Source organism: Hemiscyllium ocellatum, chromosome 35, assembly GCF_020745735.1.
Source record: "Hemiscyllium ocellatum isolate sHemOce1 chromosome 35, sHemOce1.pat.X.cur, whole genome shotgun sequence".
Classification (NCBI taxonomy): Eukaryota; Metazoa; Chordata; class Chondrichthyes; order Orectolobiformes; family Hemiscylliidae; genus Hemiscyllium; species Hemiscyllium ocellatum.
In genome coordinates, this window is record NC_083435.1 from 43,730,988 (window position 1) to 43,803,076 (window position 72,089).

The 72,089-nt window shown below is 45.1% G+C and overlaps 1 protein-coding gene and 1 long non-coding RNA gene across 2 annotated transcripts in view; both read left to right on the plus strand.

Annotated features, from left to right (window-relative positions):
* LOC132832491 (uncharacterized) overlaps positions 1 to 3,613 on the plus strand; it is a 4,422-nt gene extending 809 nt beyond the window's left edge. Inside the window, exons 2-3 of the long non-coding RNA XR_009646953.1 lie at positions 2,655 to 2,823; positions 3,442 to 3,613. This is a non-coding gene — a long non-coding RNA (uncharacterized LOC132832491). The remainder of the gene's footprint in view (positions 1 to 2,654; positions 2,824 to 3,441) is intronic.
* A 15,187-nt stretch (positions 3,614 to 18,800) lies between these two features.
* LOC132832811 (gastrula zinc finger protein XlCGF49.1-like) lies at positions 18,801 to 45,366 on the plus strand. Its single transcript, XM_060850962.1, has 2 exons — positions 18,801 to 18,824; positions 39,051 to 45,366. Exon 2 carries the CDS (start codon positions 39,492 to 39,494, stop codon positions 40,185 to 40,187), a length of 696 nt encoding a protein of 231 aa, XP_060706945.1. The 5' UTR covers positions 18,801 to 18,824; positions 39,051 to 39,491; the 3' UTR covers positions 40,188 to 45,366.
* The last annotated feature ends 26,723 nt before the right edge of the window (positions 45,367 to 72,089 follow it).

Below are 72,089 nucleotides of genomic sequence, written 5' to 3' on the forward strand. Positions count from 1 at the left end.
GAGGGGGTGCATGTGTGAGTGTGGGAGTGTGTGTGTCTGTAAGGGTGTATGTGGGTGTCTGTGTGTGCGTCTGTGTATATGTGTGTCTCTGTGTGTGTGTGTGTGTGTGTGTGTGTGTGTAGAGGAGTATCTGTGTGTGTGTGTGTATAGTACAATGGTGGTCACCTGTAATGTGACATGAACCCAAGGTCCAGGTTGAGGCCCTCCCTATGGGTACCGAACTTAGCTATCAGCCTCTGCTCAACCAGTTTTCTCTGCTGCCTGTCCCGAAGTTCACCTTGGAGGATGGTCACCCGAAGGTCCAAGGCCGAACGTCCTGGATCACTGAAGTGTTCCCCAACTGGGAGGGAACACTCCTCTCTATTGATTGTTGTGCGGTGCCCATTCATCTGTTGTCGTCGTCTTTGCTCGGTTTCCCCAATGTACCATGCCTCCGGGCATCCTTGTCTGCAACGTATAAGACAGACAGCGTTGGCTGAGTCACATGAGGACCTGCCATGTACAAAGTGGGAGGTGTCCCCACGCGTAATGGTGGTATCTATGTCCACACTCTGACATGTTTTGCAGCACCTACCGCGACAGGGTTGTATGGAGTTGTCCTGAGAGATGGGCACGATGGGACGTACTGGTGTGTTGGCTTTGTCCCATCGTGGCGGCCAATGGGATCCTATGTGAGAATCTCTCCGGCTATGTGGAAGGCATCTTGAAACCTATTGTACAGGGGACCTCCAGCTTCAGTTGCGATACTACGGATTTCTTACAGAAACTCAGCACCCATAGACCAGTCGAACTGGGAACATTCCTCTTCACAATGGACGTTTCTGTACTCTACACCAGCATCCCCCACAAGGATGGCATCGCGGCAACAGCCTCAGTACTCAACACCAACAACTGCCAGTCTCCAAACACCATCGCACAACTCATCTGCTTTATCCTCGATCATAACGTCTTCACCTTTGACAACCAATTCTTCATCCAGACACATGGAACAGCCATGGGGACCAAGTTTGCAGCCCAATATGCCAACACTTTTATGCACAGGTTCGAACAAGATTTCTTCTCTATGAATGATCTCCAACCAACATTGCACACCAGGTACATTGATGACATTTTCTTCCTCTGGACCCACGGCGAGGAGTCACTAATAAAACTACACAGTCACACCAACAAGTTTCATCCCACCATCAAACTCACCATGGACTACTCTCGACTGTCTGTCTCATTCTTGGACACGTGCGTCTCCATCAAGGACGGACACCTCAGCACCACGCTCTACCGCAAACCCACAGACAACCTCACAATGCTACACTTCTCCAGCTTCCACACAAAACATATTAAAACAGCTATCCCCTATGGACAAGCCCTATGCATACACCAGATCTGTTCAGATGAGGAGAAATGTGACGGACACATGGAAGTAGTCCGGGGTGCCCTCACAAGAACGGGGTATGATGCTCAACTCATCGACTGCCAGTTCCAATGTGCCACAACAAGGAACCATAATGACCTCAGGAGACAGACACGTCCTGCAACCGACAGGGTGCTCGTCGTTGTTCAGTATTTCCCAGGAGCTGAAAAATTATGCCATGTTCTTCGTGACCTGTAACACATTATCAATGAGGATGAGTATCTCACGAAGACCTTCCCCACACCTCCACTACTTGCCTCTAAATAACCGCCAAACCTCAATCAGATCATTGTTCGTAGCAAGCTGTCCAGCTCTCAGGGCAACTTCCCATACAACTCTGCCACAGTAGGCGCTGCAAGACATAGATAGCACCATTACGCGTGGGGACACTTCCCACCTTGTACATGTCATGTACTCATGTGACTCATTCCTGATGAAGGGCTTTTGCCCGAAACGTCGAATTTCCTGTTCCTTGGATGCTGCCTGACCTGCTGCGCTTTAACCAGCAACACATTTTCAGCTCTGATCTCCAGCATCTGCAGATCTCACTTTTTACTCAAAGATTTTAACCTACTGCGAATCCTCTTGCAAGGATGCCTTCCTTGAAGAAGCTCTCTTCCTCCCTCTACAAGGATTTCAGTGAGTCTCTCTCTCACTGCACCCCCCAGGTCATCTCCTCTGCACAGAAGCTCTTCAGCCACATTCTCAAACAGACTCGCTACCACAGCCACATCTCCTTCCTCAGCACCTGCCTACGGAACCGACTGATCCCGCACGGACTCCGGACTACATTCCAACCAACAAAATTTGGACCCAATCAGGACAACCTGTACCTACAACGAATCCAAAGCCTCCAGCAACAGACCTCCCTCCGGATCCTCCGCTCCACCCTTGCAGCCATGCGTCGCTACCTACATTCCCTGCAGTCAGCCCTACCCCAGCTCAGGACAACACTCTCACAAACTTGCAAAGGACCTCTACTGTTCTTCGTCTACAGAAGAATCCATACACTCAACAAACAGTTCTTCCTAGCCATATCAGAAATTAAAGACAGTAAGTACCGAAAACTTTCATGTACTTACTCCCACACTCGTGGTTCCTCAAAATGTCATTCCTGATGAAGGGCTTTTGCCGGAAACGTTGAATTTCCTGTTCCTTGGATGCTCCCTGACCTGCTGCGCTTTAACCAGCAACACATTTTCAGCTCATGTGACTCAGCCAACGTTGTCTATCTTATACGTTGCAGGCAAGGATGCCCAGAAGCATGGTACATTGGGGAAACCGAGCAAAGACTACGACAACAGATGAATGGGCACCGCACAACAATCAACAGACAGGAGTGTTCCGTCCCAGTTGGGGAGGCTTCAGTGGTCCAGGACATTTGGCCTCAGACCTTCGGATGACCATCCTCCAAGGTGAACTTCGGGACAGGCAGCAGAGAAAAGTGGTTGAGCAGAGGCTGATAGCTAAGTTCGGTACCCATAGGGAGGGCCTCAACCGGGACCTAGGGTTCATGTCACATTACAGGTGACCACCATTGCGCCATACACACACAGATACTCCTACGCACATGCGCTCTCATACACACACAGGCACTCCTATACACATGGACACACATACACACAGACACCCCCACACACCCTTACAGAGACACACACTCCCACACTCACACATGCACCCCCTCACAGACTTAAGACACTCTGCACTCACTACAGACACACACATACACTTTCACACACTCACAACCCCCAACCCAGAAAGACAGACACATACAGATAGACAAAAACACACATGCACACATATATTTTGTTGGATGAATTTGTATTTGCAGGGTCACATTGTACTTTGCACAAAAACTGCTTGCATTCATGTAGAACTCCATTATCTCACTTTTTAGATTAGAATCAATCTAAACATCATGGCATAGACAGAGAACACAGGGGGCCAACACCTTCAACATATTCTCTAGCTATCACCATTTTTAACCATTGTTGAGAGTGCAACTTTTTAAAAAAAGATTTTGTGATTTACAGATGAAAGAAGTTAAACTATCACAGTATTCTGACAGATGGAAGACTTAACAGACAATCAATTATTCAATGTATAATTTCAGTAACGTCACACTGTAAATTTTTGCTATAAATTCTGTTACGATCGAGCCCTCCACTACCACCTGATGAAGGAGCAACGCTCCAAAAGCTAGTGTGCTTCCAATTAAACCTGTTGGACTATAACCTGGTGTTGTGTGAGTTTTAGCTTCCATCTTCAGAGGCTTTCAAACTGACAGCATTACTGTGATTGTGCATCCTTGGATGTGTTTGACAGCAGATCAGAAGTGGAAGACCCAGAGTATCCAAGGCAACTGAGAGCTGAGTACAGGATTAAGGATAGGATTCTTGGCAGTGTGGAGGAACAGAGGGATCTTGGTGTGCAGTTACGTAGATCCCTTAAAATGGCCACCCAAGTGGATAGGGTTGTTAAGAAAGCATATGTGTTTTGGCTTTCATTAACAGGGGTATTGAGTTTAAGAGTCGTGAGATCTTGTTGCAGCTCTATAAAACTTTGGTTAGACCGCACTTGGAATACTGCATCCAGTTCTGGTCGCCCTATTATAGGAAACGTGTGGATGCTTTGGAGAGGGTTCAGAGGAGGTTTAACAGGATGCTGCCTGGACTGGAGGGCTTATCTTATGAGGAGAGGTTGACTGAGCTCGGACTTTTTTCATTGGAGAAAAGGAAGAGAAGAGGGGACCTAATTGAGGTATACAAGATAATGAGAGGCATAGATAGAGTCGATAGCCAGAGACTATTTCCCAGGGCAGAAATGACTAACACGAGGGGTCATAGTTTTAAGCTGGTTGGAGGAAAGTATAGAGGGGATGTCAGAGGCGGGTTCTTTACACAGAGAGTTGTGAGAGCATGGAATGCGTTGCCAGCAGCAGTTGTAGAGGCAGGGTCATTGGGGACATTTAAGAGACTCCTAGACATGCATATGGTCTCAGAAATTTGAGGGTGCATACATGAGGATCAGTGGTCGGCACAACATCGTGGGCTGAAGGGCCTGTTCTGTGCTGTACTGTTCTATGTTCTATGTTCTAACTATGACATATAGTTGTGGAATCAGCACAGCACAGGGCTGGGTGGATCCATGCGGAAGGGTAAGGAAAGAAAGACAGGGAATATTTTTGGCAGTAAAGTTTTTATGACTTCTACAAGGATCATCACACAACAGAAGATTCATGTGGAGGACAAATTCTTCAAATGTGAGGTTCAAATATGGATGACTTTGTTTAATGATTAGTCTTCCTGGCAGATACACACAAGAGAGGAGCCCTTCAAATGTGACGTGCGTGATAAATCGTTCATGTGGTCATCTCACTTTCACATACATAAATGCATTCACATCAGAGAGAAACTGTTCAGGTGTTGTGTTCATGGTCCTCCATCCTCTGTGAATACTTTTGCCTTAAACAGGAGAGAAAGCTTTCACATAAAGGTGAGGTGAATAATAAGGGCTTTCCACAGTTATTGGGCCTGTTCAATCGCTGGCTCATTCACAAAGGAAAAAGCCATCAAATGTGAGGTGTGTGACTGAGCCTTCACACAGTCATCAATGCTCATGAAACACTGACAATGACACACTGAGGAGAAACTGTTTAGGCAGGAGCTGTGTGAGAAAGCCTTTACCAACTTGTCAAAGCCCTTGGTCCAAGAAAGAAAACAATCAAGTGTGACCTTTATGATGAAGTTTTCCTGAAATCTCAGCAACGTATATAACACCAACAGATTCACAGAGTGGAGAATCCTGTCAGATGTGAGGAATGTGACAAGGCTTTCATAAGTTAATGTATCTCTTTGTCTGATACCTCCTCATCTATCAAATGCAGGGGAACAACTCTGTCAAGGTGAGTTCAGTGATAAAGCCTTGGCAGTGTTACATCTTAAGTATTAATTTACGGAACATCAGTAAATGTACATGGGAGATAAACCTTTCTCGTGTGATGTGTGTCAGGACCATTTCACCTCCTTTTCCACCTCCCATCATGCACCAATGTCTCCACATTGACCTGGAACTGGATCACCTGCTTCCTTTGCACTGGAAGTTGTTTGTTTACCCTCCAGTGCTCACACAGCTCACTAGAACAGATTGATTCTGCACACAGACTTTACATATGTAGCACAAACAAATTCAACTAATTTCTGACTAATACAAGATTATATTTGCATGCATTGGAGGCATTGGGAGGGTTTGATACCTGAATGGATCACGGTTTAACTTCAGCAGGAAGACCTCAGACTGTGGTCTTTCCCCGCTGCGTCCTCGGTGTGTCAGCTACCCCAAGCTTTAGTGTATCCCTCAGCACGTAGTCCTGGACCTTGGAATGTACCAGTGTGCAACACTTGGTTAAGGTCAACTCCTTGCTCTGGAAGACCAACATTAAGCATTTCTTTCCTTTAATTTCAAAAATATGCTTTATTCATTGAAAAAATCTTCATATACATCGTCACTAAAGCAATTTGATTTTGCAGTTATTGCACATGGAGAACAAATAAATCCAATGCAGTTTTTACTTATACATGACTATATGTACATACATTTGAGGCACCGGAATGTTCTGCCAACTGAATGGACCCCTATTTGACTTTGGAGAGAGACATTAGATGGTGATCTTTCCCCAATGTGCCTTGGCAACAACTGCCCCAAGCTTTTGTCTGCCCCTGGACCTTCGAATGTATCAGCCTGCAACACTCAGTTGAGGTCAACTCCTTGCTCATTAAGACCAACAAATTTCAGACAAACCAAAGAGCACCTTTCTATGAGTTGATGGTTCTCCAGACACAGCTGATATTTGTTTCGGTGTGTATCTGAGTCTTGCGTCACAGAGCTGCTCAGGACGAATCACAACAAAAAGACACTGAGAAGCATTTACTAGTCAGAGAGTGTGGTAGAGACTAGTTAGAGGGAGGTGGTCACACTGGAGCTTCAGTCAAGTTGATGGGTGACCAGCAGGAGAGGCAAACAGGTTGTGCAGGAGTCTCTTGTAGCTATTCCCCTCCCTAACAGGTATACCGTTTTGGGTATTGTTGTAGGGGGAAGTGTGTCTCAGGGAAGTATAACAGCAGCAGCCAGGCGAGTGGCACCATAAGCGGCTCTGCTGTAGAGCAACGTCATGCAAGATGCAAGTGAGCAAAAGTGTTTGGAGACTTGCTAGTTAGGAACACAGACAGGCATTTCTGTGGCCGCGTCTGAGACTCCAGGATGGTGTGTTACCTCCCTGGTGCCAGGGTCCAGGATGTCTCTGAGTAGTTACACAGAATTCTTAAGGGAGAGGGTGAGCAACCAGAGGTCATTGTGCACATTGGCACCAATGACATAGAGAAAGAGGGATGAGATCCTGCAGAATGAATACAGGGAGTTGGGAAAGAAGCCAAAGAGCAGGACCTTGAGGGTAGTAATCTCTGGGCCATGCACCAGTGAGGCAAGGAGTAGAAAAGAGGACATATGAATGCGTGGCTAAGGAGTAGTTCAGGGGACAGGGTTTCTGGTTTTTGGATAATTGGGACCTAATCTGGGGAAGGGGTGACCTGTACAGAAGGGATAGGATGCACTTGAACTGGAGGGGAACCAATATCCTCGCAGGGAAGTGCGCTAGTGCTACTTGGGAGTGTTTAAACTAGACTAGCAGCATATAGGGACCCAAAGCAGCAGGTCAGCAAGTGGAAGAATAGAGGGGAAGGTAGATGCTAAGTGAATCAGAAAGAAAATACGGACAGAATCAGGTAGTTGAACACCATGGCACGAATGGGCTGAGGTGTGTTTATTCCAATGCACAAAGTAATATGGGTTAGGCAGATGAGTTTAGAGCCTGGATCAGTACATGGGACAATGATGTTGTGGTCATTAAAGAGACTTGGTAGAGAGAAGGACAGGACTGGCTGTTCAATTGTCCTGGTTTTCATTGATTTAGATGAGATAGAGAGGAGGGTCAAAGGAGTTGTATTACTTAGCGGCGAGTATGTTCCATCTGTACTCAGAGAGGACATGCTGGAGGGCTCATGCACTGAGACAATATGGGTAGAGCTCAAAAATAAGATAGGTGCAATCCATCTGATTGGATTATAATCCAAGCCCCCCCAACAGCCACCGAGTCATTGAGGAGCAAATATAGAGACAGATTATGAAAAGTTGCAATAAAAACAGAGTTGTCACAGGCAGTGACTTTAACTTCCCAATATTGACTGAGACTCCTTGAAGCAAGAGGCTCAGATGGGACGGAATTTGTTAAGTGCATCCAAGAGGGTTTCTTGGAACAGTATGTGGACAGTCCAACTGGAGGAGGGACCAAAGTGGACCTTGTATTGGCTAATGAGCCTGGCCAGGTGACTGACCTTGCATTGGAATAGCATTTTGGAAACAGTGATCACAACTCCTTAAGTTGTACGTTGGCTATAAAAAAGGATAAATCAGGACCCTGTGGCAAGGAACTAAATAGTTGGAGGGCAAATTACATCAGTCCATTATTAGGCAGGAGCTAGGGAGTCTTAATTGGGAGGAACTGTTATCAGGCAAGTCCACATTTGACATGTGGGATTGTTAAAAGACCTGCTGGGGAGAGTTCAAGACCAGCATGTTCCAGTAAGGAGAAAGGATGAGGATGGCAAGGTAAGGAATCCTTGGCGAATGAGGGAGGTTGTGAATTTAGCCAAAAGGAGAAAATACGTACATGTAATATTCAGGAAGGTAAAACCACAGAGAGCCCATGAAGAATATAAGGAAGATAGGAAGGAACTCAAGCAGGGAATTAGGAGAGCAAAAAGGGGCCATGAAATGACCTTGGCAAGTAGGGTTGAAGAGAATCCCTAGGCATTCTATAGATACATTAAAAACAACAGCATATCTAGGGAGAAAGTCGGACCACTCAAGGATAAAGGAGGGAACTTGTGCTTGGAGGCAGAGGATGTGGATGTGATCCAAAATGAGTAATTTGCATCAGTATTCACTCGGGAAGGATATGGAGGATAGTGAGATTTGTGTAGAGCATGCCAATAAACTAGAGTATTTTGAGGTCAAGCAAGACCTGGTGTTAGATCTCCTGAAGAGCATGAGGATGATAAGTTCCTGGATCCCATTAGTGTCTACCCCAGGTTATTGAGACATGGAAGAAAGGACCTTGACCAAGATATTTGTATCCTTGCTAGCCACTGGAGAGTCCCGGAGGACTGGTGAGTAGTGAATATTGTTCCTCTAATCAAGAAGAAAAATAGGGATAATCCAGGAAATTGCAGACCGATGAGTCTCAGATCGGTGGTTAGGAAGCTATTGGAGTGAATCCTTAGGGATAGGATTAACACACAATTGGAAAAGCATGGCCTAATTAGGGCCAGTCAGCATGGTTTCTGCAGGACTGGTCATGTCTCACTAACTTGATTGAATTTTTCGAGGAGGTAACAAAAGTGAATGATGAGGATAGAGATGTTGTAAAAATAGACTCTAGTAAGGCTTTCAAGAAGACCCCTCATGATAAGCTCTTCCAGAATATTAAGGTCCATGGGATCCATGGTGACTTGGCCACAAAATTGGCTTGCCCTAGAAACAGAGGGAAGTGTTGGAAGAGTGTTCTTTCGGCTGGAGGTCTATGACTAGTGGCGTTCCGCAAGGATTTATACTGGGACCTCTACTGTTTGTGGAATATTTCATATATATATAATGACTGGGTTAGTAAGTTTGCAGATGCTACAAAGATCAGTGCAGTTGTGGGTTGTGTTGAAGCTTGTCAGTGGGCTATACATAAGTTGTGAATATGAGCAGGGAAATGGCAGATGGAGTTTAATCCATATAAGTGTGAGGTGCTGCACTTTGGGAGATCAAATGTTAAAGAAAAGTATACAGTCAATGGTAGGACTCTGAACAGCATTGACATTCAGAAGGCTCTTAGAGTTCAAGTCCATAGCTCCCTGAACTTGACCACACAAATAGATAGGATGGCTAATAAGGTGCATGACATGTTTGCCCTTATTGGTTGTGGAATTGAATATAAGAATCTGGATGTCATGTTGCAACTTTATAAGACTTTGGAGTATTGTGTTCAATTCTGGGGGCACATTGCAGGACGGATGTGGAGGCTCTGGAGACAGTGCAGAAGAGATTTACCAGAATGCTGCCTGGATTCGAGGGTATGAACGAGAAGACAAGGTTCCAAAAACTCAGATTGTTTTGGCTGGAGCAGTGAGGCTGAGGGGAGACTTGATAGAAGTCTGTAAAATTTTTCAATGATTGAGTCAGAATCGTTTTTTCCAGAGTTTAAATGTCTAATACTAGGGGACATGCATTTAAGGTAAGAAAGTGAAAATTCAGAGGAGACCTGCGGGGCAAGTGTTTAGAGATTAGTAGGGGTGGTGGTAGAGGCAGATGGTCATTTAAGAGACGTTTAGATATGCACATGAATATGCAAGGAATGAAGGGATTTGTACCAAGGGCAGGCAGAAGGAATTAGTTTCATTTGGCTTATGTTCAGCACGATAATGTGGGCCTGTGCTATACAGTTCTATGTTCTACGTGCTATGTTCTTTGTTCTATCACTCTCCAGGCTTCCTTTGCATTGGCACATTCCAGCATTTTTTAAATTTCAAAAATATATTTTATCTGTAAAATATATCTTTGTTTTTACATAGGCACAAACGCAGTTAGGTTCTGAACAGTAGCACATCAAGAAAACAAACGAAGTTTGAAGTCTGACTGTAGACAATAAACAAATCAAAGGCATCTCTTACTTGCACCAGACCAGACTATATTTCCATGTATTTGAGGCCCTGGGATAGTCTGATAACTGAATGGAGACCCACCCCCAATGCATTTGACTTTGGCACGTTGTCCTGGATCTTGGAATGTATGAGTTTGCAAAGGCATATTCCAGCTTTTTATTTATTTCAAAAATATACTTATTAATTTCAGAAAAAAGCTTTGCTTTTGTGAGAATGTACATATACAGTTCAGTTCTGTACAGTTGCACACAAAGTAAATAAACAAAATGCTAGATTTTGACTCTATCCAAAAAAAACAAAGACCTCTCTTACACACATATACATTTACATATATTTGAGGTACTAAGAAGGTCTGATAACTGATCGGACCCCCATTTATCTTCAGCAGGAGAACCGCAGACAGTGTCTGGATCAGTGGTGCTGGAAGAGCACTGCAGTTCAGGCAGCATCCAACGAGCAGTGAAATCAACGTTTCAGGCAAAAGCCCTTCATCAGGAATAAAGGCAGTGAGCTGGAAGCATGGAGAGATAAACTAGAGGGGGGTGGGGTGGGGAGAGAGTAGCATAGAGTACAATGGGTGAGTGGGGGAGGAGAGGAATGTGATAGGTCAGGGAGGAGAGGGTGGAGTGGATAGGTGGAAAAGAAGATAGGCAGGTTGGACCAGTCCGGACAAGTTATGGTGACAGTGCTCAGCTGGGAGTTTGAAACTAGGATGAGGTGGGGGAAGGGGAAATGAGGAAGCTGTTAAAGTCCACATTGATGCCCTGGGGTTGAAGTGTTCCGAGGCGGAAGATGAGGCGTTCTTCCTCCAGGCGTCTGGTGGTGAGGGAGCGGCGGTGAAGGAGGCCCAGGATCTCCATATCCTCAGCAGAGTGGGAGGGGGAATTGAAATGTTGGGCCACGGGGCGGTGTGGTTGATTGGTGCGGGTATCTCGGAGATGTTCCCTAAAGCGTTCTGCTGGGAGGCGCCCAGTCTCCCCATCTTTCCCCACAGTGCCTTGGTGAAGTTTCCCCAAGCTTTAGTGCATTCCCTCAGCACATTGTCCTTGACCTTGGAATGTGTCAGTCTGCAACACTCAGTCAGAGTCAAATCCTAATACTGGGAGACGAACAAGTTCTGGGCAGACCAGAGAGTGTCGTTCACTGAGCTGATGGTCATCCAGATGTAGTTGATGTTTGCCTTGATGTGTAACACACTGTAGAGTACAGAGTCCCTGGTCACAGTACTGCTCGGGATGAACCTCGACACAAACCGCTTCATCTTCCTCCAGATTTCCTTTGCAAAGGCACATTCCAGAAGGAGATGTGTGACAGTCCCAAAACTCACATAGCTCCTTTGTGGGCAGCATGTGGTGGTGCAGATCAACCATGGGTACATAATGGATCTCACAGGTACCGTCCTTCTCACCACCAGCCAAGCAATGTCTTGTTGCTTGTTAGAAGGGACTGGTAATGAAGCATTCTGCCAAATGACTTTCACAATCTGCTCAGGGAACCAAATAACAGGATCCACCCTCTCCTTTCCCTCAGGGTCTCAAGAACACTGCGTACTGATCATTTCCTGATGCATTTGTCTTTGCAAATTTCTCTATGAAGGACAGGTGTTAGGGAACATTCCAACTACTTGGAGCAATCCGCGGCGGTAAGGGCAGCCCCATCCTTCCCAACAGCAAGGACAGATCAAACCTCAATTTGAATTCGAATTAAAATTCCTACAGTGTGGAAACAGGCCCTTCAGCCCAACAAGTCCACACAAACCCTCCAAAGAGTAACCTGCCCAGACCAATTCCACTACCCTATATTTACGTTTGACTCATAACCTGCACTAAGGGCAATTTGGCAAAATCAATTCTTCTAACCTGCACATCTTTGGATTATGTGAGGAAACCAGAGCACGTGGAGGAAACTCACGCAGACACAGGGAGAATGTGCAAACTCCACACAGATAGTCGCCTGAGGCAGGAGTCAACGCTGGGTCGCTGATGCTGTGAGGCAGCAGTGCTAACCAGTGAGCCACCATGCTGCCCCAGTATGTAGTGACACTTGGTGTTTGCATGCTGAGGTTCTACGCACAGCTTGATGCAACCACATATAAAGGTGACCATCAGGATGAAGGCAACATTGGGTATGTTCTTACCCTCATTATCCAGAGTTTTGTACATGATTTCCCTATACACTCAGTCTATCTTAGGTTTCCAGATGAAATGGAAGATAGCATGGGTGAATCAAACAGTGCTGTTTCTGAGAGTGGGCCAGACCTGTGCTACGTACAACAACAGAGGGATTGCCTCACACCTGATGACAGGTTTTACCAACAATGGAGAGACAGCGTGCTCCCAAAGTACCAGTTTCTACTTCACTTTGGCAATGCGATCATCCCAAGATTTTATGAATGGCCTGGCCCCATAATCCCAGCACCTTCAGATAATCTGTCATGACGATGAAGGAAATGAAAGATTGGTTGGCCCAGTTCCCAAAGATCATGGCCTTGCTCTTGACTTGATTAACATTGGCTCCTGAGGCCAGTTCACTGTGTCTGCAGATGCTCATGAATCTGTCCTGACAGTGAATCAGAGCAGAAAAGGGCGAGGCTGTGACCTGCAGGCATCTGCTATCTGGAATAGTCACCCCTGAAGCTCACATCTTTTCTGACGTAATCAGCAATGGGCTGTTTTCAACAGAAACAGGGCAGGCTTCAGTGGGCAGCCATGCCTGACTCTGGATCTGATTGGGAAGCTTTCTGATTCCCACACATTTCATAGAATCATAGAATCCTTACAATATGGAAACAGGCCCTTTGGTCCGACAAGTCCACATCGACCTTTCAAAGAGTGTCCCACCCAGACACATTGCCCTACCCTATTATCCTATATTTACCCCTGACTAATGCACCTAACCTCCACATCCCTGAACATTATGGGCAATTTAGCATGGCCAACTCACCTAACCTGTACATCTTTAGACGGTGGGAGGAAACCGGAGCACGTGGAAGAAACCCACACAGACACGGGAAGAATGTGCAAACTCCACACAATCGCCTGAGGCTGGAATCGAACCCTGGCACTGTGAGGCAGCAGTGCTAACCACTGAGCCACCATGCCGCCCAATATTTATTGACTCTGTGCTAACAATGTTGGTGTATAACAATCAGATCCAATTATAGATTCTGTCCCCAAAGCCCATTTTGGAGAACATGCCCCACATGTATGATATCGTGTCAAAGGCCTTGGTGAGGCAGGCATTCTCTCTCTCACACACACACACACACACACACACAGTTATTACAGTAGTGTATGTCTCAATCCTCCTGTGAGAAACAAAGCTCACTCATTTGAATAATTTCAGTCCGAGACAAGATCTGAATCAGTAGTGTCATTTATTTTATTCTTGCAAGAGGGTGTGATGTCCACTGTCTACAAGGCAGGGACACACACATACACAAACAGTGAATTCAACTAATACACGATATTTATGTAATTTGGTTCCTTTTTTTATCCCATTTCTCCTCCCTGTTTACATCTTCCATTTCCCTAAGAATGGCACCCATTACTCCTGTTTATCTCTTGCCTTATCCGGCCTTGTCTGTGACAAAATCCTTATTTCTGGCCTCACCAGGCCGTTTGACCACATCCCGCTGTGGGTCATTTTTAGGTATATCCTTTCTTCACCATTATCTACTCCCTCCATCTGTACTTTCCCCAACCATACTGATCCTTATGATCTTTTAATTGGGGTTTGTTCCTGTGTTTCGGTAAAAGTGGGAAACAGATGCTTATAACTATTGCTTGTACAGGCATATCTGGCTTAACCTACATCCTCACAGCACCTTATCTATTTGTCTGCAACATCGGGCGGCACGGTGGCACAGTGGTTAGCACTGCTGCCTCACAGCGCCTGTAGACCCGGGTTCAATTCCCGACTCAGGCGACTGACTGTGTGGAGTTTGCACGTTCTCCCTGTGTCTGCGTGGGTTTCCTCCGGGTGCTCCGGTTTCCTCCCACAGTCCAAAGATGTGCGGGTCAGGTGAATTGGCCAAGCTAAATTGCCCGTAGTGTTAGGTAAGGGATAAATGTAGAGGTATGGGTGGGTTGCGGGTCGGTGTGGACTTGTTGGGCCGAAGGGCCTGTTTCCACACTGTAAGTCTAATCTACCATTGTTTTGCAGTCACGTTTCATTCTTGAATACAATTTTAGCTAATACAAAAACAATTATGTATTTCCTCCACATAATTTTCATTCTTGTTTACTCAGCTCTTAGTTGAAACAATTAACACTGGTGTGACTTCATATACCTTGCATAAGTAATTTTTTTAAATTTCAAAAATATACTTTATTCATAAAATAATTTGATGGTCTGTACAGTTGGTCATGCCATACATATGTAAACATTTACATTCACAGATCGGGATTTATCATTGTTATATACAGGTCTGTACATTTTTCAATCATATGCCCATATATTTAGCTGAGGCGTCAGCAGGGCCCAAATGACTGCATGGGCCCCCTGTTCTTCTTTTGGCGGGCAGATTGTCTTTCCCCACCGCGCCTTGGCGGCAGCTGCCCCAAGCTTCAGCGTGTCCCTCAGCACGTAGTCCTGGACCTTGGAATGTACCAGTCTGCAACACTCAGTCGGGGTCAACTCCTTCAGCTGGAAGATCAACAGGTTTCGGACCACCCAGAGAGCGACCTTCACCCATTGAATGATCCTCCAGGCACAGTTGATGTTCGCCTCAGTGTGCGTCCCGGGGAACAGGCCGTAGTGCACGGAGTCCCGCATCATGGTGCTGCTCGGGACGAACCTTGACAAACACCACTGCATTCTTCTCTAGACTTCCTCTGCATAGGCACATTCCAGAAGGAGGTGTGTGACAGTCTCATCTCCCCCGCAGCGTCTTCGAGGGCAGCGTGCGGTGCGGCTGAGAGTCCGGGTGTGCATAAAGGATATCACAGGCAGAGCCCTTCTCACCACCAGCCAAGCCATGTCTTGGTGCTTGTTGGAAAGTTCTGGCGATGACGCATTCTGCCAAATGGCTTTGACAGTCTGCTCAGGGAACCGCTCGATAGGATCCGCCCTCTCCTTTTCCCGAAGGGTCTCGAGGACACTACGTGCTGACCACTTCCTGATGGACTTGTGGTCAAAGGTGTTTTTCTTCATAAACTTCTCCACGAAGGACAGGTGGTACGGAACGGTCCAACTACTCGGAGCGTTCCGCGGCAGCGAGGCCAGGCCCATCCTTCACAACACCGGGGACAGGTAGAACCTCAGTACGTAGTGACACTTGGTGTTTGCGTACCGGGGATCCACGCACAGCTTGATGCAGCCACACACAAAGGTGGCCATCAGGGTGAGGGTGGCATTGGGTGTATTTTTTTCCCCCGTTTCCCAGATCTTTGTACAGCGAGTCCCTTCGGACCCAGTCCATCTTTGATTTCCATATAAATTGGAAGATGGCCCAGGTGACTGCAGGGACACAGGTTCTGGGAATAGGCCAGACCTGTGCCACGTATAATAGCAATGACAGTGCCTCACACCTGTTGACCAGGTTTTTTCCCGTGATGGAGAGCGACTGTAGCTTCCATCTGCCCAGTTTCTGCCTCACTTTACGGATACGCTCCTCCCAAGAGTTGGCGCACACCCCAGCCCCCCTGAACCAAGTACCCAGCACCTTCAGGTGGTCGGTCCTGACGGTGAAGGGGATCGAGGATTGGTCGGCCCAGTTCCTGAAGAGCATGGCCTCGCTCTTGCCTCAGTTTACCTTGGCCCCTGAAACCTGTTCGAACTGGTCACATATGCACACAAGTCTGCGCACGGACAGCGGATCCGAGCAGAAAACAGCGACGTCATCCATGTACAGGGAAGCCTTAACCTCCTGGCTCCCGCTGCCAGGAATAGTCACCCCTCTCAGGCTCGCATCCTTCCTGTTGGACTCGGCAAATGGCTCTATGCAGCACACAAACAAGGCAGGAGAGAGAGGGCAGCCCTGCCTGACTCCAGATCTGACTGGGAAGCTATCTGATTCCCACCCATTGATTGAGACTGCACTGACAATGTTGGTGTAGAGCAGTCTGATCCAATTGCAGATTCCCTCCCCAAAGCCCATTTTGGAGAGAACATCTCTCATATACCTGTGTGATGTCCTGTCAAAGGCTTTCTCCTGGTCCAGGCTGATCAGGCAGGCGTCCAACCCTCTGTCCTGCACGTAGGCGATCGTATCCCCGAGGAGTGCGAGACTCTCGGCGATCTTCCTGCCCGGCACAGCACAGATTTGGTCAGGGTGAATCACCAACCCCAGAGCAGACCTGACCCGGTTGGCGATTACCTTTGACAGAATTTTGTAATCCGCATTCAACAGTGAGATTGGTCTCCAATTTTTGAGTTCCTCCCTTTCCCCCTTCCGCTTATAGATGAGGGTGATGATGCCTTTCCTCATGGATTCGCTCATGGTACCCGCCTGAAGCATACTGACATACACCTCCAGCAGGTCCTGGCCAATCAAGTCCCACAGAGCGGAATAGAGCTCGACCGGTAAGCCATCGCTTCCGGGAGTTTTATTCTTTTCGAAGGACTCAAGGTCCTTGGTCAGCTCATCCAGAGATAGCGGCTGGTCCAGCCTCTCGCGTGTTCTGTCGTCTAAGACCTCCGTGATAGAGAACAGGAATGACTGGGAGGCCGCGCTGTTGGTTGGCTTCGCGTTATACAGACTGGCATAGAAGGATTGACTGATACTCATGACGTCAGCCTGAGATGACGTTATCGAGCCGTCTTCTTCCTTCAGGCTGCTGAGCACAGAGCTCTCTTTGTGCACCTTCTGGAAGAAGAAACGTGAGCATGTCTCGTCCTGCTCCACCGAGTGGACCCTGGACTGGAAGATTATCTCGGAGGCCTCCGCGGCAAAGAGCGAGGCCTGCTGGCCCTTCACCTCCTTGAGGTCCTCCATGACATCGACCCCCATCGTCTGCAGCAGAAGCAGGTTCTGCATACTTTCCTGGAGCTGGGACAGTTTTCACCGCCTCTCTCTCGCCTCCTGAACACCTTTGTGGATGAAGAACCTCTTGATGTTCTCTTTAACTGTTTCCCACTAGTCCGCTGGGGACTCAAAGAGGGGCTTCACGGTTCTCCAACCTGCGTAGTCCCTCTTGAGCTCCTCAATGTTTCCCAGGGTCAACAGCTTTGTGTTCAGCTTCCATGTTCCCTTACCAGCCCGCTGCTCGTCCTGTAGGTGACAGTAATTATAATTGCAGAAGTAACACTAATTTACCTATATCCCACACTCCAAAATACCCACCATTCCTCGTCCCCTGACAGTTCCCCTTCCCTTTCAAAGCGATTATTTCCTATGAGCTGATTTCCTGAATGGATACACTTTGGTCAAGTCAGTGATTTCTTTTGATCATCCATTACTCTGCTGCATGTGGGAGAATGTGTTCAGACTCATCACATGGACATGTCCCAGAATCCCTGATTATCAATCAGAGCGTTCTGACCAAGAACCAATCAGGATACTGAAAGGTGAACTAATCCGGACATGTCCAATGTCAAAGAACAAAGAATAGTACAACACAGGAACAATCCTTTAGCTCACCAAGACTGTGCTAACACACAATTTTTTTATTTCAAAAATATACTTTATTCGTAAAATATTTTGATGGTCTGTATAGTTGGTCATGCCATACATACAGAAACATTTCATTTCTTTGCATAAAGAGATCAGAATTTATCATTTGTATGTACAGGTCTATACGTATATCAATCATATATCCATATATTTAGCTGGGGTGTCAGCGGACACTAAATGACTGTGTGGGCCCCCTGTTCTTCTTAGGCAGGCAGCTGTTACATGGTGGTCTTTCCCACCGCGCCTTGGTGGCAGCTGCCCCAAGTTTCAGCGTGTCCCTCAACACTTAGTCCTGGACCTTGGAATGTGCCAGTCTGCAACACTCAGTCGGGGTCAACTCCTTCAGCTGGAAGATCGGACCGCACAGAGAGCATCTGTGCTAACACACAATGCCTTTCTAAATAAAAAACATTTTGTGCCTACTCGGTCTGTATCCCTCTCTTACCTGCCTATTCATATATCTGACAAGATGCATCTTAACTATTGTTATTGTATCTGCGGCCCCTCCCCCCACCTCCTCTGGCGGTATATTCCAGGCACTTACTATTGTCTGTGCAAAAAAAAGTTGCACCTCACAACGCATTTAAACATAATCCCTTTTTTCCATAAACTTATGTCCCCAGCCAAAGTGAGTTTGGGAGTGAAATGTGGTGAATATCCATTACAAAGCCGACCAGTGATAGAGAAGACACTGTGGGGTGAAACACACTGAGATCCTGCATTATTAAATTTGGAAGCAGGAATAGTTTGAGTAATCCAGAACAACTTGTCCCTTCTCTCCCGTTTACGTGCTGATCCGAACACTGATTCCATTGTGTTTTTGGGGCACTGCCGCTCATTTCTGAACTGCTTCAAACAGAGGGAAGCGACATATTCCGCGATTATATTGTCAGTTTAAAAGCTTTCGGGGTAAAGATGCTATTTGTATTGACTGTGAGAGACGTCAATCAGAGAGTCCACCCACTCTGCCCATTGTCTCCTCTTCCTCTTCCAGAGCTGATTCACTTCCTATAGGGACTGAAAACCCAGTGAGGAGATGGTGAGTGAAGGAGCAGCTTTTATACAAATTGTATCCCATAATATCCACACCAATCTTCAGGCAGTCTGATTATCCTGTGGGCAGTCAGGGGTGGAAATGTCCCTTATGCTGTGTGAGAAGATCCAGCTGAGAGAGCTGTTTACTCGGTGCTTTGTGCTGAACTGTGTGACTGGAGCTGTGTGTTGGATATTGAGTGTATTCATTGGAAGCATTTCCCTCTGATTTCTAGGCTGCGTTTTGTTGATGGCTCATTCCTGAATATAAGGTGAGGTGTCATTATAATATAATTCCGGGAGATGTGGAGTGTCTGACAGTTCTCACTGATTTCCTGTTGTTGCGTTGTGTGTATTGGGAGCTGGTTATCATCCCAGATTGTGAATCGTTAGCTCTCGGTGTATGGAGATGTAGGCTGTCCTAACCTTCACTCCTCCTCCCTCCTATCCCACCATCTGTGCAGCATCCTCAGGAAAGCTCAGAACAAGTTGCACTAAAAATTAACCTTTCAGGACAACCGGATATTCCAAATCACTCTATAGCTCACAAAGTAATTTTGAAATCTATTTTTCCTTGTAATGTCAGTAACGTGGCATCTGAATTTGTTTGCAGCAAATATCTACACACAAAAAAGTGAAAATAGCCTGACAATCTGCTTTTTAGTACTGTTTATTAAGTGAATTGTGTATTCCCTGGAGGGATTGAAAATTTTTTAAATAGATTTGAAATCCCAGTGACTGAATCACCGAAGACTGCACATTTTAAGATGGAGAATCTTTAAAATATCGATAGAGGCCATTTGGCCCATTGAGTCTCCATCAACCCACTGAAGAGCATCCCACCCAAACCTACACCATCCCCATATTTACCGTGACTATTCCATCTAATCTGCTCATCTAATCTGGTCGTTATGGTGCAATTTAGCATAGTGAATCTATCGAACCTACACAATGTTGGATTGTGTGAAGAAACTGGAGCAATCACTAGAAACTCATGTTTATGTGGCGAGAACGTGTGAATTCCACACAATCATGAAGGCTGAAATTGAAGCTGGGTTCTTGGCACTGTGCGGCAGCAATGCTAACCACTTTGCAACCCTGGTAATATTTGTTCAAAAATAAAGCTAAAAGGGTTTTGGATCACCTGATGGCTTCTGAACTAAAATCCACTTTGACCAAACAATACCTAAGAGGCAAATAATACATTATAAACTAGAGAAAAAAATCTCCTAACTTTCAATGGAATTGAATACCATACGCCAATATTGTACTTTCTGTCTTATATTTCCAGGAATCAAGCTCACACCATCCTCAGTTTCTAATTAATTTGCTGCTCTCCATTTTGCTGAGTCTTAACCATTGTCCATGGAATGCCATCATTCTGACTTTCCAGAGAAATTGTGAATCAGCTGCCAACGCTTAGGCCCCTTCCAGTGATTCATTCTCTGGCCTCGCCGTAACAAATCTTCCAGTCGTTTATGTGGTCCCTTGATGTGTACATACAAACAGAGACCATTTTCCCTCTCACATTCTGCCTGGCTGCACACAGAAAGGTCACCCTTTCCTCTGTGACCACACTGGCTGTGGTACTTGGTCCTTCTCTTAGACCTTTTTTCTCGCTGTCTTTCTTTTTCTGTCACCAACCTCAGAAGCAGAAATTCTGTATAATCAGCCACCACTGCTCCTCCATTGTCTCCATGTGTTATTTAATTATGAGAATTTTATGCCTCCCTTAGCAAATTCCAATCTGTTGCCTCAGTAAGCCACCCACCTCAGCCTGCTACTGGACAGAGTCATAAAAATTCTCCTTTGCAAGGAACTCTTTTACCTTAAATGACAGAACAGTTTAAAAAGAATCTTAATTTCACATCCCCAGCACTGTCCTGACTTTAGCTCTCTCAACTGTGGGGCATTTTGGAGCGTTCTGGAAGGTAACTGAATGAGCTCCTCAGGAGGAGGCCTAGTTTGATAATGCCTTCAATATTTTTGCCTGAAGGCACTTTAACATTGTGTCTACACTTTCGTGTACTGGCCGCCAACATGATGTGAATGGAAGTATTCATGCAGGTACTATCTCTTGTTACTTGATTGTTGTCTACTGCAATTCTCAGTAAAGTATTTTAGGGCTACAGAGCTTTGCTCTGGTCTGTTGGCTGTGAAGCTGCAGAGCTGCATTAACTATCTTCTACTGTTGGTGCTTATTCTCATGTAGCTCTCTGTCGTACTATCACTTGGTTCAAACCTGGGCTCTAATTGCAACCAATTAGAACAAAGAACAAAGAAACTTTACAGCCCAGGAACAGGCCCTTCAACCCTCCAAGCCTGAGTCAATCCAAATCCACTGTCTAAACCTGTCGCCCAATTCCTAAGCATCTCCTCCTCTGCTCTCCACCTACTCATGCATCTGTCCAGACACATCTTAAATGAATCTACCATATCTGCCCCTACTACCTCTGCTGGCAACGCATTCCAGGCACCTACCATCCTCTGTGTAAAGTACTTGCTGCGTGTATCCCCCTTAAACGTTTCACCTCTCAACTTGAAAGTGTGACCTCTCGTTATTCAATCCTTCAGCCTGGGAAAAGCTTATCTCCATCTATCCTGTCATGATTTTGTAGCAGAAAGTGAGGACTGCAGATGCTGGAGATCAGAGCTGAAAATGTGTTGCTGGAAAAGCACAGCAGATCAGGCAGCATCCAAGGAACAGGAGAATCGATGTTTCAGACATGAGCCCTTCTTCAGGAATGATTTTATAGACCTCAATCAGGATCCCCCCCTCAATCTCCTTTTTTCTAATGAAAGCTATCCTAACCTACTCAACCTCTCTTCATAGCTAGCACCTTCCATACCAGGCAACGTCTTTCTAAACCTCCTCTGCACCCTCTCCAAAGCGTCCACATCCTTTTGGTAAGGTACTTTGCACATTCACACATTCTGTCCACATAAGCATGAGTTTCTGGTGGGTGCTCCACTTTCCTCCCACAGTCCAACCTTTGCATAGATTCATCTACTACTCTCTGTCTCCTGTTGCTCAACCAGTTCTTTATCCATCTCGCTAGAACACCCTGCACACCATGTGACTTTACTTTCTCCATTTGTTTACCATGGGGAACCTTATCAAACACCATATTAAAGTCCATGTGTATGACATCTACAGCCCTTCCTTCATCTATCAACTTGGTCACTTCCTCAAAGAACTCTGTTAAGTTGGTAAGGCACGATCTCCTCCCACACAAAACCATGTTGCCTATCACTGATAAGCCCATTCCTGTCCAAATATGAATAGTACCTTCTCCAGCAACTTTCCCACCACGGACGTCAGGCTCACTGGTCTGTAGTTATTCGGAATATCTCGACTACCCTTCTTGTCCGGGGTGGGGGGCAACATGAGCAACCCTCCAGTCCTCCGGCACCTCACCTGTATTTAAGGATGCTCCAAAGATATCTGTCAGGGCCCCAGCTATTTCCTCTCTTGCCTCCCTCAGCAACCTGGGATAGATCCCCTCCGTCCTGGGGATTTGTCCACCTTAATAAACTCTAGCCTACCCAACACATCTTCCCTATTATATCAACATGATCCAGAGTAATCAAACTTCTGTCTCTAATTTCAACATTCATCATGTCCCTCTCCTCAGTGAACACTGATGCAAAGTAATCATTCAGAATCTCACCCATTCTCTGAGGTTCGACACACAGCCTTCCTTTATTATCCTTTAGTGGACCAATCCTTTCTCTAGTTACCCACTTGCTTCTTATATAAGAATAGAAGGCTTTGGGACTCTCCTTAATTCTGCTTGCTAATGCTATTTCATGACCCCTTTTAGCCCACTTGATTCCCCGTTTAAGACTGGTCCTACTCTTCCGATATTCCTCCAGGGCCCGTTCTGTTCTAAGCTGCCTGAACCTTATGTATGCTTCCCTTTTCCTCTTGCCTAGTTCTAATTTCTCCTGTCATCCACGGTTCACGAATCTTGCCCTTCCTATCCTTTACTTTCAACATAACATGCCTATCTTGCACTATCTTTAACCTATCTTTGAAAGCCTCCCACATCTCAAATGTGGAGTTCCCTTCAAATAGCTGGGTCCAATCCACATTTCCCAGCTCCTGCCTAATTTTGATATAATTGGCCTTGGCCCAGTTTAGTACTCTTCCCTCAGGACCACTGTCACCTTTGTCTATGAGTATTCTAAAACTTACAGAATTGTGGTCTCTGTTGCCAAAGAAATCCCCCACTGCAACTTCTACCACCTGACCTGGCTCATTCCCCAACACCAGGTCCAAAATGGCCCCTTCTATCGTCAGACTGTTGACATACAGCTGTAGAAAACTCTCTTGGATGCTTTTTACAAATTCTGCTCCATCCAGACCTCTGACACTAAGTGTATCCCAGTCAATGCCAGGAAAATTAAAGTCTCCCATCACCACCACCCTGTTGCCTCTACATCTATCCATAATCTGTTGACCTATTTATTCTTCTGCCTCTCGCTCACTGTTGGGAGGCCTGTAATACAGCCCCACCAATGTAACTGCACCTTTCTTATCTCGCAGCTCCAACCATAATTCCTCACTCCTGAAGCCCTCCATAGTGTTCTCCTTTGGCACAGCATTGATACCATCCCTGACCAGCAATGCAACTCCATCCCCCTTTTACTTCCTTCCCTGTTGTGTCTGAAGCATCTATATCCTAGAATATTTAGTTGCCAATCATGCCCTTCCTTCAACCAAGTCTCTGTGATTGCAATAATGTCATACTCCCAGGCACCATCTGCCTTACCCACTATACTCCTTGCATTAAAGTAGATGCACTTCAGGCTACCAGTTCTTTTGCATTCATCTGCTTTCTGCCTACTCTTTCCCCTCATTAATGCTAACTTCATGATTCTTACAGTCTCCAGTCCCGACCTCACTGTCTACTTGTCTTCTCTTCTGGCTCCCAGCCCTCTGTCACATTAGTTTAAAACCTCCCCAACAGCAGTAGCAAAAGCTCCTCCAAGGACATTAGTTCCAGTCTGGTTCAGGTCTGAACTGTCCAATTAGTAATAGTCCCATCTTCCCCAGAACTGGTCCCAATGTCCCACAAATCTGAACCCCTCCCTACTACACTATCCCTCAAGCCACGTGTTCATCCTGCCTGATCTTTCATTTCTATGTTGGCCAGCACATGGCACTGGAAGTAAACCCGAGATCACTCCCTTTGAGGTCCTCCATTTCAACTTCTGCCCTAGCTTTCAAGAATTCTGCTTTCAGGAGATCCTCTCATTTTTTAAATTATATCATTGGTGCCTATATGCTCCAAGACAACTGGCAGGTCACCTTCCCCTTTTAGAACGCTCTCCAGTCAATCAGTGACATCCCACATCGGAGCACCTGGGAGGCAACATACCATCTGGGAGACACGTTTTCAGCTACAGATCTGCCTATCTATTTCCCTTGCAATACAATCCCCAATGACTATGTCCCACTGATGGTAATTGCACCCAGTGCTGCCCCTGACCTGTCTAACTACACCCAGTGCTGCCTCTGACGTGTCTAATTACACCCAATGCTGTCCTTGACGCATGTATTCACACCCAGTGCTGTCCCTGACCTGTCTAATTACACCCAGTGCTGGCCTTGATATGTCAAATTACACCCAGTGCAGCAACTGACTTGTCTAACTACATCCAGTGATGCCCCGACCTTCTAATTATACCCAGTGCTACCTCTGACCGGTCTAACTACACCCAGTGCAGCACCCGACCTGTCTAACTGCATCCAGTTCTGCCCGACCTGTCTACCTTCAACCAGTGCTGTCCCTGACCTGTCTAATTACACCCAGTGCTGTCCCTGACCTGTCTACCTTCAACCTTTGCTGTCCCTGACCTGTCTAATTACACCCAGTGCTGTCCTGGACCTGTACACTGTGACCCAGTACTGCACTCGACCTGTCTAATTACACCCAGTGCTACCCCCGACCTATCTAACTACACACAATGCTGCCCCTGACATGTCTAACTGCATCCAGTTATGCCCGACCTGTCTACCTTCAACCAGTGCTGTCCCTGACCTGTCTAATTACACCCAGTGCTACCCCCGACCTATCTAACTACACACAATGCTGCCCCTGACATGTCTAACTGCATCCAGTTCTGCCCGACCTGTCTACCTTCAACCAGTGCTGTCCCTGACCTGTCTAATTACAGCCAGTGCTGTCCCTGACCTGTCTAGTTACACCCAGTGCTGTCCCTGACCTGTCTAGTTACACCCAGTGCTGTCCCTGACCTGTCTAGTTACACCCAGTGCTGTCCCGGACCTGTACACTTTGACCCAGTACTGCACTCGGCCTGTCTAACTGCACCCAGTTCTGCCCGACTGTCTACCTTCAACCAGTGCTGTCCCTGACCTGTCTAATTAAGCCCAGTGCTGTCCCGGACCTGTCTAATTACACCCAGTGCTGCCACTGACCTGTCTAATTACACCCAGTGCTACCCCTAACCTGTCTAATTACCCCCAGTGCTGCCCCTGACCTGTCTAATTACACCCATTGCTACCATGTACCTGTCTAAATCCACCCAGTGCTGTCCTTAACCTGTCTAATTACGCCCAGTGCTGTCCCTGACCTGTCTAATTACATCCAGTGCTGCGCTTGACCTGTCTAATTACCCCCAGTGCTGCCCCTGACCTGTCTAATTACACCCAGTGCTGCCCTTGACCTGTCTAATTTCACCCAGTGCTGCCCTTGAATTGTCTAATTACACCCAGTGCTACCTGTGTCCAGTCTAATTACACCCAGTGCTGTTCCTGACCTGTCTAATTACACCCAGTGCTGTTCCTGACCTGTCTAATTACACCCAGTGCTGTTCCTGACCTGTCTAATTATTCCCAGTGCTGCCCCTGATCTGTCTAATTACACCCAGTGCTGCCTGTAACCTGTGTAACTACACCCATTGCTCCCCCTGACCTGTCTAATTACTCCCAGTGCTGCCCCTGACCTGTCTAATTACACCCAGTGCTCCCCCTGACCTAATTACACCCAGTGCTACCTCTGACCTGTCTAATTACACCCAGTGCTCCCCCTGACCTGTGTAATTACACCCGGTGCTACCTGTGACCTGTCTAATTATTCCAAGTGCTGCCCAGACCTGTCTAATTGCACCCAGTGCTGCCCTTGACATGCCTATTTACTCCCAGTGCTGCCCCTTGGCCTCTCTTATTAAACGCAGTGCTACCGCTGACCAATCTAATTATGCCCAGTGCTCCCTCTCACTTGTCTGACTACACCCAGCGCTGCTCTTGACCTGTCTAATTACACCCGGTGCTGTCCCTGAACTGTCTAATTATACCCAGTGTGGCCCCTGACCCTTCTATGAGCAGCCAGTGCTACCCTTGACCTGTCTCATTACACCCAGTGCTACCCCTGTCTTGTCAAACTACTCCCAATGATGCCCCTGACTTGTCTAATTACACCCAACGCTGCCTCTGACCTGTCTAATTACACCTAGTGCTCCCCTGACCTCTATGACTGCACCCAGTGCTGCCGCCGACCTGTCTAATTACACCCAGCACTGCCCCTGACATGTCTAATTATGCCCTGTGCAGCCTCAACCTGTCTAATTACACCCAGTGCTGCCTCTGACCTATCTAATTACACCCAGTGCTGCTCCTGACCTGTCTAATTACACCCAGTGCTGCTCCTGACCTGTCCTAACCTTCACTCCTCCTCCCTCCTATCCCACCATCTGTGCAGCATCCTCAGGAAAGCTCAGAACAAGTTGCACTAAAAATTAACCTTTCAGGACAACCGGATATTCCAAATCACTCTATAGCTCACAAAGTAATTTTGAAATCTATTTTTCCTTGTAATGTCAGTAACGTGGCATCTGAATTTGTTTGCAGCAAATATCTACACACAAAAAAGTGAAAATAGCCTGACAATCTGCTTTTTAGTACTGTTTATTAAGTGAATTGTGTATTCCCTGGAGGGATTGAAAATTTTTTAAATAGATTTGAAATCCCAGTGACTGAATCACCGAAGACTGCACATTTTAAGATGGAGAATCTTTAAAATATCGATAGAGGCCATTTGGCCCATTGAGTCTCCATCAACCCACTGAAGAGCATCCCACCCAAACCTACACCATCCCCATATTTACCGTGACTATTCCATCTAATCTGCTCATCTAATCTGGTCGTTATGGTGCAATTTAGCATAGTGAATCTATCGAACCTACACAATGTTGGATTGTGTGAAGAAACTGGAGCAATCACTAGAAACTCATGTTTATGTGGCGAGAACGTGTGAATTCCACACAATCACGAAGGCTGAAATTGAAGCTGGGTTCTTGGCACTGTGCGGCAGCAATGCTAACCACTTTGCAACCCTGGTAATATTTGTTCAAAAATAAAGCTAAAAGGGTTTTGGATCACCTGATGGCTTCTGAACTAAAATCCACTTTGACCAAACAATACCTAAGAGGCAAATAATACATTATAAACTAGAGAAAAAAATCTCCTAACTTTCAATGGAATTGAATACCATACGCCAATATTGTACTTTCTGTCTTATATTTCCAGGAATCAAGCTCACACCATCCTCAGTTTCTAATTAATTTGCTGCTCTCCATTTTGCTGAGTCTTAACCATTGTCCATGGAATGCCATCATTCTGACTTTCCAGAGAAATTGTGAATCAGCTGCCAACGCTTAGGCCCCTTCCAGTGATTCATTCTCTGGCCTCGCCGTAACAAATCTTCCAGTCGTTTATGTGGTCCCTTGATGTGTACATACAAACAGAGACCATTTTCCCTCTCACATTCTGCCTGGCTGCCCACAGAAAGGTCACCCTTTCCTCTGTGACCACACTGGCTGTGGTACTTGGTCCTTCTCTTAGACCTTTTTTCTCGCTGTCTCTTTTTCTGTCACCAACCTCAGAAGCAGAAATTCTGTATAATCAGCCACCACTGCTCCTCCATTGTCTCCATGTGTTATTTAATTATGAGAATTTTATGCCTCCCTTAGCAAATTCCAATCTGTTGCCTCAGTAAGCCACCCACCTCAGCCTGCTACTGGACAGAGTCATAAAAATTCTCCTTTGCAAGGAACTCTTTTACCTTAAATGACAGAACAGTTTAAAAAGAATCTTAATTTCACATCCCCAGCACCGTCCTGACTTTAGCTCTCTCAACTGTGGGGCATTTTGGAGCGTTCTGGAAGGTAACTGAATGAGCTCCTCAGGAGGAGGCCTAGTTTGATAATGCCTTCAATATTTTTGCCTGAAGGCACTTTAACATTGTGTCTACACTTTCGTGTACTGGCCGCCAACATGATGTGAATGGAAGTATTCATGCAGGTACTATCTCTTGTTACTTGATTGTTGTCTACTGCAATTCTCAGTAAAGTATTTTAGGGCTACAGAGCTTTGCTCTGGTCTGTTGGCTGTGAAGCTGCAGAGCTGCATTAACTATCTTCTACTGTTGGTGCTTATTCTCATGTAGCTCTCTGTCGTACTATCACTTGGTTCAAACCTGGGCTCTAATTGCAACCAATTAGAACAAAGAACAAAGAAACTTTACAGCCCAGGAACAGGCCCTTCAACCCTCCAAGCCTGAGTCAATCCAAATCCACTGTCTAAACCTGTCGCCCAATTCCTAAGCATCTCCTCCTCTGCTCTCCACCTACTCATGCATCTGTCCAGACACATCTTAAATGAATCTACCATATCTGCCCCTACTACCTCTGCTGGCAACGCGTTCCAGGCACCTACCATCCTCTGTGTAAAGTACTTGCTGCGTGTATCCCCCTTAAACGTTTCACCTCTCAACTTGAAAGTGTGACCTCTCGTTATTCAATCCTTCAGCCTGGGAAAAGCTTATCTCCATCTATCCTGTCATGATTTTGTAGCAGAAAGTGAGGACTGCAGATGCTGGAGATCAGAGCTGAAAATGTGTTGCTGGAAAAGCACAGCAGATCAGGCAGCATCCAAGGAACAGGAGAATCGATGTTTCAGACATGAGCCCTTCTTCAGGAATGATTTTATAGACCTCAATCAGGATCCCCCCCTCAATCTCCTTTTTTCTAATGAAAGCTATCCTAACCTACTCAACCTCTCTTCATAGCTAGCACCTTCCATACCAGGCAACGTCTTTCTAAACCTCCTCTGCACCCTCTCCAAAGCGTCCACATCCTTTTGGTAAGGTACTTTGCACATTCATACATTCTGTCCACATAAGCATGAGTTTCTGGTGGGTGCTCCACTTTCCTCCCACAGTCCAACCTTTGCATAGATTCATCTACTACTCTCTGTCTCCTGTTGCTCAACCAGTTCTTTATCCATCTCGCTAGAACACCCTGCACACCATGTGACTTTACTTTCTCCATTTGTTTACCATGGGGAACCTTATCAAACACCATATTAAAGTCCATGTGTATGACATCTACAGCCCTTCCTTCATCTATCAACTTGGTCACTTCCTCAAAGAACTCTGTTAAGTTGGTAAGGCACGATCTCCTCCCACACAAAACCATGTTGCCTATCACTGATAAGCCCATTCCTGTCCAAATATGAATAGTACCTTCTCCAGCAACTTTCCCACCACGGACGTCAGGCTCACTGGTCTGTAGTTATTCGGAATATCTCGACTACCCTTCTTGTCCGGGGTGGGGGGCAACATGAGCAACCCTCCAGTCCTCCGGCACCTCACCTGTATTTAAGGATGCTCCAAAGATATCTGTCAGGGCCCCAGCTATTTCCTCTCTTGCCTCCCTCAGCAACCTGGGATAGATCCCCTCCGTCCTGGGGATTTGTCCACCTTAATAAACTCTAGCCTACCCAACACATCTTCCCTATTATATCAACATGATCCAGAGTAATCAAACTTCTGTCTCTAATTTCAACATTCATCATGTCCCTCTCCTCAGTGAACACTGATGCAAAGTAATCATTCAGAATCTCACCCATTCTCTGAGGTTCGACACACAGCCTTCCTTTATTATCCTTTAGTGGACCAATCCTTTCTCTAGTTACCCACTTGCTTCTTATATAAGAATAGAAGGCTTTGGGACTCTCCTTAATTCTGCTTGCTAATGCTATTTCATGACCCCTTTTAGCCCACTTGATTCCCCGTTTAAGACTGGTCCTACTCTTCCGATATTCCTCCAGGGCCCGTTCTGTTCTAAGCTGCCTGAACCTTATGTATGCTTCCCTTTTCCTCTTGCCTAGTTCTAATTTCTCCTGTCATCCACGGTTCACGAATCTTGCCCTTCCTATCCTTTACTTTCAACATAACATGCCTATCTTGCACTATCTTTAACCTATCTTTGAAAGCCTCCCACATCTCAAATGTGGAGTTCCCTTCAAATAGCTGGGTCCAATCCACATTTCCCAGCTCCTGCCTAATTTTGATATAATTGGCCTTGGCCCAGTTTAGTACTCTTCCCTCAGGACCACTGTCACCTTTGTCTATGAGTATTCTAAAACCTACAGAATTGTGGTCACTGTTGCCAAAGAAATCCCCCACTGCAACTTCTACCACCTGACCTGGCTCATTCCCCAACACCAGGTCCAAAATGGCTCCTTTCATCGTCAGACTATTGACATACAGCTGTAGAAAACTCTCTTGGATGCTTTTTACAAATTCTGCTCCATCCAGACCTCTGACACTAAGTGTATCCCAGTCAATGCTAGGAAATTTAAAGTCTCCCATCACCACCACCCTGTTGCCTCTACATCTATCCATAATCTGTTGACCTATTTATTCTTCTGCCTCACGCTCACTGTTGGGAGGCCTGTAATACAGCCCCACCAATGTAACTGCACCTTTCTTATCTCGCAGCTCCAACCATAATTCCTCACTCCTCAAGCCCTCCATAGTGTTCTCCTTGAGCACAGCATTGATACCATCCCTGACCAGCAATGCAACTCCATCCCACTTTTACTTCCCTCCCTGTCCTGTCTGAAGCGTCTATATCCTGGAATATTTAGTTGCCAATCATGCCCTTCCTTCAACCAAGTCTCTGTGATTGCAATAAAGTCATACTCCCACGCATCAATCCAAGCCCTAAGTTCACTCTGCCTTACCCACTATACTCCTTGCATTAAAGTAGATGCACTTCAGGCCACCAGTTCTTTTGCATTCATCTGCTTTCTGCCTACTCTTTCCCCTCATTAATGCTAACTTCTTGATTCTTACAGTCTCCAGTCCCCACCTCACTGTCTACTTGTCTTCTCTTCTGGCTCCTAGCCCTCTCACATTAGTTTAAAACCCCCCCAACAGCAGTAGCAAAAGCTCCCCCAAGGACATTAGTTCCAGTCTGGTTCAGGTCTGGACTGTCCAATTAGTAATAGTCCCATTTTCCCCAGAACTGGTCCCAATGTCCCACAAATCTGAACCCCTCCCTACTACACCATCCCTCAAGCCACGTGTTCATCCTACCTGATCTTTCATTTCTATGTTGACTAGCACATGGCACTGGAAGTAATCCCGAGATAACTCCCTTTGTGTCCTCCATTTCAACTTCTGCCCTAGCTTTCAAGAATTCTGCTTTCAGGAGATCCTCTCGTTTTTTAATTATATCATTGGTGCCTATATGCACCAAGACAACTGGCAGGTCACCTTCCCTTTTTGAATGCCCTCCAGTCAATCGGTGACATCCCTCACCGGAGTACCGGTGAGGCAACATACCATCTGGGAGACATGTTTTCGGCTACAGAACTGCCTATCTATTTCCCTTTCAATACAATCCCCAATGACTATGTCCCACTGATGGTAATTGCACCCAGTGCTGCCCCTCACCTGTCTAACTACACCCAGTGTTGCCACTGACCTGTCTAGTTACACCCATTGCTACTCATATCCTGTCTAATTACACCCAGTGTTGCCACTGACCTGTCTAGTTACACCCAGTGATGCCCCTGACCTGTCTAACTGCACCCAGTGCTTCCCCTGACCTGTCTAACTATACCCAGTGCTGCCACTGACCTGAATAATTCCACCCAGTGCTGACCCTGATCTGCCTAATTCCACCCAGTGCTGCTCCTGACCTGTCTAATTACACCCAGTGCTACTTATGTCCTGTCTAATTCCACCCAGTGCCGACCCTGACCTTGTCTAATTACACCCAGTGCAGCCTCAGACTTGTGTAACTACACCCAGTGCAGCCACTGACCTGTCTAATTACCCCAGTGCTGCCCTTGACCTGTCTAGTTACACCCAGTGCTGCCCCTGAACTGTCTAATTAACCTCAGTGCTGCCCTTCACCTGTCTAATTACCCCAGCGCTGCCCTTGACCTGTCTAATTACCCCAGTGCTGCCCTTGACCTGTCTAGTTACACCCAGTGCTGCCCCTGACCTGTCTAATTAACCTCAGTGCTGCCCTTGACCTGTCTAATTACCCCCAGTGCTGCCCCTGACCTGTCTAATTACGCCCAGTGCTGCCCCTGACCTGTCTAATTACCCCCAATGCTGCCCTTGACCTGTCTAGTTAGACCCAGTGCTGCTCCCGACCTGTCTAACTGCACCCAGTTCTGTCTGACCGGTCTAACGTCAACCAGGGCTGTCCCTGACCTGTCTAATTGCTCCCAGTGCTGCTTCAGACTTGTGTAACTACAACCAGTGCTGCCAGTGACCTGTCTAATTAACCTCAGTGCTGCCCTTGACCTGTCTAATTAACCTCAGTGCTGCCCTTGACCTGTCTAATTACCCCCAGTGCTGCCCCTGACCTGTCTAATTACGCCCAGGGCTGCTCCTGACCTGTCTAATTACAGCCAGTGCTCCCCTTACCTGTCTAATTACATCCGGTACTGCCCCTGACTTGTCTAATTTCACCCAGTGCTCCACTGACCTGCCTAATTACCCCCAGTGCTACTCTTGACCTGTCTAATTACCCACAGTGCTGCCTAAGACCTGTCTAATTAGCCCCAGTGCTGCTCCTGACCGGTCTAATTACACCCAGTGCTGCCTCTGACCGGTTTATTTACCCCCAGTGCTGCCCTTGACCTGTCTAATTACCCCCAGTGCTGCTCCTGACCTGTCTGACCTGTCTGACCTGTCTAACCTGTCCTTTTATTCCTGAGGAAGGGCTTTTGCCCGAAACCTCGATATCGCTGCACTTTGGATGCTGCCTGAACTGCTGTGCTCTTCCAGCACCACTGATCCAGAATCTGATTTCCAGAATCTGCAATCATTGTTTTTACCTCTGTCTAACTACACCCAGTGCTGCCCCTGACTTGTCTAATTACACCCAGTACAGCACCTGACCAGTCTAACTACACCCAGTACTGCCCCTGACCTGTCAAATTACACTCAGTGCTGTCCTTAACATGTCTAACTACACCCAGTGTTGCCCCTGGTCTGTCTAATTACACCCAGTGCTGCCCCTGATCTGTCAACATACACCCAGTGCTGTCCTTAACCTGTTTAATTAGACCCAGTGCTGCTCCCAACCTGTCAAACTACACCCAGTGCTGTCCTTGACCTGTCTAATTACACCCAGTGCTGCCCCTGACCTGTCAAACTACACCCAGTTCTACCTCTAACTGCTCTAATTACAGCCAGTGCTGCCCCTGACCTGGATTAGTGGTGCTGGAAGAGCACAGCAGTTCAAGCAGCATCCAAGGAGCAACGAAATCGATGTTTCAGGCAAAAGCCCTACATCAGGAATAAAGGCAATGAGCCTGAAGCGTGGACAGATGAGCTAAAGGAGGTTGGGGGTGGGGAGAATGTAGCATAGAGTACAATGGGTGAGTGGGGGAGGGGATGAAGGTGATAGGTCAGGGAGGAGAGGGTGGAGTGGATAGGTGGAAAACGGGATAGGCAGGTAAGACAAGTCCGGACCAGTCATGGGGACAGTGCTGAGCTGGAAGTTTGGAACTAGGGTGAGGTGGGGGAAGGGGAAATGAGGAAACAGTTGAAGTCCACATTGATGCCCTGGGGTTGAATTGTGCCAACGCGGAAGATGAGATGTTCTTCCTCCAGGCGTCTGGTGGTGAGGGAGCGGCGGTGAAGGAGGCCCAGGACTTCCGTGTCCTCGGCAGTGTGGGAGGGGGAGTCGAAATGTTGGGCCACAGGGCAGTGTGGTTGACTGGTGCAGGTGTCCCGGAGATGTTCCTTAAAGTACTCTGTTAGGAGGCGCCCGGTCTCCCCAATGTAGAGAAGACCGCATCGGGAGCAACGAATACAATAAATGATATTAGTGGACGTGCAGGTAAAACCTTGATGGATGTGGAAGGCTCCTTTAGGGCCTTGGATAGAGGTGAGGGAGGAGGTGTGGGCGCAGGTTTTACAGTTCCTGCGGTGGCAGGGGAAAGTGCCAGGATGGGAGGGTGGGTTGTAGGGGGGCATGGACCTGACCAAGTAGACACGGAGGGAACGGTCTTTGCGGAAGACAGAATGGGTTGGGGAGGGAAATATATCCCTGGTGGGTGGAGTATTTTTGGCGGTGGCGAAAATGTCGGCGGATGATTTGTTTTATGCGAAGGTTTGTAGGGTGGAAGGTGAGCACCAGGGGCGTTCTGTCCTTGTTACAGTTGGAGGGGTGGGGTCTGAGGGCGGAGGTGCGGGATGTGGATGAGATGCGTTGGAGGGCATCTTTAACCACGTGGGAAGGGAAATTACGGTCTCTCAAGAAGGAGGTCATCTAGTGTGTTCTGTAGTGGAACTGGTCATCCTGGGAGCAGATAAGGCGGAGGTGGAGGAATTGGGAATATGGGATGGCATTTTTGCAAGTGGTAGGGTGGGAAGAGGTGTAATCCAGGTAGCTGTGAGTATCAGTGGGTTTGTAAAAAATGTCAGTGGCAAGTCAGTTGTCATTAATGGAGATGGAGAGATCCAGGAAGGAGAGGAAGGTGTGAGAAATGGTCCAGGTAAATACAAGGTCAGGGTGGAGTGTGTTGGTGAAGTTGATGAATTACTCAACCTCCTCGCGAGAGCACGAGGTGGCGCCAATGCACTCATCAATGTAGCGGAGGAAGAGGTGGGGAGCGGTGCCGGTGTAATTACGGAAGATCGACTGTTCTACATAGCCAACAAAGAGACAGGCATAGCTGGGGCCCATACATGTACCCATGGCTACCCCTTTGGTCTGGAGGAAGTGGGAGGATTCAAAGGAGAAATTGTTAAGGGTGAGGACCAGTTCGGCCAAACAAATGAGTGTCGGTGGAAGGGTACTGTTGGGTACGTCTGGAGAGGGAAAAACGGAGGGCTTGGAGGCCCAGGTCATGGCAGATGGTGGTGTAAATGGATTGGATATCCATGGTGAAGATGAGGCATTGGGGGCCGGGGAAACGGAAGTCTTGGAGGAGGTTGAGGGCGTGGGTGGTGTCCCGAACGTATGCGGGGAGTTCCTGGACTAGGGGGGATAGGACAGTGTCGAGGTAGGTAGAGATGAGTTCAGTGGGGCAGGAGCATGCTGAGACAATGGGTCGTCCAGGGTGGTCAGGCTTGTGGATCTTGGGAAGGAGGTAGAACTGGGCAGTGCGGGGTTCCCGGACTGTGAGGTTGGAAGCTGTGGGTGGGAGATCTCCTGAGGTGATGAGGTTCTGTATAGTCTTGGAGATGATGGTTTGGTGTTGGGGGGTGGGGTCATGTCAAGGGGGCAGTAGGAAGAGGTGTCCTCGAGTTGGCGTTTGGCTTCAGCGGTGTGGAGGTCAGTGCGCCAGACTAACTCGCTGCCCCTGACCTGTCTAATTGCACCCAGTGCTGCCCCTGACCTGTCTAATTGCACCCAGTGCTGCCCTTGACCTGTCTAACTACACTCAGTGCTGCCCCTGTCTGTCTAACTACACCCAGTGCTGCCCCTGACCTGTCTAATTACACCCAGTGCTACCCTTGACCTGTCTAATTGCACCCAGTGCTATCCTTGACTTGTCTATTTACTCCCAGTGCTACCCCTTGGCCTCTCTAATTGCACCCAGTGCTGCCCCTGACCTGTCTAATAACAGCCAGTGCTGCCCCTGACCTGTCTAATTACACCCAGTGCTGCCCCTGACCTGTCTAACTACACCCAGTGCTGCCCCTAACCTGTCTAACTACACCCTGTGCTGGCCCTGACCTGTCTAATAACACCCAGTGCTGCTTCTGATCTGTCTAATTACACCCAGTACTGCCCTTGACCTGTCCACTTACACCCAGTGCTTCCCTTGACCTGTGTAACTACACCCATTGCTGCCCCTGACCTGTCTAATTACACCCAGTGCTCCCCCTGACCTGTATGATTCCACCCAGTGTTGCCCCAACCTGTTTAATTATACCCAGTGTGACCTCTGCCCTGTCAAATTATACCCAGTGTTGCCCCTGACCTGTCTAATTGCACTCAGTGCTGCCCTTTACTTGTCTATTTACTCCCAGTGCTGCACCTTGGCCTCTTTAATTAAACCCAGTGCTGTCCCTGACCTGTCTAATTACGCCCAGTACTCCCTCTCACTTGCCTGACTATACCCAGTGCTGCTCTTGACCTGTCTAATTACACCTGGTGCTGTCCCTAACCTGTCTAATTACCCCAGTGCTGTCCCTGACCTGTCTAATTATACCCAGTGCAGCCCCTGACCCTTCTATGTGCAGCCAGTGCTACCCTTGACCTGTCTAATTACACCCATGCTGCCCTTGACTTGTCTGTTTATTCCCAGTGCTGCCCCTTGGCCTCTCTAATTACACCCAGTGTACCCCTGTCCTGTCTAACTATTCCCAATGATGCCCCTGACTTGTCTAATTACACCCAACGCTGCCTCTGACCTGTCTAATTATACCTAGTGTTCCCCTGACCTGTATGACTGCACCCAGTGTTGCCCCGACCTGTTTAATTACATTCAGTGCTGCCCCTAACCTGTCTAGTTACACCCAGTGCTGCCCCACCCTGTCTACTTACGCCAAGTGCTGCCCCTGATGTGTCTAATTACGCCCAGTGTTGCCCCTGACCTGTCTACTTGCCCGCAGTGCTGCCCCTGACCTGTCTAATTAAACCCAGTGCTGCCCCTGACCTGTCTAATTAAACCCAGTGCTGCCCCTGACCTGTCTAATTACTCCCAGTGCTGGCCCTGACCTTTCTAAGTGCATCCAGTGCTGCCCTTGACTTGTCTATTCACTCCCAATGCTGCTCCTTGGCCTCTCTAATTAAACCCAGTTCTGCCCCTGACCTGTCTAACTACACCCAGTGCTGCACTTGACCTGTCTAATTATGGATTTCAACGTGAGCAAATGCAAGGTCTTGCACTTTGGAAAAAAGACTAAAAGCGTAGACTACTTTCTAAACGGTGAGAAAATTCGTAAAGCCAAAGTACAAAGGGATCTGGGAGTGCTAGTCGAGGATTCTCTTAAGGTAAACATGCAGGTTGAGTCCGTGATTAAGAAAGCAAATGCAATGTTGTCACTTATCTCAAGAGGGTTGGAATATAAAAGCAGCGATGTGCTACTGATACTTTATAAAGCTCTGGTTAGGCCCTATTTGGAGTACTGTGCCCAGTTTTGGTCCCCACACCTCAGGAAGGACATACTGGCACTGGAGCGTGTCCAGCGGAGATTCACACGGATGATCCCCGGAATGGTAGGTCTAACATACGAGGAACGGCTGAGGATCCTGGGATTGTATTCATTGGAATTTAGAAGATTAAGTGGGGACTTAATAGAAACTTGCAAGGTAATACATGGCTTGGAAAGGGTGGACGTTAGGAAATTGTTTCCGTTAGGTGAGGAGACTAGGACCCGTGGACACAGCCTTAGAATTAGAGGGGGTCAATTCAGAACAGAAATGCGGAGACATTTCTTCAGCCAGAGAGTGGTGGGCCTATGGAATTCATTGCCGCAGGGAGCAGTGGAGGCCGGGACGCTAATTGTCTTCAAGGCAGAGATTGATAGATTCTTGATGTCACGAGGAATTAAGGGCTATGGGGAGAACGCTGGTAAGTGGAGTTGAAATGCTCATCAGCCATGATTGAATGGCGGAGTGGACTCAATGAGCCGAATGGCCTTACTTCCACTCCTATGTCTTATGGTCTTATAGTCTTAATTACACGCAGTGTACCCCTTGTCCTGTCTGATTACACCCAGTGCTGCTCCTGGCCTGTCTAATTACCCCAGTGGTACCCTGACCTGTATTATTATACCCAGTGCTGCCCCTGACCTTTCTAAGTGCAGCCAGTGCTGTCCCTGACCTGTCTAAGTGCAGCCAGTGCTGTCCCTGACCTGTCTAATTACACCCAGTGCTGTTCCTGACCTGTCTAATTACACCCAGTGCTGCCCTTGACTTGTCTATTTACTCCCAGTGCTGCCCCTTGGCCTCTCTAATTAAACCCAGTGCAACCCCTGACCTGTCTAACTACACCCTGTGCTACCCCTGAACTGTCTAATTACCCCAAGTGCTGCTCCTGTCCTGTCCAACTACACCTATTGCTGCCTCTGACCTGCCTAATTACTGGTTTTATGATTTTGATGGAATGAGGACTGTGAGATTGGGATGGAGCATAATCAATTTGGTAGCTTCGTGGTTAGCACTGCTGACTCACAGCTGCAGGGATACGGATGCACATTCTCCCTGGGTCTGCTTGAATTTCCTCTGAGTACTCCGGTTGCCTCCCATAGTCAAAGATGTGCATGTTAGGTGAATTGGACATGCTAAATTGCCCATGGCTGCCACAGATACTTGGGTCGGCCACAGGAAATGCAGAGTTACAGGAAAAAGAGTCGTGGGTGTGGGTCGGATGATCTTTGGAGAAGATTCTGTGTTGAGTCCAGCTGCTGCTGATGGCTCACTGCACCAAAGTTTGGGATTTGTCGTTAGTCTATTTCGCTCGTGATGATGAACATGGTGAAATACATTCATCAGTACGGAGGGATGTGATAGTTTTCTTTGAACTTGTTACACTTGAAGACATCTCCATGGTGTCAATATTGTGGGATGGCACTTTGCCAGGAATGGTAATGCGCAGGAGTGTGGGATATTTATGGATTGATACAATTCAGTGACACAAGTTCACATTGAATTCACTACATGGTTTGTACTCCATCAGAATGGGTTTTCCATTGCCTACGCAGTGCGGGTCTTGGAGGATAGAAATGTGGCTACATTTCCCACTCTGATCACGACTCAATGTCCTTGCTGGAAATAGAGGTGTGTGCAGCACTGAAGTGAGGAATCTGATTCCCTAACACAGCGGAACAGTAGACTGGCACTCAGTGTAGAATAGTGTCTAACGGAGGAGTCAGGCTCTTCAGCATAAGTGGAGAGAAAGTTGGAGAAAGTCATGTTTCCTTTTTCTGTTTTACAGAAGGACTGCACTGTACTACACCAGCGAATACGGACAGGGTAAATGCTGCAAATATTTCCTAACCATCAGCCAGACAACAACTGCACAACTGTGGGAAGACATCCAGTCCCTTCACAACATTGCTCAGACACAGAGAAAGTTGGGCAGAGAAATCATCTCCGGGAAATCAGTCGGTCAAGGGAGCTTTGACATATTATCAGATCTGAAAGTGGTCAGTGGTGTGGAGCCTTTCCATCAGAACCAGCCGTCTGTGAGTGATCAGTCAGGGTGAGGCTGGGAAGAAGTGTGAGTGACTCCAAGTGAGAGCTTCAATCACTCATCGAGCTTCATGAACCACTGACTCATTTATACAGGGGAGAGGCTGTTCAAGTGTGAGGTGTGAAACGTGGACAGGCTCAGAAGGTCTCCTCATACACAAGCTGTGTCTGTTCTATAACGTTAATGGAAGAGAAGCCATTCAAGTGTGAGGTGTGTGACCAATCATTCTCACGCACAGCCCACTTTCTTATACACCAGCGAACTCACACAGGGGACAAACCATTCACATGTGAAGTGTGCAACAAATCATTCTCACAGTCATCGAATCTCCACAGACACCGACGCATTCATACAGGAGAGAAACCATTCACATGTGAGGTCTGTCATAAAGCCTTCACACTGTCATCGAGCCTCTTGCTCCATCAGACAATCCACACAGGAGAGAAACCTTTCAAGTGTAAAGTTTGTGATAAAGCTTTTCCAACATCGACAAGACTTCTGTTACACCAGAGCATCCATACCGGGGAGAAACCTTTTCGGTGTCGGCTGTGCGACAAGTCATTCTCTGAGTCATCTCACTTTCACTCACACCAACGTGTTCACACTGGAGAGAAGCCGTTCACCTGCCAAGTGTGTAATAAATCATTCTCACTGTCATCAAACCTCCGTGAACACCAACGCCTTCACACTGGGGAGAAGCCGTTCAAGTGTGAGGTGTGTAAAAAGAGCTTTGCACAATTGTCAGGCCTGGTGAAACACCGACACACTCACACAGGGGAGAAGAAAATATTCACTTGTGAGGTGTGTAATAAGGAGTTTGAACAGTTGTGGGGAATGTTGGATCACCGTCGCATTCACACAGTCAGGGAAGCCAAGTGAGATGTGTGACTGAGCATTCACACAATCAATGACAATCAGCAAACACTGATACATCCACACTGAGGGAAGGTGGTTTAAGGCTGACGTTTGTGACAAAGGCTTCACAATGTCCTCCCTGACACACCAGATGATTCGTTCAGGGATCAGTCTATTCAATGATGAGGTATGAGATCGTGCCTTCCCACTGCCAGAGACATTTGCAAAACATGGACACATTCACACTGAGGAGAAATCGTTCGAGGGTGAAGTGTTTGACGAGCGAAGTGAACAATGATCGGGCCTGATGTATCATGGATGCATTCACTCTGAAGAACGTGAAAAATCTTCACAAACTCGTCTATGCTTTTGCTCCGTCAGAGAACCAACTCATTGAGATGATTCTTCAGGTGTGAGATTTAAAAGAAGGTTCTTCAAGCATCCTGAGACACCAGAGGGTTCACAGAGGAGGAGAAAGGCCTTCAAATGCCATATTTGTTTTAAGGTTTTCATGCACTTTTCCAATTTCTTGAAGTGCCAGAGGACCCCTAATGGTGAGAAACCATTCAAGTGTGCGGTGTTTATAAGGCTTTCATACAGTCAGCGTACCTCCTGGTCCATCAACACACACACACGGGAGAAACACTATTGGTTAGAGTTGTGGAAGAAAACCTTCATGCAATTGTTAGACCTCCTGGGAACATAAGTTCCAGGAAGGGCAGTATGGTGGCACAGCAGTTAGCACTGCTGTCTCACAGCGCCAGAGACCCGGGTTCAATTCCCACCTCGGGCAACTGTCTGTGTGGAGTTCGCACATTCTCCCCGTGTCAGCGTGGGTTTCCTCCAGGTGCTCTGGTTTCCTGCCACAGTCCAAAGATGTGCATTGGCAATGCTAAATTGCCCGTGGTGTTAGGTGAAGGGGTAAACGTAAGGGAATGCATCTGGGTGGGGTGCTCTTCGGAGGGTCGGTGTGGACTTGTTGGGCCAAGGGGCCTATTTCCACACTGTAAATAATCTAATCTAATCATATAAGTGAATCCACATGGGAGATGAAGCCATCTAGTGTAACATGTTAGCATTATTTTACCCCACCTCCTCTTTTCCACACGCTAACATATCTACACATACTTGGAGCCAGTCACTTACGTCCATTGCACTGAGAGCCGTCTGTGTTGATTACCCTGCAGTGCTCACACAGGAGAGTGTCATTCCAAAGTACTATCTGTCTGTCTCAGCAGGGTCTGTCTCAAGCCTCTCACAAGTATTTCAGGAAGAACGATTTAGCCTTTCATCAGCTTTCCAAACATCACCAGAAAATGACATCTATATGTATAGATGCACCTGTATGAACTCAACTTCCTTTCAGTGCTCTGTTAGGTAAAAGTCTCTCACTGACTCTGATTCTAACCAAGATAACGATCAGATACTCAGTGGTTAAAAGGGCTTCAGCTTCTGACCTTTCAGCAGAAGGAACCAGGGAGGAGCTGTTGCTGAAATAATATAGATACCTCAGTTAGATTAAGTGTCTTTGGTGTAGGTAGATGGAGAATCAGCCAGCAATCCCAATTTCTCATCGGTGAGCCCAGCTGGGAAGATCAGGATGTATCTTGGCTGTGACAGTCTCCATTGTCTCACAACATTCACTGTCTGGTTGTCCATGTGCTGAATGGCCACTCAAACAAAGCACTAGAGGCCAGTTCATGTCCACAACCGATCCTCCAACAGGTAACATTTATTGAGTATCTTATTATAGTAAAACATCCCAAAGTGTACCACAACACATTATCAGCCAAGAATTAACAGACAGAAGAGAGATTAAGAGAGGATGAACGGAAATTGCCAAAGAGGATGGATTCAATTTGTCCTAATGGGAGAGAGAAAAAAAACAGAGATAGTTAAGGAGGAAATTCTGAAGATCTTTTAATGACCAAGGCACCCCTATTCCAAGCACTGTTTACACATCGAAGAGAAATTGTTGTTCAAGTGTGAGTTTTACATTCAAGCTTTCATGATGTCTTTGAGGAACTAGAGTTGCCAGAGTAATCATTGAGAGTGTGTGACAGACTTTTTACCCCTCATTCCCCTTCCCCACCTTCTCTCCATCGTACATTGTCTTTTGTAGATAATAGTTCTCTCTTGAATGCCTCCATTGAACCTGCCTCCACTACACTCTCAGCCAGAGCATTCCAGACCCCAACCACTGGCTGTTTGAAATGTTTTTCCGCATGTCATCAGCGTCTCTTTTTGTCAATCACCTGAAACTCGTATTCCCTCCTCTCAGTTCCTTCACAAGTGGGATCATGTAGAGTCTTGGAGGTATACATCATGGAAACAGGTCCTTCGGTCCAACTCATCCATGCCAACCAGATTTCCTGAACTGAGCAAGACCCATTTACCTTAATTTGGCCCATTTCCTATCTGTGTACCCTTCCAAATGTCTTTTAAATGTTGTGATTGTACTCACCTCTACCACTTCTCTGGCAGTTCATTCCATGTACACACCATCTTGTGTGTGAAAAATCTCCCTTTTAAATATTTCTATTCTCACTTTAAACCTATGCCCTTAGTTTTGGACGCCCATACCCTGGGGAAAAGAACTCGGGCAGGGTAATCCCGCAATACATTGGTTAGTTCTTCCAAAGGAGCAATTGCAAATCAGTCATGTGAGAAAGTGATGAAAAGTTGTTGAGGAGGCTGACTTTGGATAGGAGAGCTGCCACAACAGCAGAATTGAAGCAAAGAAAACAGGTCGCTGTTTAATTGACATTAAAAGTGCTCAATAAAACCTACCACAACTGAATGACAAACAGGGTGTTGTTATGATGTAAATTTGAATTGTCAAAGGTAAGAGCTACTACTCCTCAATCATGATATCATAGAATCTCCACAGAGTGGAAGAAGGTCATTCAACCCGTCGATTCCACACCAACATTCCAAAGGTTATCTCACCCAGACCCACACCACTACCCTATCCTTGTAACCCTGCATGTTCTTGATCCACTTAGCCTGCACATTTCTGGACACTCTGGGCAACTTAGCATAGCCAGTCCACCTTATCTGCACATCTTTACACTGTGGGAACAAACTGAAGGATCCAGAGGAAGTCCACACACAGGAAGAATGTACAAATAGACAGTCACCTGAGGATGGCATGATATCTACTCTGGGCACATATAATATTAAAAAGCTTTCCAGGGGTGTTCAGCATTAGAACTTGCAGGAGATTCCAAGTGGACATGTTCCAATCATTGAGAAAACACATGAATTTACATTTTATTTGAAATGACCAAAGCAACCTAGATCAGAATAATGTTATTTATAATAATCATTGTAAAAACACACCAAACATTTTCCAAAGAAATGTTAACCATTTCCCTTGTCTTAGTGAATAAACACATTTTTTTGAAGCTGTATTGATAAACCCATGGATGCAAATGGAGCCATTTGCTTTTTTAAATACTTTCTCAGACTGTCCTGCCAATTTCAGAGATTTTGAACAGATACACCAAGGTCTGTCTGATCCTACACTCTTTTGGAACTCTACCTCTGTTTTAGATTGTCTTTGTGCATTCTTTATGGCAAAATAAATCACTTTACACTTCTCTACATCAAAATTTCTTTTCCCACCTCTCCACCCATTCGACAAACCTGCCTCCTTTTGATATTTCACACTGACCTTTTCAAGGTTCATGATAGCTTCAACTTCTGTACTTGGTAAAACGTCGTTATTGTGTCCTGTGCAGCAAGATCATTAATTACATCTGAGGAATGCTGTGTCCTAAAACACAGTGACCCTTGGAGAACCCCTTTCTCAAACTTCCTGCAGCCTCATAAATAGACTTTAACCATTCCTCACTGTCTCTGGTTACTCGGCCCATTTTGTATCTGTGAAGCTGCTTTCCCTTTGATTCTGAGAGTTGTAACTTATCTCACAAATCCATTGTACAGCATGTTTTCAAATGCCTTTTGGCATCAGAATAACAGTGTTCCCTCATCAAACCTCTCAGTTACCTCAACAAATGACTTACAGAAGTCATTACACTATCGTTGCCCTTTACTAATCTGTTTTGCATTTTGTTAATTAACCAACATTTACCCGTGATTTCACTTCCTTCTCAACTATTGTTTCAAGAAGCCTACCCAACACTAATGTTAAACTGAATAACTTAACAGGTTGTTGCTGCATTTGTCTTTACATATTTTTAAATGCAAATAATAGTTTACAATTCTCCCGTTCTCCTCCCAATTCTCAGGAAAACTGAAAAATTGGGCCGTGCCTCCAGAATTCTCACTCCAGCCAAATAATCTTCTCAGCAGCAGACTCAATGGCTGAATGGCTTAATTTCTGCTCCGATGTCTTATGGTCTAAAGGCAGCGATCGTTCATGTACTATTTCACCTCAGTCTTTTATTCCAATGTATCTGGTCAGATGCATTCTTATTTCATTGTGGTTTGTTTTTCCTGAAATTAGTTCTTATTCCGAATTGTTCCTTGTCTTTCTGTGTCACCACACCTAAACCCTCTGATACAGTGATCACCATCCCCTAAAGGTACCCCCATTGACACTTGCAACTTTTCAGTGACATCCTTAGTCCTGGCATTAGCAGGTTAATGTCTTGATTCATGCTTATGGCACAGGAACATTTCTTGTCGATATCAAGTCTCCTATCACGATTACTTTTCCAGTCTTCTCTGTGTCCCTCTGTTCCGTTGAGCCAACTGTGGTGCCATGAACTCTCTTGATTTTTTATGACATTCATCAGGATTCAGAACTCAACACTGGTTGGACAGTGAGGTACACTTAGGGGTCCTTCCTTCCTGACACTTCCTAAATCACTCCTGAACAGCCTGACTCTGGTTTTAAAGGTGCAAAGTGTGTGTCTGTATAATGAGCCAGATCTCAGGAGTGGGTATGGGGTAGAATAAGACCCTTTTTTAGTTGGTGATGTGAAGTACAGATAGATCCTTGTCAGGTAATGGCTGTTACTATGGGGAATGTTTGTACTCCCCTGTCTGGGATGACCACTATTCTGAGTACAGGGAAGGAGTGGAGTTAGCTTTGACAGACCCAAGCTTCCTCAATCCATGATGTATACCTGAACATAAAAATAGTGTGATGAGAATCATTTCAAAATGTTTTGTGAATGAACTTGAGTCAATTTCAAATACTATGTTATTTTGGTTGATTCACGTTTTGATGTAAGCTGAATATTATATTGTTGTTTGTTTAATTATTCTTCTATGTAGATTTAGAACTCTTAATAAATTCACTGTTTCACTTAAGCCAAGCGATCTAATTTCTCAGCAACAATTTCACTCAGGACATCCCAGATGCCTCCTATTTCAAGGACTGCAGTTTCACCTCCCACGTGATCACCAATGCCTTCCAGTGCATCTCTTCCACTTCCCGCACCTCTGCTCTCAAGCCCCAACCCTCCAACCGCAACAAGGATAAAACTCCCCCAGTCCTCACCTTCCACCCCACTCATCTTTAGATACAATACATCGTCTGCCACCTACAGTCAGACTCCACTACCAGCGATATATTTCCCTCTCCACCCCTATCTGCATTCCACAGAGACCATTCCCTCTGTGACTCCTTGATTAGTTCCATGCCTCCCATCAATCCACCCTACAGCCGGCACCTTTCCTTGCCACTACAAGAGGTGTAAAATCTGCACCCACACCTCCCCTTTCACTTCTGTTCAAGGTGCCATCGGATCTTATCACATTTGGCAGAGGTTTTCCTGCACATCCACCCATCTCATCTACTGCATCCAGTGCTCTCAATGTGGTCTCCTCCACATCGAGGAGACGGAACGCCAACTGACGGAACATCTCAGGAAACATCTCTGGGACACACACACCAAACAACCCTACCGCCCTGTTGGCCAACCACTTCAACTCCCCCTCCCACTCCTCCAAGGACATGCAAGTCCTGGGCCTCCTCCACCACCAAAATCCAAGCCACATAACAACTGGAAGAAGAATGTCTCATTTTCCACCTTGGGGCCCTTCAACCACATAGCATGAACATCAACTTCACTAGTTTTCTACTCTCCCCTCCCTCCACTTCATCCCAGATCCAACCCTCCAAATTGGCACCACCCCCTTGAACTGTCATACCTCTCCATCTTTCTCCCCACCAATCTGCTCCACCTTCCCCTCTGAACTGTTCACTATCACCACTGCACTTGCATCTACTTATTGCCTTCCCAGCTCCTTTCCCACCACACCCGTCCCCACCCTCTTATTTATCTGTAAGCCCCATTCCTCTATCAATTAGTTTATAATTGGTGGTTCACAGGAAGCATTCATCTCCCTAAAAAAATGGAGACTTGCATTCATACATCCGCTTCCACAACTTTAGGGGATCAAAAAGCACCTTTTCAACAATGATGTGAAGATTGCAAGTAACTGAGTTCATAAACTGTATGCTCCAATTCACGGTAACGGCTCAGCCTCAGTGCTTGGGTCTCTGGATTAAGACTTGAATCCAAACCTGACTCAGAGATGGGAATGAGAACGCAAGACAGACTAAAATTGTGAGATAATATTTGCATGTATACAGGAGGTCAGGAGAAGGGAAACTAATAGAGAAAAGAGTAGACTTCAGGAGTGACGAACTTCCTACGGATGAGGTACTGTTTGACGATCCGCAAACAAGCAACATCGAACCATCTTAAATCTCACTAACCTCTGTACTGCATCACTCCAGAACAACCATCTATCATCCAAAAATCCCTTGTGTTCTTCAATGAGACTGAACTGCAGTGGGTTTTCTCACCATTATATGCACTGTATCTGACAGATTTCCCCCGTTTGCCCTTGTGTTGCTCACAAATGCATCCAATAACAGTGAGGCTGGTAATGTGGGCGTCACTGAGGATGGGTAGTCTTGACCCTGATCTGAAAGTGTATGTGACCTGGTGAGTGAGTGTTAGCCAATATTATTCCTGGTCTCTTTCTTCAGATGTTGCTCTTCCCTCCTTTGAATCTGCTGTTTTCACTTGTCCTCCCAAAAACAAATAAACCTTGACCCCTCAGTCCATGTAAACGAGTGACCTGCTTTGTTCCTCATCCAAATCCTTCAACAGAATGTCACCTCCAAATCGTGAGGTGGGACATTAGTCAAGTGGGTGGGGAGGAGCTGTGCACGATATCGTGGAAGGTATTGTCAACAGGCAAGGGTTGAAAGGATAGCAGAGAGATCTGCAGCAGAGTGGGGGATCATTCCCCAAAATACTTGGCATCACTGGGTCAATCTGAGAATGAATGTAGTGATAGGTGCTACAGTTCCCTACAGTATGTATGGTCAATCCCAGAGCCTCCCCTCTCCCTCTTTGTCCTTCCTCTTGATTCCGTCCCTCCTTAGCATCTGCTAATCCCACTAAAGAGCTGTGGATGCTCTAAATCAGAAACAAAACTAGAAATGCTCGAAAAATTCAGCATATGTGGTGAAAAATCAGAGTTAACATTTCAAGTCCAGTGACTGTTCTTCAGGCTGATGGTAGTTCAGAAAATGTTGGTATATATGCTGAAGATGGGGTGGGGGAGGTGGAGGAACACATGATAGGTGGAGATGGAGCCCAGTGAGAGAAAGAACAGCAATTGGACACGGAAAGAAACGAGGAGTGTGGTGCTGGAAAAGCACAGCAGGTCAGGCAGCATCCGAGGAGCAGGAGAATTGACATTTTGGGCATAAGCCCTTCAGGAGGAATGAGGTTTGTGGGCGGGGGCTGAGAGATAAATGGGAGCAGGTGGAGCTGGAGGAAAGGTAGCTGGGAATGTGATAGGTAAATGAAGGTGTTGGGGACAAAGGTGATAGGTCAGAAAGGAGGTTGGAGCAGATAGGTGGGAAGGAAGATAGACAGGTCAAGGGGGCATTGTTGAGTTGGAGGCTTGGGACTGGGATAAGCTGGGGGAAAGGGGAAAAGTGGAAACTGGTGAAATCCACATTGCTCCCACATAGTCATAGGGTCCGAATGCAGAAGATGAAGCGTTCTTCCTCCAGGCGTCGAGTGGTTAGGGCTTGGTGATGGAGCTACCCCAATGGCCCAAAAGCCTTATTCCTGATGAAGGGCTTCTACCCAAAACGTCGATTCACCTGCTCCTCAGATGCCACCGGACCTGCTCTGCTTTTCCAGTACCATACTCTTGACTCTGATCTCCAGCATCTGCAGTCCTCACTTCCTCCATAGAAAGAAATGAGTAAAGGTCAGCTTGGGAGAATCAATACTTGATAAAGGGGACCATTAGTGGCTAACTATGGGTTGGTTGTGCCAGTAGCCCGTATCATGACCAGGTCTCTTGTGTGGGAGTTTGAAGTAAGGACGTTGAAATCAATATTGAGTCCTGAAGGTCACTGAGACAGAGATATTGGCCAGAGAACACAGGCTTTTTTCTGGTTCACCATTATGACTTTTGTCATCGCTCTCGTTCGGCAAGGTATTTGCCAAACTTGCTTCCACAACCGCATCACTTTCCAGCTCAAACTGCACAAGGATTCCAATTGAAGTTCCATCCTTCATGTTTTGAACCCACCCAAGATCACAGGTATAACTGTGAGATATATTTCTTTGACAACTCCTCTTCACTCAGTCAGATGTTCTCACATTATCAATTTCACTGTTATTTAATGCTGCATTTGTAAGCAAATAAAGGGAGGAAATCCTTCAGATGTAGTGCATCTCATGATGACAGAATCCATTGCAGCTCATTCTCATTGAAGAACATCAGGGGTTTTTGCCATAAGTTCAATCTCAACCTCTCACTTCTTCAGCAACACCTCACGCTAGCTCAGAAATGTCTTGCCCCAAGTTCCACTTCATCCTCCAAGTCATTCGACATTCTAACAAGAAACCTTTTTGTTTCCTTTCAGGCACTAATGATTGCAAGATGCAATAAGTGAGAGGTACATTCCTCTGGAAACTTCTTCCACTCCCTTTCCCCTGACTCCATCTCCTCTCCATAATACCCTACTTCTTGACGAGTATTTACTATCCCCTCTGACCTTCCACTTGGATGCTGGAAGTTCTGTACCCAACAAAGATCTCAGTTTTATCCCGTGCCGCCACCTCAATTAATTCTGGGCATTACATGACATTGAACTCCTCTTCTGTCACCTTTGCCTCCATGCCCATTTGTTTGGACTAGAGTCCCCTTCCCATCTCCCAGACCCCTGAAACACTGCCCTCCATCTGGACCCCTCTGAACTTTTATCTTCACTTGATCTATTCAGTGAGAACTATCAATATGACTTTTGCCTTAATTTCTCTGACTCACTCACCCATTCAGAACGATTCCAATTTGAACTGACTGCAGTCCATGCTCTCAGACCAACCCTGACCTTGTAATCAAGCTTGCTGACAAGGGGTGGTGCTCTTTTTGTCTGGCGGACTCACTTCTCAACTATGGAGGCTGAGTGCCAGCTCTTAGGCATATTCTCCTGTCTCACCTGGGGCCAGGATGCCATCATTGAACACCAGGCTATGGTGTTCACAAGGTTCACTAATCTTATTTCATCTGGTAATCTCCCCTACACTACCTCCAAGCTCACAGTCCCCCACCCTCACACAGCTTATTCCTGCCTTCTTTCCAAAACCCATAAACAGGAATGCCTGTGCAGATTTTGCCTTTGTTTCTGTCTGCTCCTGCCCCACAGAACTCATCTCTTGTCACCATGACTTGATTTTTCTCCTCTTGCCCGGTCCCTTCCCACATACATTTTCGATTTTTATGACACTTTTCATCAGTTTTGGAATTTCCAGTTCGCAGGAAGAGATTGGGTTATTCCTCAAATTTTATTCCTGACCCACTGGTAGAATTGTGTCTAAAGAATAGAAATTTCCTGAATGAAGGATAATGCTTCATCAGAATTTCTGACTGAAGAAAAACCCTTCAGATGTCCATTCCAGCTGACCCAAGGGATTTTCACACCTTTCACAGCTTCAGGAACCCAGATACAAAGAAAATACTGACACCTGCAGCTCTAACTAGTTACCACTTTAAACCAAATCAAACTTTCAGGGTGCCAGTTTACAGGGAGAAAAGCAATCTAAACACAGCCTTTGAATCAAAGTGTTAGAAACTGACTTTAATATTAGAGAAATGTAATGCTATTGTCAGCCAGATTCTCTCATTCCTGAGTCAGATGTTACGAGTTTAAATCTCATGCCAGAGTATTGTGCCTGAATAACCCAGTGCAGTCCTGAGGGAGTGTGGCACTGTTAAAGAAACAGTCCTTCAAATGTGTTAATTCAGAGCACCAAAGCCATCTCAGATGAAAGCATAACATCCCTTGCTACTATGTTGTAAAAGAGTCAGGGAGTTATCCCTGATGTCTTGCCAGTGTAGATCTCTACAATCACTGTCACAAAAACAGATCTGATCAGTTGCATATCACTGTTCGTGGGAGTTTGCCAGTGAAAAGTGACAACAATCATTTTCAAAAAGTGGCAAAACTTAACTCAGCAATGAATTGTCTGGAAGGTGCTTTTGGACAGCCTGGGTTTGCAATAGTTTGTACAGGACACATACCTAGGCAATTCTCGGTTAGATGCCAGTGTTGTCACTTGATTCAAGCTATGGCTAATTCTGGAGCTTGACTCTTCAATAGATCAGCTGAAATGCAATTCTCATCCCTGAGTCAGATGTTACGAGTTCAAATCTCCTGCCAAAGTATTTTGCCTGACAACCCAATGCCGTCCTGAAGAAGTTTAACTCTTCAATAGTTCAGCTGAGATATGACTCTTGCTGTGGGCTCTGACATTTCTTAATATTATGTGGAATGAATCAAGTTGACTGAAGACTAAAATAAAAGTAAAACATTGCAGATGCTGGAAACCTGAAATAAAACCAGAATGCTGGAGAAAGTCAGTGGATCTGGCAGCATCTGAGAAAGAGAAACAGAGTTAATACTTCAAGTTCAATGTGGCTGTCCTTCTGAACCAGTCCAGACTCAAATTGTTCACCTGGTTCCTCTTTCCAGTCAATGCTGCCAGACCTGTGGAGTTTGTTTTTTTTATTATTATTATTTTATGACTGTAGACTGAACTGAGTTTGTCAAAAAACTTATCATTGAAGATGGCACAAACACTTCAACCTGGTTTCTTGGCCTAACGTAAGGAGATCCTCCATCAATGAGCTGAATAGTTCACTAGACTCACCTGCACTTTGTCAGCACATTTCTCTTGAAACTGGAAGAATTGTACACCCAGTAGAACATGAACTATGAAATGATTAGTAGAATTCCCCAGATTTCTACTCATAACTTTTAACAAAGTAACTGTCATAGTAGTGGATATCTTAGTAAAGAATCATACTCCCTACCAATAATGAGAGTATTTACCATTGATGAATTTTCCCCTCTCTAGTTGGAATGTATGTTCAGTGGTGTTTTATTGCATGTTGCACTCAGCTACAGGGGAAGGAGTGCTGCACTGTCAGAGATGCTGTCTTTTGAATAACACTTTAAACTGAGACATAGTCTTCTCTCTCAGATGAACGTAAACAGACCCGTGTGACTTTTTCAAAGTTGTCTTGTGTGCTCTGGATGTACCAGCACCACAAAAGATAGATTATCTGGTCATTGTCACAGTGTTGTTTGCAGACACTTGTAGCATTCATGTTCACTGTAACAAATGACTGTCTTTTAAAAGTAACTCATTCTCTGTTGAGGGATGTAGGACATTGGTTATGAAAGGCATTGTGAAAATGCAGGTCAGTTTAAGAGTGAACAGGGTTGCATTAAATTCCTATCCCTGAACACTAGAGTACTTGGCTTTATGCAACATTATTCGTAACGGCTATTTGATATTTAATTGTTTTCTTTTTGGGTTTGCATTTGAAAGATTGGGGTTTCCTGGATTTTGTTTTAAAGAGATCAATGGAAGAGCAGTGGAACATTTTTTTGAAAGGCATTTCTTGGCAGTCACGTCTTATGATCAATACTTATTTACTGATGATCAACTGCCAGTGTTTACAAATGGCAGGTTACAGTTTCTGCTTTAGATATTATTTGTAGCAGCTTATGACCAGCCCAGTGAATGGAAAGAGCTCAAAGCCAGACTCTTTTTCTCAGTCTATGTACAGTGTTGTTCAGTTTGTGTTAATAACTGATTGTCTACTGCAAGGGGGTTGCTCTCAAGCCTGTTTCACTGACATTTCATTATTTTGTCACACAAGATGTAAAAAGAATTGTAAATACATCTCTGCACACAGTTGGATAATGTTTTAAAAATGGGTAAACTGCTCAGCAAATATTACTGATGTAATAAATTAACTGGAATTAGAAATAATCTTATGGAAACTTCTCCAAAATCAACATGAGCCAGACATTCGACACCAGGTACATCTTGATGGGTCTGGAAAACTAATGGTTGAGCTTTAATCTGCTACAAGAAAACCGTCTCAAAGAAAGCTCCTCTCACAATAGAATTCAACGTAAAGATGTATTAATAACTTTTCACTTAACCCTTGCAAAACAAAAACAGGAAACTCAGCAGGTCTGGCAGCATTGACTGGAAAGAGGAACCAGGTGAACATTTTGAGTCTGAACTGTTTCAGAAGGACAGCCACATTGAACTTGAAATATTAACTCCAGTTGTAAAAGCAAAGGTGCGGATAAACTGGTAAATCTTTGTTTTGTTTTGTACTAAAGAAGCTACTAATTGAATACTCTCTATTCATTTATTAAGAATGACACGTTAGATAAGGAAGTAGAAACTGGAAAAAAAAGTCTTACTTATTTTCATAACTCAAAGGAAAAATAGAACTCCATTGTAACTTTGAGGTTACACAAGAGCAGATACGTTTCCTGGAAGCAGATTCCGATACTTTTATGGACACACCAGATGTCCTTGTATTAAAAAGTAATTGCCCAGCAACAGGGCAAATTGTTAAAAGGCAGTTTGTCACTCAACTGCATGGAGAGTCGGGACTCAGTCTTCAAGTCTGCCAGCAAGTGAAACCCACTTCTCTCTAGTCATGTGGAAAAGAAATGACACTGGAAGAAGGAAAATGTTCAATTGAAAACCAAGACCTAGATCTAATTCAGTGGCTACTGAACTTAGGATATTTTCAGTCAGCAACAATGTAATGTCAGTAATAAAAACAACAACAAACCATGAGAGCCATGGCATTTGGATTGGAATCTGATCCACAGACTTATCTATTTTCCATCAACGATATTCCAAACATGACTGTCTGTCTTGTCCATCGTGTGTGTGTGTTTGGATTTCAAGGCAGTTGAGTTAAAGTTTTTATCAATAATTAATCTGCTTTTGACACATGTTGGTGCAGACATCTATAGTTAATACATTCTTGCTTACCTTAAATTGCACATTTAGGCATTAACCATTCCAGAGATACAACTATACATACCTAACACTTGTGACAACTTCAGTAGTGAGGCTTGTTTTTCATTGCACTATTCCCACCAGGGTCATGACTTGTTGTAATTCTACATTTTTATGTATGTTTGTAAGCATGGATATATTTGAACAATTCATAAATATCTAAGAGTGTGTGAAATAAATTGTACCTCAGGTTTAACTTTACCAGTGTTGTTGCAATCCTTATAATGTCCCGCACGGTGGCACAGAGACGTGGGTTCAATTCTCATCTCAGGCGACTCTCTGTGTGCAGTTTTCAACATTCTCCCCGTGGGTATGCGTGGGTTTCCTCTGGGTGCTCCAGTTTCCTCCCACAATCCAAAAATGTGCAGGTTAGGTGAATTGGCCATGTTAAATTGCCTGTAATGTTAGGTGAAGGGTTAAAAGGAGGGGGGGTGGGTTGCGGGTCTGTGTGGATTTGTGGGGCCGAAGGGCCTGTTTCCACGCTGTAAGTAATCTAATCTAAACCAAAAAAAGATGATCTAGGGTAAATGCTCCCCACTCTTCAGAAGAAGGGAAAATCACAATCTGTTTATGGACAAGTGAGCAGCGTAGGGAGACACTTGTTTTAAAACCCACACAATTTCTATCACAATTGGTGTCATAGTCCCTCAGCAATGAGTAGGATCCCAGAGAGGAGGGTGGAAGCAGATGGAGTGGTGCTGGTGGTGGCGAAGATCCTTGTCAGAGTTACAATCTTTCAGATTAATGTCCAGTGTCCTTTTCAGATCAATTTCAGCCTTTTCCAAATCCACCCCATTTTCTTCACTTCGCCATTGACAGCTGTGTCTTCAACCTTCTCAGCTGCATGCTTCTGAATTCTCTCTGAATCTTTATCTTTCTGTTATCATTTCAAACCTTCCTTCAATTTCCACCTCTCTGTCCAGTCTACCCCTTGAATTTAAGACAGTGTTGTTTATGTTTTTCCTTCTTTATCCCCTTGCAAGACAAACTTTTCTGTTTGAAATTAATGTTAGGCGAAAACCTCAAATTGGAGAGATTTTAAATCATTCCAGGAATGTGGTCAGTTTGTCACCAACTTCACTAATCATTTTACTGGTGCAATGGAACCAATTACTTTCATTGCAAATGCCACACGGGGTTTTATTAATTTTTTATATATTGCAGAAGAATTGCTCCCCTGTGTAATTTGTGATGTAATTATTACGATGGTTCAGCATATTTAGAACATCAATAACAAACAAAGTTCCCTGACCTCCTTGGTGTAAAATTCTGAGTGTACAGTATTCTTGCTGATGTTGAAAGAGAGTTAATCCCTATTGTTGGAATGGTAAGGGTATTTCACTTTGATAGAGCTAGAGCCATCAACTCTAAAACCCTGAATGAGCTAATTAATTCATCTTGTTTGTGATCTACTGATATGTCCCTTTTCGTTTCAGCATTTCTCCCAGTACTTGACCTTCCAGAGTTTGATGGCACTGGTAAGTGTTTGGATATCCAGATGCATTTCACAGAGAGTAAGCAATTGTTGTGGCTCTGTATGTATGCTTCTGGTTTGCTCTTCCTAAGACCAGCTGTATTTTTCCACTTTCCAAAGGCGTGCATGCAAAATGATTTCTTTCTCAAAGGGAATATCTTGATCCCAGCGTCTAGCTCATTAATAGGCATCTATTAGGTAAGAGTCAGTTGTTCTGAGGCTTGGAATAATGCCAATTCTGTGACACTGATTTCAATACATTGTGCATTATGTGGGCAGGAACCCTTTACAACTCTTTTTTATATCTGAAAGTCAACTTGATTTGTAAAGTTTCTTTTGACTATGCCAATCCGAGATGGAGTTTTATGACCTGCTGTTGTCCTGACCTTTTTAGGTGAGCCATTGCAGTCCATACTTTCTATGTAGCCATTGAAGAATGTTTTTGTTCAGATTCAATTCCATCATCATGGTCAGGATCTTCTTTCTGTAATAAATATTCTGAGTTCATTTCTGGTTTTGTGTATTTCTATACAACAGGCTCATCATTGATCAAGGTATTCCATTGATCATATCTAACTGTCATTGCTTCTCCCTCAGGAATTGCCAGATTCATTCAGCTTTTAAATATCTGATTTCTCAATCCCGATTAGGTTTTGTTTTTCCTTTGGAGGAATCTTGCTTTAATGGAAGTTTGAAGCTCTTTGGTCTGACTGTCTCTCAGTTCCTATATTTCTGTTCTATGAATGTATTCTATTGGTTGTATTTGGCCCTCTAGCCAAAGGTTAAATATATTTTTCTCAAACATTTGGACTGCTGGAAGGTGAGATTGGAGTCGGACCATGTTGAGACAGATGGTGCTATAGAATGACAGCTCCCCTGGGTGAACAACACAGACAGTTCTCATTTCAATGGAAGAAGTTCACCTTCAAATCAATATGGCGACTTTGGAACACGGTGACAGAGGAGAAGGTGAAACAATCCTGGCACGCCTTAACTGCTTTGTCTCCCTTGTGGGTTTGTTGATTCCCCAGGACAACCAACAACTGTGTGAAGACTTTAAAACAGAGCTCACACTGATCGCGTTTCTCCTCTGTGTATGATGATAGACTAGGAGACAAGATGATTGCATGAAAACCTTGTCCTGGACCTCACACCTGCTTGCTTTGTCACCAATGTTGCTCCAGAAGCTCAGAACTGGGGATGAAAGTCTTGTCAGAAACATCACACCTGAAGGATTTCTCTCCTGTGGAAACTCTATCATTGGCAATGGGTTCCGTGGCTGCAGGCATATCACACAGCTCATGCTTGAATGGGTTCGGTGCCTTTTGATTGCATTCGCATGTGTTGAATTTCAACGACGGCGCGAAGGATTTGACAGACATATTTCTCAGCTCATATTTGATGGTTTTTCTCTGTTGGGTGAATGCTCTGAATCCTCCAGAGTCTTGAAGGTGCTGCAAAGCTTTATCTCAATTTGCGCTCATGAAAGTTCTCTCCAATGCGAACATACTAATAGGCATAGAGGTGTGTTAGCAGCACGAATGATCTGTCATTTAAGTGGGTTCTGTCATGTGAATCTGTTGGTGTTTGCAGTGACACTCTTCACATGTGAAGCGTTTCTCCCCTGTGTGAGTGCATTAGTGTGTGTGGAGGTGTGATGACTGAGCGAATAATCTGTTACACACTTTGCACTTGAATGGTTTCTCGCCTGTGTGAATGCATTGACGGTCGATGAAGAAGTGATAACCACGAGAATGATTTGTCACAAACCTGACATCTGAAGAGTTTCTGCCCTGTGTGGAATGTCTGATGGGCCATGAGGTTTGATAACAGCATGACGGCCTTGTCACAGACATCGCACTTGAATGGTTTCTCCCTTGCGTAAATGCGTTGGTGTCTGCAAAGTGTCGCTGAATCAGTGAATGATCTGCCACACACCAGCATGTGACTGCTTTTCCCCTGTGTGAGTGTGTTGGCGTCTGCAGAGGGTCACTGAGTCCAAGAACTATTTATCACACACAAGGCATATGAACGGCTTCTCCCCTGTGTGAATGTGTTGGTGTCTGTGAAGACCATAAGGCCATAAGACTATAAGAAGAGTCCCAAAAATGATTTGTTCCAGATTGGGAATGTGAAAGGTTTCTTACCGATGTGAATGTGTTGCTGTACATGAAGGGTTGAAAGCGATCACACACCTTGCATGTGAAGGGTTTTTTCACTGTGTGACAACTGCTCTTCCACTGTGTGAAAACGTTGGTGCATGTGAAAGTCAGATGAATTTAAGAATGATTTGATACACGACCTGCTTGTGAACAGCTTCTCACCTGAATGAATCCTCTGATACGTTAGGATCCTTGTAGATGTTGCAGAAGCATTCTTACAAACCGTACAATTAAAAGGTTTCGCCCCTGCCTGGACGGGTCCAATGGAGCCTGAGACTCAATTACCATGTGAATACTTTGTCACACACCTCACATGTGAAGAGCTTCTCCCCAGTGTGAATGCATTGATGTTTCTGAAGCACGGATAACGGAGCAAATACTTTTTCAAACACCTCACACTTGAAAAGTTTCTTTTCCATCTCACTGTGCTCCAGATTCACCTTGTGTCAGGAGATCTTATGAGCTTGTGCAGCCTTCTCATACACCTCATACTAAAACAGCTTCTCTCCTGTAGGAATCAGTCAGTGGATTATGAGGCTTGATGAAGGATTAGAGCTTTCATCACAATTGGAGACAATCACGCTTTTCCCCGTCCACATCCTGACCAATCATCCACAGCCGAACCTTCAGAAAGGTTGGTTCTGATGAAGGTTCCACGCGACTGACCAGTTTCAGATCAGTTGAGAGAAACTGATTTCTAGATGTTGGTATCACTGTCCACCCTTTTCTGTGTTGAGAAATTCTGTGAAAGGACTGGATGTCTTCCCACAGTTGTGCAGTTGTTCCTTAGCTACTGGTCATGATCTATCTGTAGTGTCCATTGTATTTGCATTTTCTGGTGTATTAGAGGGCAATCCTTCATAAATCATGAAAAGGAAACATTGTTTCTTCTAATTCGATCTCTTTCTTTATTGAAGGACTTGACATCTCAGTTAGAGACTGTTACACAATGCTGTTCCCCTGTGTGGAGGAATCAGATACAAATTAATTCTGTTCCTCACAATCCACAGTCTCACATAGGACAATACAGCAAGGTACAGGCCCTTCGCCCTCGATGTTGCGCCAACCTGTGGAACCAATCTGAAACCTGTCTACCCTTGTTGTGTTGCCATTGTCTTACCGGACCATAGGGGCTGCTCTCTCCTGAGAGAGAGAGAGGCGATTGGTGGTGATTTAATCTGAGGGCAACCAGACCTCAGGCGAGGGAAGAGATTGAGAAGGGGAGTCCTTCATGGTAACCTCAAACTGGTGAAGGGAATTGAACCCATGCTATTGGCATCATACTGCTTTTAAATTAACAATCCAACCAACTGAGCTAAAGCAACAACCCTATCTACCCTACACTATTCCATTTTGATCCATATGTTTATCCAATGACCATTTAAATACCTTTAAATTTGGTGAGTCTACTCACAGTTGAAGGCAGGGCATTCCACACTCCTACAACTCGCTGAGAACCTCTTCTATTTCCAGCAGGACATTGGATAGTGAGCAGAAACAGACATTGTGTGTCCTTTCTTTACTCTGCGCAGCCTCCCAACTTCCCAGGCACAATGTGACTAACAGAAAAGACAGTTGGGCAAATTGTGAAATGGGCTATAAAATCACTATCAGCAGATCATTTTAAGAAAGCAGTCCTCAGGGAAATATTAATAAAATGCAGTATGTAATTTCCCCCTTTGCTTTAAAAATGTGATTGAAGAAAGAAAACTGAGTGGGAGGTACTTGAATTTTGAGGAAAATATCGCTTCAATGTAGCTGATTGAAGGGACCTGGGAAGTTTGATACACTACATTCACAAAGATGGAATATCCCAAATTCAGCTAACAGCCATAGGATACAGAAAGGCTATCAAATCCAAGCACAGGTTTTTTGGGAAATTAGTAACCCTTTGGGAAAAAAAATAAAGAACACATGACAAGACATTCAAATGATGGCGTCTCCAAGTACAACAGCTGAATGGCTATGGTGCAAGGTATGAGAGTCATGGTGTCATGGTGCCTTGTAAAACTATCTTGTACGTTTCTCTTGCATCCCTGCAGCTCATCTGCAGTCCGTAGAGCACAGCATCAAACTGAATGGATGGCACTTTAGAATTGAGATGACTATGTTCAACTGAAAGCAAGGGGTAGAGAGCAGAGTAAAATGAGCAGAGAATCTGCAGATATCTGCAAAAACTGTGAGCCATAATAGCATTTATACACTCTGTGGAGATGTGTTGTTTTAATAATCAGGGCCTCATAGTATCATGCAGGAATAGTAGCCTGCTGGTAGCTAGACCGAAGCATTTGAATGACGTGTGTGGAGCTGAAAGAGTTATGTATTAAAGAGTTTAGGGCTTAGGTGAGAGCGGAGAAGGCAAGGTGTAAGATTTTGGCGAATACCTAAATTTGTCTTCACAGAAATATTGCGTTCAATTTTAAGAGAGAAACGGTACCTTCTGGAAACCACTGACCGTAAAACGGGGCAAACCACATGCTAGAGTGTAAAATGTTTTGATACATTAAGTATTGTATTGCTTCAGTATGGTTACTATGGTAGTTAGTCACTGAAAATATTTGCATAGGAATGCTAATGTCAACGTCTTTAACAAAAATAAAACATGTATCCCGAAAACAAAAACAAACAGAAAAAAAACTCTATATAGTAAGACAAAGCCGAAAGATATTTTCTGGCACAGAAGCAAGAAAAAAGGTAATCAACTCTCTTCCATCTCAATATCCTCACAACAGTCAGTTAATTTCAGTGAAGGATCACTCTTACCTTAACTGTAATTTTACTCAATTCACAAGCTTGTAAAACATACCTCTCAGATTTTCTGCAATACAGTATACACGGAGCAAATAACCCAATGATTGTTTTTTTTTCTAATTAACTGAACAGTTAAAAACGGTTGTAAATTTCTTTCCAGTTCTGAAAGCCTGGAGATTGCCACAATTTCATCCTTCTGTTGACATGAAGCTTTCCTTCTCCACGAAAACCTGATTTGGTCATCTGTTTACCTGTTTGCCAGAAGATGTAAATTAGCACATTTTATCAATTAACGCTCCATGTAGCTTATCTAATCAAATTAAAGCAAAATGATGTGAATGCTGGAATTCTGATGAAGTTCCAAAGTGCTGAATATTAATCATACTGGATTCAAAAAGTTAACTCACTTTCACTCCCAATAAGTTCTGCCAGACACGCTGAGGTTTTTTCAGCATTTCCATTTATATTTCAATTTATCTCGCTGTTTGCTTTGCATGCACGTTTTTTTAAAAGCATGCCAGTGAAAATAAGACCATAAGACCAGAAGACATAGGAGTGGATGCAAGGCCATCCGGCCCATCGAGTCCACTCCGCCATTCAATCATGGCTGATGGGCATTTCAACTCCACTTACCAGCATTCTCCCCGTAGCCCTTAATTCCTCGTGACATCAAGAATATATCAATCTCTGCCTTGAAGACATTTAGCGTCCCGGCCTCCACTGCACTCTGTGGCAATGAATTCCACAGGCCCACCACGTTCTGGCTGAAGAAATGTCCCCGCATTTCTGTTCTGAATTGTCCCCCACTAATTCTAAGGCTGTGTCCAGGGGTCCTAGTCTCCTCGCCTAACAGAAACAATTTCCTAGCATCCACCCTTTCCAAGCCATGTATTATCTTGTAAGTTTCTATTAAATCTCCCCTTGATCTTCTAAACTCCAATGAATACAATCCCAGGATCCTCAGCCATTCCTTATATGTTAGACCAACCATTCCAGGGATCATCAGCGTGAATCTGCGCTGGACACGTTCCAGTGCCAGTATGTCCTTCCTGAGGTGTGGGGACCAAAACTGAACACAGTACTCCAAATGGGGCCTAACCAGAGATTTATGAAGTCTCAGTAGCACAATAGAGGTTATATATTCCAACCCTCTTGTGATAAATGACAACATTGCATTCGCTTTCTTAATCACGGATTCAACCTGCATGTTTACCTTTAGAGAATCCTCGACTAGCACTCCCAGATCCCTTTGTACTTTGGCTTTAGAAATTTTCTCACCATTTAGAAAGTAGTCTATGCTTTTATTCTTTTTTCCAAAGTGCAAGACCTCGCATTTGCTCACGTTGAATTCCATCAGCCATTTCCTGGACCACTCTCCCAAACTGTCTAGATCCTTCTGCAGCCTCCCCACTTCCTCAGTACCACCTGCCTGTCCACCTAACTTCGTATCATTGGCAAACTTCACTAGAATGCCCCAGTCCCTTCATCCAGATCATTAATATATAATGTGAACAGCTGCGGCCCCAACACTGAACCCTGCAGGACACCACTTGTCACTGGCTGCCATTCCAAAAAAGAACCTTTTATCCCAACTCTCTGCCTTCTGTCAGACAGCCAATCCTCAATCCATACCAGTAGCTCACCTCAAACACCAAGGCCCTCACCTTGCTCAGCAGCCTCCCGTGTGGCACCTTATCAAAGGCCTTTTGGAAGTCTAGATAGACCACATCCACTGGGTTTCCCTGGTCTAACCTACTTGTCACCTCTTCAAAGAATTCCAACTGGTTTGTCAGACACGACCTCCCCTTACTAAATCCATGTTGACTTGTTCTAAACAGACTCTGCTCTTCCAAGAATTTAGAAACCTCATCTTTAATGATGGATTCTAGAATTTTACCAACAACCGGGGTTAGGCTAATTGGCCTATAATTTTCCATCTTTTGTCTTGATCCTTTCTGGAACAAGGGGGTGACAACAGCGATCTTCCAATCATCTGGGACTTTCCCTGACTCCAGTGACTTTTGAAAGATCTCAACCAATGCCTCCGCTATTTCCTCAACCACCTCTCTCAGAACTCTAGGGTGTAGCCCATCGGGGCCAGGAGATTTATCAATTTTAAGACCTTTTAGCTTTCCTAGCACTTTCTCTTTTGTAATGGCAAGAATACTCAACTCACCCCCTGACTCCCTTTAATTGTTGGGATATTACTCATGTCTTCCACTGTGAAGACTGACGCAAAGTACTTGTTAAGTTCTCCTGCTGTTTCCTTATCTCCCATCACTAGCCTTCCAGCATCAGTTTGAAGTGGCCCAGTATCTACTTTTGCCTGTCGTTTGTTTCTTATGTATTGAAAGAAACTTTTACTATCATTTCTAATATTACTGGCTAGCCTACCTTCATATTTAATCCTCTCCTTCCTTATTTCTCTCTTTGTTATCCTCTTCCAAATCTTCTGATTTCCCACTGCTCTTGGCCACTTTGGGGTGGCACAGTGGGGGGCGGCATGGTGGCACAGTGGTTAGCACTGCTGCCTCACAGCACCAGAGACCCGGATTCAATTCCCATCTCAGGCGACAGAGATTCTCCCCGTGTCTGCGTGGGTTTCCTCTGGGTGCTCCGGTTTCCTCCCACAGTCACAAAGATGTGCAGGTCAGGTGAATTGGTCATGCTAAATTGCCCGTAGTGTTAGGTGAAGGGGTAGATGTAGGGGTATGGGTGGGTTGTGCTTCGGCAGGTCGGTGTGGACTTGTTGGGCCGAAGGGCCTGTTTCCACACTGTAGGTAATCTAATCTAATCACTTTATAGGATCTCTCTTTTTCTTTAACACATTTCCTGACTTCCTTTGTCAGCCATGGCTGTCTAATCCCTCCTCAGATAATCTTTCTTTTCTTGGGGATGAACCTCTGTACAGTGTCCTCAATTATACCCACAAACTCCTGCCATTTTTGCTCTACTGTCTTCCCCACCAGGCTCTGCTTCCAGTCTCTTTTTGTTAGTTCCTCTCTCATGCCCTCATAATTACCTTTATTTAACTGTAACACCATTACATCCGATTTTGCCTTCTCTCTTTCAAACTGCAGACTGAACTCTACCATATTATGATCGCTGCTTCCTAAGTGTTCCCTTACTTTAAGATCTTTTATAAAGTCTGGTTCATTACAAAGCACTAGGTCCAGAATAGCTTGCTCCCTTGTGGGCTCCATGACAAGCTGTTCCAAAAAGCCATCCTGGAAGCATTCCATGAATTCCCTTTCTTTGGATCCACTGGCAACATTATTTACCCAGTCCATCTGCATATTGAAGTCTCCCATGATCACCATGGCCTTGCCTTTCTGACATGCCTTCTCTATTTCCCGGTACATGTTGCGCCCCTGATCCTGACCACTGTTAGGAGGTCTGTACATAACCCCCATTATGTTTTTTTTGCCTTTGTGGTTCCTCAATTCCACCCACACAGACTCCACATCGTCCGACGCTATGTCATTCAGTGCCATAGATTTAATTTTGTTCTTAACTAACAAGGCAACCCCGCCCCCTCTGCCCACCTCCCTGTCTGTTCGATAAGTTGAAAATCCTTGGAGGTTTAACTGCCAGTCCTGACCCCACTGTAACCACATCTCTGTGATGCCTACCGCAACATAATCATTCACTATGATCTGTGCCATTAGTTAATCTGCTTTGTTATGAATGCTACGAACATTCAGGTAAAGTGCCTTCATGCTAACTTTGTCATTAGAGATATTGGAAGTCATAAGATGTCCTAAGTTATCCTTCCTTTTTGTTGCATTCTCAGTCTGCCTCGAGTTTAAATCCGCCTGCACATATGCTATCCTGTTGCTTATCTTTCCATTTATCTCCATACTCCCTGTCGCTTTCACTTTCCCTTCCCCCCAACTCAGAAGTTTAAAGTCATACTGACCACCCTATTTATCCTCTTTGCTAGAACATTGGTACCTGATCGGCTCAGGTGGAGACCGTCCCAACGGTACAGATCCCCCCGTCCAAAACTGATGCCAATGCCCCATGAAGTGGAATCCTTCTTTCCTACACCAATCCCTTAGCCACGTGTTTACTTCCATAATTTTCTTATCCATATGCCAATTGGCACGTGGCTCGGGCAGTAATCCGGAGATTATGACCCTTGAGGATCTGTACTTCAATTTCCTTCCTAGTGCTTCATAATCCCCAAATATGTCCTCCACCCTAGTCTTGCCTATGTTGTTAGTACCAACGTGGACCACAACAACTGGATCCTCCCCCACCCGCTCCAATATCCTTTCAAGCTGGTCGGAGATGTCCTACACCCTGGCACCGGGCAGGCAACACACCATGCGAGACTCCCGATCCGGCTTGCAAAGGATACTATCTGTCCCCCTAATTATAGAATCCCCTATAACCACTACTTGTCTATTTGCTCCCCCCTCTTGAATGGCCTTCTGCACCATGGTGCCGTGGTCAGCTGGCTCATCCTGTCCAGAACCCTCTTCCTCATCCGTACAAGGAGCAAGAATCTCATACCTGTTGGACAAAGTCAAGGGCTGAGGTTCCTCCACTCCTGAACTCAGATTCCCCCTACCTGCCTCACTTACAGTCACACTCTGATGTGCCTGATCACTAGCTGAATGTGAATTACTGAATCTCCCAGATGTGATTGCCTCCTGAAACAAAGCGTCCAGGTAACTCTCCCCCTCCCGGATGTGCCGCAGTGTTTGAAGTTCAGATTCCAGATCATCAACTCTGATCCGGAGTTCTTCCAGCAACTGACACTTGCTGCAGATGTGGTCACTGCCATTCACAATGGGATCAGCCAGCTCCCACATCATACAGCTACAGCACATCACCTGCCCAGCCATCTCTGCTTAGTTAATTACTTTGTTACTTCATACAGGTTTGAGTTAAAATAATTTCTGATACCTCTCTGCTATAGTCTTTTCCTAAAAAAGAATTAATACATATACAAAAAAATGTCAATTTTTAACCAGTCACTGGTAAAGAAGTAGAAAATCCTTACCTTAAAAAAACCAGAGTACTTAAGGAGGTTAGAGGAGGAGGGTGGGTGGGAGATACTACAGTTGGAGAGTCTCGGGTTGAGCAGCCTTCCTGATTTATATACTCACTGCTTTCCTTCCCGGCTGCCCCTCTGGTCGTCGTCACTTCCCCCTACTTCTCCCCTACTCAGCTGTGCTCCCACTCAAAATCTACTTCCTGAACTTTTAACAAAGCAGGTACTCATCACAGTACTAAAAGAAAAAGCCAAATTACCCTTACTTTAACAAGTTGCCATAGTCCCAGAGGACTACAACGCTGCTGTCCCACCAGAGAGGTGATTTAACCTGAGGGTCACGATGCTATCGATGAGGACGCAGGTTGAAATGCTGTAAACGTCCTGCTATAAAATAGATCCTTCAGTCCAACTCGTTGGTGGCGAATATCCTAAATTAATTTAGTCCCATTTGGCAGCATTCAATCCTTCCTATTCATATACCATATACATCCAGATGCATTTTAAATGCTGTTATTGCACCAGCCTCCACTACTTCCTTGGGCAGCTCATTCCAGACACCTACCAACCTCTGCGTGAAAAATGTTGCTCATTAGGCCCCATTTAAATTTTTCTCTTGTCACCTTAAAGCTATGCTCTCCAGTTTTGTACTGGAAATGCCCGGGGAAAAGACCGTGTCTATTCACCCATTCTTACCCCTGATGATTTTATTCACTTCTCTAAGATCAAAATTGCCCATTTTGGATGCGGTTGAAGAGGAGGTGATAGGTTACTGATAGAGAGGAAATGAGCGCAATTAGCAGGATGTGGAATTCATGCACAGGACTATTCTCTGAGATTGGATGGCAGGAGATAAAAGACACAATTATGGAACCATCCTGCTCAGGATGAATGTAGCGAAGGCCTGGGATAGTTCTGATTTACAGGCAAGATAAGGCAGGATTCAAACAAAATTGGGGTAAAACATTGTAGTGATGAAATCTTTGAACTTCAAACATTTGTTGTTGAATATGGGGTAGGGTAAATATCGAAAAGAGATTTCAAAGCATATCCGATTGTGATAATGACTTAGGCAAAAGTCAGGACTGCAGATACTGGAAATCAGAGTCTCGATTACAGTGGTGCTGGATAAGCACAGCAGGTCAGGCAGCATCCAAGGAGCAGGCAGATCGACGTTTCGGGCAAAAACCCTTCATCAGGAATGAAGGCGGGGAGACTCTGGGGTGGAGAGATAAATGGGGGAGGGTGGGGCTGGGGAGAAGGTAGCCAAGTGTACAACACGTGGATGGAGGTGGGGATGAAGGTGATAGATCAGAGAGGAGGGTGGAGCGGATAGGTGGGAAGGAAGATTGTCAGGTAGGATGGTGCTGAGCTGGAAAGTTGGAACTGGTGTAAGGTGGGGGAAGGGGAAATGAGTAAGCTGGTGAAGGCCATGATGCCCTGGGGTTGATGTATTCCAAGATGAAAGAAGAGGCGTTCTCCCTCCTGGGGTAGAGAGGTGAGGGAGTGGCAGTGGAAGAGGCCCAGGGCCTGCATGTCTTCGGCAGAATGGGAGGGGGAGGTGAAATGCTGGGCCACCAGGGGATGGGGTTGATTGGTGCGGGTGTCCCGATGTTCCCTAAAGCGCTCAGCCAGAAGTCATCCAGTCACCCAAATGTAGAGGAGACCGCAATGGGAGCAACGGATATAATAAATAACATTCTAGATGTGCAGGTGAAACTTTGATGGATTGAGGGGGTGGTGTGGGTGCAGGTTTTGCAATTCCTGCGGTGGCATGGGAAGGTGCCAGGATGGGAGGGTGGGTTGTTGCAGGGTGGCGTGGACCTGACCAGGTAGTCACGGATGGAACGGTCTTTACGGAAAGTGAAAAGGGATGCGGAGAGAAATATATCCCTGTCGATGGGGTGCGTTTTGAGGTGGCAAAAATGTCATGGATGATGACGTCTATGCGAATGTTGATAGGGGGCAAGGTGAGGAGGGGGGTGGGGTGGGGTGGGGGAGGTGTTCTGTCCTTGGTACGATTGGAGGGCTGTGGTTTGAGGGCGGAGGTGCCAGGTGTGGATGACATGCGTTGGAGGGCATCTTCAACCAAGTGGAAAGGGAATAGCGGTCTGTGAAAATGATGTGCTTAGCTGTGTACCTCAAGAGCAACATTGCGAGGATTGAGTGATTTGGAGAAATTAATACTCACTCCAGCTTGCATGATCCCTTTGTGTTATAGATACGATTCGGCACTGGACGTTTAGTCGTGGGGCTGAAATATCTGGGGGCTTTCAATACTTGAAATTCCCTTTCTCAAGGAAGAAGGGAATTATGGCATCAATGACGATCAGAGCTTCTGAGCACATTTGATGCTACTTTGGTCTCTTCTGTGACAAACCCGTTTCTGCAAATTTCATATTTCCATCAGGTTAGCCCCGAAACACATGATTACATGAATTGATCCAAACATGTATTCGAGGGCATGTTAGAAGAACCGATGCTCCAGGACAGTGGTTCATGCTGTTTAATTCAATTTTCCTACAAAGTAATAGTTTTGGAAACCAAAACGCACCAGACAGCAAATTGAGATTGGATGGTTCCCTAATCTATGCACACTGTTTATTTTTGCTTTTCTGATAAAATAGAGTCCAAGCCCTTTAGCATTACACATTATTATGGAAAATGGCGAGAAATCTATTCAATTCTGAAGTGCACACTGCAATTGAAGGAATATGAAAGGGAGTAAAATTTAAAATTCAATGCTAGTTCCTGGTTGTTTGCATAATTTTCCATTCAGTGTGAAGAAATATTTCACCCCATTCTTCAGCTCCTCCCTGAACTTTCTCTGCGTTAGTCCATAGATACAAGTATTGCTGCTGGAACTGAGCAGCTGCAACATGAACCCAACTTGCTGGAGAATATAGATCGAGTTGTTGTAATATTTGTCAGTGTAATTAAAGTTCATCACTGGCCAGTTTACCGAATACACAACATATGTCAACCACAAGAGTATGAAATTGGTCGAAATAGTGAAAAGCAAAATCATGGATTTTCTCCGATTCTTCATCTCTGGGTCGTACTGATTCGCACTGTTACTCCGCAAACGCATGCGAACTTTATTCACTGATATAATATGTTTAACAGTCAGAGCATTGAATGTCAGAATTAACAAAAATGGCAAGAGAGGCGTTATGATGCTGTCAACCCATTCGTATACCCTCCATAAGGGGGAATACAGATAGGCAGTGGTCGACACACAATGCCATGGCATGTTGTCAATGATAAAGGAAGGTTGAAATGAAAAGTAAAATGGAATGCTCCTCAGACAGCTCACCACGCACACAGCCACGATAACCATTTTGGCTGTTTTATCAGTGCAATATTTCGTTTGTAATTTCTGACAGCAAATTGTTACAAAGCGATCAAAAGTGAAGGCAACAGTGAACCAGACAGAGCAGTCCACAGCTATAATATACATGACAAAGTTTACAGTGCAAATAGGAGTAAGATATAGGAAACTAATCGGCAAATACATATTATTGATCCGGTGTAATAGCACATCAGTGATAACCACGGCGACGTCTGCTGCTGCCATAGATCCTAGGTACCAAGTGACGCTTTTGGACAGACCACACTTCCCTCGAATGAGTATCACAATAGCCACCAAGTTAACTGTAAAGACCGTGAGATCTAAATTTTAGTTTCACACTCTCCCCATATCTTGTTTTTATTGCACCAACTGAATTTGATTTCCTAAGCATTTAGATACAGTGTGCTCAAGTGCTGCGTTTAGGTAGGCACAGAATTCAGTAGCAAATTTATGAACGGCTATTAACACATTTCCTTTAAATTAAGAGTTTCATTTCAGATAGGGGCAAAATTACTAATGCTAAAAATAAAGACAAGGGTGTTTCTAAACAATGTCCCGCATCTGGCCTTTTCCCATAAATGAAATACGCAGACTTCAACTGTTTCCTACCGCCTTGTAATCTGCAAACCTTCGAATAATTATGCTATTGTTGATTATTAAACATAGATGCACACTACCCATGTTCAGATTGGTTTGTGCTGATGCGACACACGCAACATCTTGGAAAGTTTTATTGAATATAGACATCATGATTGTGTTTTCTTTTGTCATTGTCTATGCAATAGTGAGACAATTGGGATGAGGCTACGATATTTTATGACAGTCTGTCAGTTCATACGGATCCCTGGATTGTTGATGAAGACCAAAATTGATCTGGAAAAAATCTTTCTGAAGTAAAACCTGAACAGAATACAAAATGTAAAATCTGGCAAGAAAAATGTTTGCCAACAGCAGAAATAATCTGAATTCCACTTCTATTTAAATCAGCCACAAATACAATGAAATCAAGTTTGAAACTGGGAAACAACTGGTTTTTTTTCTCGTGAAACAGCATATGAACACGAACTAAGATTATGACGCTTAAGTATTCAATGTTCACATTTCGCAGTCAAATCCAAGGTTTAGTTTCTTTTTGAAAAGAAAAGGATAATTTATTTCCTGGTCTTGCGTAATTGACACATTTTGGGAAAATGTTTCAATGCTCGTGTGTAAAGTATAGATCGTTTTAACCTTGCGGTGAGCACTGAAGTTTATTATTTCGGGTAAAATTTGCAGTGAGATTCAAGACAATGACGTTTGATAATTTCAATCAACCTGTTCACACGTTACAACTCATCCTAATAAACAAGATGTCTACTTCCATCTAGAAGTACAAGGGCAGCAAGTACATGGAAATACCCCCGCCCCCCACCCCCATACCAACTAAAATTCGCTTCCAAGCCAGTCACAGTCCTGACGTTGAAAGTTGTCAGTTTCTCCGCTGGGTCAAAGTTCTAGATTTCCCTCCACGCATCACAGGGATTGCAGAGCTACAAAAAGGAAGCTTACCACCATGTTCTCAAGGATAATTACGGGGCGTGTAATAAATGCAGGTCCAGCTATTGATACCCATATCGATGGGTGAATTAAAGCGGCCCTCCAAACAAGGATTGTACACTTAATTGTGATTAACTAACTGCCAATCAATAACATGGACAGTTGCCCATCGATACCCATCAGTCCTACACTGTTTCAGTGTCTTACCTGGAAGACCGATGGCTGCAAGTAACGGGTAGAAGATTAGATCTATCTGATAAATTACAGGATAATCCATTTCTGATCTACCAGGGACAGGGTGTTGACCGTATGACTGCCAATGCGTATCCAGGGGATTCCTTATAAATGTTTTGAAGAAATCCCCGCAGGTACAGGCATCAAGGGAATATGAGTCATTCTATTCGTTAATACACCTTTCTTTCTTCCAAGGCAAATATCAAATTAGCATATTGAATGAGGACGGTGCAAAGCAGAATTATTTAATATTTATTTTAAATTCTTCCAAAATGTGCCAGAATCTCTCGTGTCAAACACTGATCAGCAGCGACAGTGTCACTGAGTTAGTTTTGTGCTGGATAACAGCGGGGTTTACCATGACTCCCACGTTTATAGGAGGAGCATTTGCCTGGTAATGGATTTATTCTTGATCTGGATGCGGAACTGATGAAGAATAGATTTTGTGGTTCGCAGTATTGGTTAAACAGTGATCAAAGCTTGTAAACAATCAGTGTAATCATGCATCGCATATGCATTGTTGGATAGGAAGTCTTGTTCCCGGTTCGATCCGGCCCCACTACCTCCATATAATCCACACTGGATGACGGTCCCAATCATCAATAAGCTCGCCAAGTAGCTGACGTTTTCCATATCCTTTCTTTTTCACCCTAATAGTGAGCAGCAGTTACCTCCCAGAAATTTGAGTCGGTGCACGAAGTAGTTGGTGTGGTGAGATCGTTGTGTAATTGGGAGAGGCAAAGGGGGGCATGCTCAAGAGGCAATATTTCGAGGAGTGACAACGTCTCAGAATAATAGGACGAGAGGGAAAATAGGACTGGATTTTTCGGCAGTTTACACAGAGTAATTATAGTGTAAGATGATTTCAAGGATGTAGAGGTTCGAAAGTGGAGTTCAGTCATGAATGTGTGGAAATTATCCTGTCCAAAGGAAACGAGACTTGAAGGAGAGTTGCAGCAGTAGGTTTTGAGATAATGGTGATACAAATGTTACAAATCAGGGAATGGGCGGTTTTGTTGATGGCACGAATGTGAGGTTAGAAATTCATGTTAAAAGCAAATGTGGCAACAGGCTTGGGGCCACACGACCTTAATGTCAGTCTTTTGCCAGACAGAAGGGTGAAATCAGGAAACAGGGAATAGGCTTGTAGTGGAGACAGAATGCAGTTGTTTCAGGCTTCCCAACAGCTAGTTGAAAGAAATTTCTGATTAACCAGTATTGGACGACAAGCAAGTGTCTGATAATTTGACAACACTGAGGAAGTCAGAAGAGGGGATGATGAGTCACCTTCTACCCTGATTACACTCAGCGGGGTGTAGCGACACACAGTGCTGTTCGGAATTGAGGTTCAGGAAATTTATCCAGCAACAGTTAAGGAAAGGCCATATGCCATTCCGCGGTGGGTGCTACTTATATCAAGCAGATTGCCTTGTTCTGATTGGTAGCCTGCATTTTGAGAGCGACAGGAGATGCACCTGCTCAGGGAAGTGGAAAATATTCCATTACATTCCCGAAATGTGGATGATAGGCAATCTTTGTGGTGACAGGTAATTGCCCCGATATTCCTAATCTCTGACCATCTCTTTGGCCACGTGGTTAACATGGCTTTAAATCTAGGTTTTTTTTGTTCGACTGCTTGCCATTTATCACACTTTCGTTCAGCTAAATGTTCATTATTTTCAGATGATACTGTTGTATTTTTTGTCTGTTGTGTTTAAGATATTTAGAGCTCCTTTTTCCACCGTCCCTTTACTCATACAGCTAATTGACCAAACATCTCCTTCACGTTTCTTCTTCATTTCCCATTGCAAGTGAACAGGGTCAACCGGAAGAAAATGTTTTAAAAAGCTCAAGGAAACACTCGACTTATGTCATTCCATGTTATTTGTTGAGTTTGCTTATCTTGACTAATGTATTTCATATGTTGTGCTTTCAAATTACGTCAAAATCCTTCCAAATGCATAATTCCAACCATGCTAATATCGGGATCTAATGCCATAATCCTGTCACAAATGTGATGCATGTCAGTCATTTTGTTTTTATTTAAACTGCTGGTG

Coding starts and splice junctions, on each gene's coding strand:
- LOC132832811 (XM_060850962.1), top strand. CDS start 39,492: ATGGAAGAGAAGCCATTCAAGTGTGAGGTGTGTGACCAATCATTCTCA.